This window comes from Lathyrus oleraceus, chromosome 5 (genome assembly GCF_024323335.1).
Source record: "Lathyrus oleraceus cultivar Zhongwan6 chromosome 5, CAAS_Psat_ZW6_1.0, whole genome shotgun sequence".
In the NCBI taxonomy this organism is placed as follows: Eukaryota; Viridiplantae; Streptophyta; class Magnoliopsida; order Fabales; family Fabaceae; genus Lathyrus; species Lathyrus oleraceus.
In genome coordinates, this window is record NC_066583.1 from 397,033,000 (window position 1) to 397,105,088 (window position 72,089).

Below are 72,089 nucleotides of genomic sequence, written 5' to 3' on the forward strand. Positions count from 1 at the left end.
AAAATATGGTCAAGGTATGATTAGGATTGATTCAAAGAAGTGTTATGAAATGGAGTTTGAAAAGTCAAGGACTTAAGGTCCAGGTTTCTAATTTGAAAAGAGGATGAGAATGTTTGCACAACAAGTCAACGTTTTTGAAAGCAAAGTGTGAAATGGTTTAGGACAATGAGGTCATGGATGATGGAATGTAAAACTTCTTAGAAAGGTTCACCTCTTGAAATCATATAGAAGATGATTCAAGTGTGTCCTTAGGAGTGAGGCAACAAAGTAAGTAAGCAAAACAAGGTGATATCGGATGCCATCAATGGTCTTATACCAATCTCACAAACAAAAGCGGATATCGGATACCAATAAATGGGTTTACACCAATCTCCTAAAACAAAACAATGATACCGGACGCCATCAATGGTCTTATATCAATCTCACAAACAAAAGCGGATACCGGATACCAATAAATGGATTTACACCAATCTCCTAAGGTAAAACAAAACTTGGATGTCAGATGCCAATCTATCTGGACTTATACCAACCTCCAAAGGATGATCATAGGAATACAAGAGCCAACAACATGGTCTTACACTTGCATCCTCACATACAACAAACAAACGAGCATTTAAGCAATGGACATGAGTGACCAAGTGAAGTGGTCTTACACTCTATCCCTTCCAAATCATAGGAACAATGGCCAAAGAATATGGTCTTACAATTGTCCTCAATGGGTAAACTCAAACAAACCACAAGGATATGCAATGATGATCATGCAATAATGAACAATCAATGATGATAAATGCACAAGGCAAGCAAGTAAACATGTACAAATGCAACAAACAATCAATCAACAAAGTCATTTAGCACCCACTATAACCAAACAATTAGGCTCAATCAAAGGGTTAGACTTAAAAGTCCACTGGAATAGGGTAAGTGGTGCTCTTAACCTTGACATTGAGAGCCAAGGTGAAGCAGATGAAAGGATATGAGGGGTGTGCCTCATCACTCTTATCCCTAGTCAGGGAGAGCATTGAATATCAGAAGGTGTGGGAGTTCAGAAAGATGGAACTCTCTCCACAAGTTAGACTCGATAGATCTTGGGCTTTTACTCACTATGCATCAACACATGTGGTGTGAGTAAGGTGAGTGACTCACAGAATAGTAGGAGATAGGCTACATATCTCTTTTGTCTACCAATTGCCTCACATGAGGTCTTTACCTGCTTGGGGACAAAGTAAAACAATCACAAACATCGCCTCTTAAGGAGGACTTCAGACAGTTGCCTGGCTAAATAACAAGCCAGGTCTTCTAGACTACATGGAGACAAGAGAGTCTACCTCAATGCTTAAGCAAAGCAAAGCAATAGCTAGTTCTCAAGGAACTAAAGCGACTATGGTACCTGAAATCAATCAAATATAATCAGTACCAATCACAAAGTCAAAACTGACAAATATAAGAACCAACAGTTAACACAATTATTCACATGTGCAAAGCACAAACTCAAAGCAAATGAGTTAGCATCCTACAAAATGAAACAAGTTAGTTCATCACAATCAAATAAATCAACATCAATCAACTTGAATTAAATTCCTTAAAGCATTTGCTTCTTTAACCTGAAAAAACAACTCAAATGTGAGAAGTAAGACCACTAGGACAAGCCTAGGGTCAAAAGGAGGCGAAAAATTTAAAACAGCAAGTGAAAATTGATCAAAATCAAGACTTATCCAACAATAATAGAATCCAATTGGTCTCACATCAAAACTATGCACTAATTGCATTTTATACACATAACATGTCAAACTATGCATTTTGGAATCACAATGGAGCAAACAGAATGATCACAATCAAACCAATATCAAAACAGCTCAATAAATTCCAGAAAAATTCAAGCTTAAACAGGACACATTCAATGAGCATCATATCAAATTTCATGTTATTTGGACAAATGGAAGTAGGGGAATTAAATCAGGAAGTCATGGTATGCAAATACAACTCCAAATAAGGCTATAAATCATGTGCCAACTTCAAATGAATGCCAAACAGTGGAAACAAATGATAAATGAATGGGGCCAAAGCCAAGATGAAGTTAAACATGTTAAGAAACACTCCACCAAATTTCATATTCACATGATAAGGAATGAGAATTTTACAAGCTATGTAAGTTGATCACTCAAGAAAAGTTCACAAAATGGTAAACAGCAAACACAAATACCAATCAAATAGGAAATTGATCAAAAAATCCTACAAAAAATCATGCTTAAATTAGACATAGAGATGCAATCACATGCAAAAATCCAGGGCAAATGGCATTCAATAAGCATGGAAACAAAATTCATGAAGTTGGCATAACATAGTGTGACACACATTGTCACACTCAAAAGGATCACATCCTATCTCTCTAACCAGGAACTCAAAAATAGCAAACTATACATCAAAATCACCAGGAAAGAGTCAAGAACATGCATACAAAATTTCATGCATTTTGGATAATGCATCATTATTTCATGAATGAAATGGCAAAACATATACGCAAAACATACATGATCAAAGGCCTTAGACAAATAAAAAAATCAACCAAGCACAACTTTGATTATCATACCTAAAAAAAACTAGAGAGAATTTGGAGATGAACACAAAAATCCTCACTCAAATTGGATCAAAAATGGATTAATTATGATTTTTTGAAGTTTGATGCAAAAATGAAATAAAGATTTAAAACCTAAAATGAATTAATTGCTGGCAGTGGCGTTTTTGTAAATAAGCGAAGCCAGGGGCGAAACGCCCTGTTTCATTAACAGATGTGGCATCGTATTACTGGCTAGCGGAGGCGGGAAACAGCGAATTCAAACGCAGGCCAGGCGAGAAAGATCAAACACGCGTTATGAAGCGAAAATTCGAAGCGCTGGACGCGTTCATCATCGTTGCAAACTGTTCATCATCAACATGACTTTTTCTCACAAAAAACTATCATGCCATATACGAATCGAAACGTCATTCAACCTAGATCATGAATCTAACAATGGTTTGACCTAAATCTAATCATGCTTTACGGATCGAGCCAAGAAAGTTTCACACTCAAATGTTCAGATCTACATATCTCATTCAATACTCAACGAAAAATCATGATTCAAGTTGCAGCATAACCTATGTTCCACGATCTACCTAAGCCATATCGCAATTTCAAGAATCGAAGGTTTTGAAATCTCACCTTGTGATTATGCAGCTCGTGTTCTTGCGCGATTCAGGACTTTATGATGCAAAACAGGTCGCCTAGAATGATGTAGGAGGTGAATGGAGGTGATTGCTCAGCTCAACAAGACTTGGATGATGGAAAATTCGCAAACTGCCATTGGTGCTCAAGGTTGCACAGTTGTGAATTCAGCATGATTTCTTCAATGTTAGCTTCAAACAGTTCTCCCAATACACCTGTTAATGATGATCAGTACAAGAAATAGCACAAACAATGATGAATTCTTGATGAACAATTGCAAAAAAGTGTGAAGAAAAATTGAGAAAATTGAGAGAATTTATGAATTTTGTGATTTGATCTGAAATTGTGATTGTTGATTCTGAGTTTTCTGTTATGATTAAGCCTTTATAGTACCCCCTAATCCAATGCCTTAATCATGATTATCCAAATTGGAGTGATTAGCAAATGAAGCTCATGTTATGCACTTTGGCCAATTTGCCCTTTTGCACTTAAGACCAATGTAACAGTGATTTCTGTTTTGAAGCAAGTCACTAATTGCATTTGGAAGTGAACTGAATTGGTTTGGTGCGAAAATCCCTTGTATTTTTGAAAATCACCTTTTTTCCCACCTAATTTTTAAATGGTTCACTTGAAAAATGACCTTTTTATGTGAAGGTTTTTGATGAAATGTGATGATGGATTTGGATAGTACACATCAAATGTGGTTTGCTCAAAAAAGAATCAACCAATTTGGCATTTTCATTCAAAAGTTATGGCACTTTGAATTTCAACTTTTTCTGAAAATGATTTGATCATAACTTGCCAACCATAAATGAGAAATGAGTGTTCTTGGACTTTTTGGAAAGGCAAGAGCAAGATCTTCAACTTTCATGTTGGACAAATTTTGATTTGAAGCTTGCTTGGACATGTAATTTTGAGGAGAAGAACTTTCCATTTTTGGCAGGTGAAAATTACAGGTCATTTCTATTTTTGGAAACTTTTTGTCTGACCTCCAATTCCTTCATTGTGGATGTTTGAAATGTTGATTGAAGCTTGTATGGACATGAATGAGACCTTTCCAACCATCTCACACCTTCCAATTCCTGATTAAATGCACAGTTGACCACAATTGACTTTGCTAGGGTTTTGGTTGACTGAGCCGAGTTCTGATGAATTTTAAGCCTTTCTCTCTTGAGATCTTGATTCCAAATGATGTCACAACTCATATGAACTCTTATGAATGATCATGGTGCCCAAATTCTTCAAGAATGGCCACCATCCATTGCTCAATGAATGATTTGACTGTTTTGACCTAGTTTGCTTCATCTGCAAGTAACAAGGTTAGATGACAATATTTTTGTACTTTTGGTTAGTAAACAAATGAAAAGCAATGATATACAAATGCAGTACATGCTTGGTGATCAAGAACCACTCACGAGATACCCACCCACTAGGAGGGAAGCAAAGGTGCACAATGATCCTTGAGGCAAATGAATGATATGATATGATGCCTTGAGGGATCTTATGGCAAAAATTGGGGTCTTACAGCTGCCCCTATTTAAGGTCATTCTAGCCGGAGAAGTGAAGTTTAGAAATCTTCATCTCAACGCGGTAGAATGGGCTTAAATAACAGTAATGAGACAAATTTTGGTCCCTAAGAGACCTCATGATGCAAATGTATGCATGCAAAAGACACAAACTATGTGGGGGTATATTTCACACAGAAGAAAAGACGATCCATTGGAGTAATTCACTCATCAGGAACAGAGACTCTAACAAGACTCTTGTGGGGATTCTTATAGGGGATAATAAAAGAAAAAAAGTGTGAGCAGGACACGACTCCGAGTTGGGGGAAACAAAACTGACACAACGTGTGCAAGACACGACTCTGATTAGGGGATAACAAACATTCAGACTGGAGACCTCACTGGGGAAGCAAAGGACTCGAACTGGGGAAAGAAGCAATTCCAAAGGAAAACACTTCCATTGGAAAGACTCAAGTTGACTCGCGAAATGCATGTACTGGGGATAACACCAATACAGCAACACAAATAGCAATACAACTCCGCGTGGGAAATCTAGAAAAAGACTTTCCAGGGGAAACCAAGGATGAGATGTTACCGGTATAAGGGCAACAAACTCAGGAAGAATGAATATCTAAGACCGGTATAAGGGTGAGAGATATCAATCAATCCAACCTCTGAGAAAGACCTGAAAAAGGTACATCAACTCAGGCAAATCTGACTCCACAGGGGACCAAGGTCATAATAGGGAGCAGAAAGGAGGGAACACCAAGGATATCGAGGTACATAATAGGTGACCGACCGAAACGTGAATTGGTATATATGCCAAGACACTCATCATCCTGAAGGAAAGCTAGAAAAGCAGACTTGTTTATAGGATGGATATTCAATTCCACAAGGAATATGAATCTTACTCCGCGGAGAAAACAATCAAAATATTGACCCAAGAGTGCATGAGACATATTATTCATTACCGGCAGACCGTGAATAATATACTCGAAAAGGAAGAGACACCAGAGATACCGGAGTATACAATAGGTGACTAACCAAAGACGTGAATTGGTATATATGCCAACACACTCGTCATCCGAAAGGAGGGCTTGAAAAAGCAAATCGACTTACAAGATGGACATTCGAATCCGCAACAGGAAAACAAATCTTACTCAACTGGGGACACAAACCCAAAGACCGCATGAGATACAATATCCATTACCGTCAGAACGTGGATAGAATACTCGCATGAGATATATTATCTATTACCGTCAGAACGTAGATAATAAACTCGCATGGTAAGAAACACCAGGGATACCGAAGTATATAAGAGGTGACTAACCAAAGACGTGAATTGGTATATATGCCAAAACACTCATCATCCAAAACACAAACTGGTTAAAGGATGGGTATTCAATTCTACAAAGAATACGAATCTTACTCTATTGGGGAAGATCAACAAAGGATTCCAACCAAAGAGTGAAAGAGATATATTATTCATTACCGGCAGACCGTGAATAATATACTCGAAAGGAAAAGACACCAGAGATACCGAAGTATATAATAGGTGACTAACCAAAAAAGAGAGACAATCGATACCAAGCATCCGGGTAACCGAAAGACATCTCAAAGGGGATAAATTGCAAGCATCCGGCAATTATCCGACAAAGAAATATTCGACTCCGCAAAGGGAAATAACGAATCTTACTCAACTAGGGAAACACAAAAGGCTTCGACTGAAGAGTGCATGAGATATATTATCCATTACCGTCAGAACGTGGATAACACACTCTTATGGAAGATTATTCACAACCGGTTACTGGGTTAACAAAGGATAAATCGACCGAAAAGAAAGGCATCAGGATACCAAAACTAGGGATATAATGATAACCAATCAAAGGGAGTAACAATCATTACCGAGCAAACGGGTAAATGAAAGGCGATCCGCTGGGAATGAATTGCGAGCATCCGGCAATTATTCACAGGGACTGGCTGGGGATACATTGATAAACAATCAATGATCCGGGGAACAAATCACTAGCAAACGGTGAAAAGACCCACTGGCGACTTCAAAAGGGATAACATTGCGAGCAGATGGCAATGGTCCAGAAGACAACTTGCTGAGGATAAATTGCTAGCATCCGGCAATTACCCACAAGCAAAGAGGAATATCAACATCAAACATTGAATGAAGATAACCACAAAGAGTAACCATCATCGGTTAGGATGAACAACAAAGTTAACTCTGCAAAGGAGAAATTAGGGTTTACAACTACCGAATACGGGGTAGAAGACCAAAAATCTGGCTGAGGAAACAAGAGGTTAACACTACCGACTACTGGGTAGAAACCAACGACTCAGCTGGGATAAAATTGCAAGCAACCGGCAATTATCCACTCGTACCATAAGGCACAAACTCCGATGGGGAGAAAATTACAACATGGGATTTACAACTACCGAATACGGGGTAGAAGACCACAAACTTCACTGGGATAGGGTGAATGAAGGCCAAATACTGAGCACTTATTCAACTTATTCCACAGGGAAACGCAAACTTTGTTGGGGATAAAAATCACAACAACAGAAAATCCACCATTAACCAGAACAGACCACAAAGGTTACCTCTGTTAGGGGAAAAAAGATAGGACTTACAACTACCGAATTCGGGGTAGTAGCCATACTCTGGTGGGAATAACCACAAATTAGGGTTTACATCTATCGAATACCGGGTAGAAAACCAACAACTCCACGTGGGGATGGAACGAATCACAAATCCGCACGGGAAACAAAATAGGGTTCATAACAAAACCACACACTGCTGGAGAGCAGGCAAATAGGATTTACGACTACCGACTACTGGGTAGAAAACCAACAACTCCGCGTGTGGATGGGAAACAATCACGAATCCGCACAGGAAACAAAATAGGATTTATAACAAAACCACACACTGCTGGAGAGCAGGCAAATAGGATTTACGACTACCGACTACTGGGTAGAAAACCAACAACTCTTGCTTGAGGAATAAAAGGTATATAACCACAAATTCCGCCAAGAAGCAAGAACATAGGACTTACAACTACCGGTTTATTGGGTAGAGGCCCAACAAAACTCCGCTGGGGATAAATGAATTGATGCCGGTTACTGGGCAAACCCTTCATTTCTTCCACAGGGAAGCACAAGAAACAGCTGACACAACGTCGATTCGGGATTGATCCGAAAAGACAGACTGAACCAAAACACGTCCTATGAGGATATAACTCAATAGGAAAATCCATCCCAATATATGTGTTGGGAGGAAACGGAAGAAACCGTCATCCACGAGGATATATCTCAGTGGGGAACTGCAGAAGGAAAAGACAGACACTTTCTGCTTATGGGCTGACTCTATATGGAGAGATTTAAACACCCGACATCTGCTTGGGAAGATCTATAAAGAGATCTATAAAACCCATAGCAGGGGACCAACAAACAAGGGATATATGGCAAAAAATACAACATGAATATCTGAATGTTTATGAATATGCATGAATATGCGTACTTTATGTTTGATGAATGCTGACAAAACAGACAATTCTAACACCACAGGCCCATGAATCAAACGCCCGGTACTATACTTCTAGGGGAAAACCAACTGGAAAGCCAATCTGCTAGAGATCCACATGCTGTAAAGCAAAGATCTGCGGGTACTGCAGGGGAGACAAAGAGATCAGGATACACTAAATCTCTGAGCAATGGATCAATAGACAACCCAAACAGGGTACAGAAAGTCACAACAGGCGAAACTGCCACCAAGACAAATCTGTATGGGAACAAGAGAATCCTGAGGATATCTGCAAGGGATCCCAGCATCAACTGAGAAACAAGAGTTCATGGCTCAACCAAGAACTACTGCAAAGGCAACTCCAAACAAACCCTGGGGAACAACCCACTGAAGGAGAATCATCCGAATAGAATCTAACTGCACAAGCAACTCTACTGGGGAAAAGCTATTAGCTATCCTTTCAGAGCACAAACTACTGAAGGAGAAAGCACCACACAAGTAGATTCTGCAACAAGCCACTCTACTCGGGGAGAACATACATCCGACGGATCACACAAGTAGGTTCTGCAAATAGCCACTCTACTGAGGATCAAGAGTAAATCAGGAAATCATTCCAATCTTTGGGATGCTAGAGCCACCAACCGACCCTACCGGGGATTGAGAGAGCTTTCAATAGGCAGAAACTGCCACAACAACCATTCTGCAGACTAAGTTGGGAAAAATAGAAAGCAACCATGCTGAGGAGAGACACAACAACTCCGTTGGCGATTGCTCTGGGGAGAGACTACTGCTGGAGAAGAACGCGAAGTCTTCAACAACATCTCTGCTCGCGACTATACTGGGGAACAACCCCATCAACCGCTCTGCTTGCGACAAATGCTGAGGAAAGCGGTAAGGTATCGGGATATCAATCCACCAACCACTGAATCTACCACAAGGGGAACAACCATGCTGGGGAGATTACTGCTGGAGAAGAAACTGAGTCTTCAACAACATCTCTGCTTGGGGAACAACCCCAACAGCAAAGCGGGAGAAAGAGGATACAACCAAATGCCAGGAATATGAACCAAGGTCTTACCTGTTGGGAATCATACCACCCTCAGGAGAGCACTGAGACATCCCTGAGTATCCTTTTGTCGTTGTGAATATTCACTTTGTTTAAAACAACAATTTTGAAAAAACTTATTTGTTTAAAACAATGACATTTTATCAATTAAAACATGCAAAACATTTGTTGAATTGAAACAAATAAGAGTGCAAATAATTGGATAAAAGCTCAAATTTATTTGATGGAATGATAGCCTGCAAATGGCAAGACTCCATAGATCTATACAAATTTGAAACCAGTGATATATATTGGAAGAGGGCTACATTGAACATAATGATCCTTTCTCTACCGATTTGAATCTCGATGTATGTGAAGCTTCAGTTGACGACGAATCGAGAATCTTCTGACGAAAAGACGGCTGGGTAACAGAAAGTCTTGTCAGGATGCAGTTACTTGCCAAATCCCTAATTTTTGCCTAGATTGCCCCAGGGTGAGGTACTCAATCTAGCGGGATGCAAATATACTTTTTTCAAGTCTCTAATTTTTGCCTGGATTACCCTCGCGGGTTCTCCACCGAGACGCTCATTTTTGCCTAAGCCGCCCTTTCGGGTTTTCAACTTAGCGAGCCATTCTGTTTTTCATTTGCATATACTTTTTTTCTAGGCAAAGTATTTCTTGACTGCATCTGAATTTACAGGACGAGTGAAATCCTCCCCATCCATTGTTGTAAGCATCAAAGCTCCGCCTGAAAAGGCTCTCTTAACAACATATGGACCCTCGTAGTTTGGAGTCCACTTGCCCCTGGAATCGGGCGCGAAAGACAAGACTTTCTTGAGCACGAGGTCACCTTCTCGGAACACACGCGGCTTGACCTTCTTATCGAATGTTTTCTTCATTCTCTGCTGATATAACTGACCATGACACATGGCAGTTAACCGCTTCTCTTCAATCAAATTCAATTGGTCATAACGACTCTGAATCCATTCAGCATCAGTCAACTTGGCTTCCATCAAGACTCTCATTGATGGGATCTCCACCTCTACTGGGAGAACAGCTTCCATGCCGTAAACAAGAGAGAAAGGGGTTGCCCCTGTTGAAGTGCGTACAGATGTACGATATCCATGCAAAGAAAATGGCAGCATCTCGTGCCAATCTTTGTACGTAACTGTCATCTTCTGGATGATCTTCTTGATATTCTTATTAGCAGCTTCAACAGCCCCATTCATCTTAGGTCTGTAAGGAGAGGAATTATGGTGTGCAATCTTGAATTCATCGCACAACTCATCCATCATCTTATTATTCAGATTAGATCCATTATCAGTAATGATCTTATCTGGCACACCATAACGGCAAATCAGCTGGTTCTTGATAAACTTCACAACCACCTGTCTGGTCACGTTCGCATACGAAGCGGCCTCAACCCATTTGGTGAAGTAGTCAATTGCTACGAGAACAAACCTGTGTCCGTTGGACGCTCTCGGCTCAATCATGCCGATCATGTTGATTCCCCACATAGAGAAAGGCCATGGTGATGAAATCACATTCAGAAGTGTCGGAGGAATATGGATCTTATCCGCGTAAATCTGACACTTGTGGCATTTCTTCACATGCTTGCAGCAGTTAGACTCCATTGTCAGCCAATAGTAGCCTGCTCTCAACATCTTCTTAGCCATGGCATGTCCATTGGAATGAGTACCAAATGAACCCTCATGGACCTCAGTCATCAACAGGTTTGCTTCGTGTCTATCCACGCATCTGAGCAAAACCATGTCAAAATTTCTCTTATACAGCACTTCACCACTGAGGTAGAAACTGCCTGACAACCTTCTCAAGGTTTTCCTATCTTTTACAGATGCCCCAGGCGGGTAGATCTGGTTCTGGAGGAAATTCTTGATATCAAAATACCAAGGCTTGTCATCATTCACTTCTTCGACTGCAAATACGTGAGTGGGTCTATCCAAGCGCATCACGGTAATATTAGGGACTTCATTCCAATACTTGACAACAATCATTGAGGCGAGCGTAGCAAGAGCATCTGCCATCCGATTATCCTCTCGAGGAATATGATGAAAGTCAACTTCTGTAAAGAAAGTTGAAATCCTTCTTGCATAATCTCTGTACGGGATGAGACTTGGCTGATTCGTCTCCTATTCACCCTTGATCTGATTGACAACCAGGGCCGAATCACCATACACATCAAGATGTTTGATTCTCAAATCAATACACTCTTCAAGTCCCATAATACAGGCCTCATACTCAGCCATATTATTCGTGCATTTGAAAGTTAGCCTTGCTGTAAGCGGAATATGTGTGCCATGAGGAGTAATGATTACTGCCCCAATACCATTTCCGTACTGATTTACAGCGCCATCAAACACCATCGTCCATCTGGAACCAGGTTCTGGACCTTCATCAAGTGTAGGCTCATCACAATCTTTCATTTTCAAATACAGAATCTCCTCATCTGGGAAGTCGTACTGAGCTGACTGATGATCTTCAATTGGCTGGTGCGCTAAATGCTCAGCCAAGATACTACCTTTGATAGCTTTCTGAGCTCGATACTCAATATCATACTCAGACAACAACATCTGCCAACGGGCAATCCTCCCGGTTAAAGCAGGCTTCTCGAAGATATACTTGATTGGATCCATTCTGGATATCAACCAAGTTGTATGATTTATCATGTATTGGCGCAAACGTTTAGCTGCCCAAGCTAAAGCACAACACGTCTTCTCAAGCATAGAGTACCGAGACTCATAATCGGTAAACTTCTTACTGAGGTAGTATATAGCAGATTCTTTCTTCCTTGATTCATCTTGTTGACCGAGTACACAACCCATCGAGTCTTCAAGCACAGTCAAATACATAATCAGAGGTCTTCCTTCCACAGGCGGAGACAAGATCGGAGATTCAGACAGATATTCCTTGATACTGTCGAAAGCTTTCTGGCAATCCTCGGTCCAATCGTGGGACTGATCTTTCCGAAGGAGCTTGAATATCGGCGCACATGTGGCAGTCATGTGGGATATAAATCTGGAAATGTAATTCAAGCGGCCAAGAAAACCTCGGACTTGCTTCTCAGTTTTGGGCGCAGGCATCTCTTGTATTGCTTTGACCTTGGCAGGATCAACTTCAATACCTCTTTCGCTTACCACAAAACCCAACAACTTGCCGGAACGGACTCCAAATGTACATTTGTTCGGATTCAAACGAAGTCTGAACTTCCTCAGACGCTGAAAAAGCTTCAACAAATGCTCAACATGTTCAATTTCCGTTCGGGACTTAGCAATCATATCATCAACATAGACCTCTATCTCCTTGTGCATCATATCATGAAACAAGGTAGTCATAGCTCGTTGATACGTGGCTCCGGCATTCTTCAGACCGAAGGGCATCACTCGATAACAGAATGTTCCCCAAGGTGTGATGAATGTTGTCTTCTCCATATCTTCAGGTGCCATTTTGATTTGATTATATCCGGAAAATCCGTCCATAAAGGAAAAGACTTTGAATTTAGCTATATTGTCTACCAACATGTCAATATGTGGTAGAGGAAAATCATCTTTCGGACTAGCTTTATTCAAATCTCTGTAATCAACGCACATACGGACTTTTCCGTCCTTCTTAGGAACAGGCACAATATTGGCCACCCATTGAGGATATGTAGAAGTCACCAGAAATCCCGCATCAATTTGCTTCTGAACTTCCTCTTTGATCTTCACTGCCATATCTGGATGAGTTCTTCTGAGCTTCTGCTTCACAAGCACGCACTCAGGCTTTAAAGGCAGGAAATGTTGCACAATATCTGTATCTAGACCCGGCATGTCTTCGTATGACCAAACGAAGATATCGGAATATTCTCGTAGCAATTCGATCAAATCCTTCTTGACAGACTCTTCAAGAAGTGCCCCAATCTTCACCATACGAACATAATCCTCAGACCCCAAGTTGACTGTTTCCAAATCTTCAAGGTGCGGCTGAATGATCTTCTTCTCGTGCTCAAGGAGACAGGTAATTTCATCAGGAATTCCTTCAACATCATCTTCCTCTGCCTCGAATACAGGGGATTCAAAATTGGGAGATGGCGTTGGATCATTATGTTCAATGGGTTTTAAGATCAACCTGCATAATGATTTTGGTTAATGAAAAACTTTAGAATTTAAACAAGCAAATCATTATGCAGATGAAAAAGGATTGCTTTTATTCTTGTTTTTATGGGTTTTTTGTGATCACTGATTTCATGCAACAAAGCGAAAACTGAAAACAAATGGAAAAACAAATGTTTAACAATGCATTAATTGAATGAAAACATCATTGTATTAAATGCTGCCAACAATGTCATCACTTCTCCTTTTGGCATGGGAGAAGGGTTTCAAACGAAGTGAACAATTACTCTGATCTATGGATGACTGTAGGAACATCTACAGCGACCCAATTGTGGCAGACACCACCAGGAATAACGAAGTTGTTCACATCCTCTGCATCCTCTTCCAAGATAGCAGCAGCTTCCTCTTCCTCAGGTTGATCATCATGGATAAATCCTCCACTCTTGAACAAACCTTGCTCATTATATGCCCCAGAACAGTAGCCAATGCCAGCCCGGGATCTATTGTCTTCAAGCTCGATCACCTTCCCTAAACCAGCAACTGCACCACACTCAATGGCCAGCTTTGCATCACGGTAGGAAGCAAATGATGGAGACTTCTTCTCAATTGGTTCATCAATAGATAAAGCTTGGAATGGCATTCCAACTTCATCTTCAGCGTCAATGTATGAGAAAGAAGACAAATGGCTAACCAGGAGAGCCTTTTCTCCCCCTACCACCACCAGTTTCTTATTTTTGACAAATTTCAGCTTCTGGTGTAGGGTGGATGTCACGGCGCCAGCCTCGTGAATCCATGGTCTGCCTAAGAGACAGCTATAAGATGGGTGGATATCCATTACCTGGAAGGTAACTTGGAAATCACTTGGTCCAATTTTGATTGGGAGATCAACTTCCCCAATCACGGTCTTGCGCGACCCATCAAATGCCTTCACAACAACCCCACTCTGCCTCATAGGAGGACCTTGATATGACAATCTGGAGAGTGTGGTTTTTGGCAATACATTTAGAGATTATCCAGTGTCCACCAACACATTGGACATGGCATCAGATTTGCAATTCAGGGATATGTGTAAAGCCATGTTGTGGTCTCTTCCCTCCTCAGGGAGATCAGCGTCACTAAAACTCAAAGTGTTGCAAGCGGTAATGTTTGCAACTATACTGTCAAACTGCTCAATCGTGGCGTCGTGATCAACATACGCCAGATCCAAGACTTTCTGCAGAGCCTCCCTATGGGGTTCTGAATGCAACAGCAAGGATAGTATGGAGATTTTGGATGGCGTTTGTAGAAGCTGGTCTACAACGTTATACTCGCTCTTTTTGATGAGCCTCAGCATCTCATCAGATTCTTCATTCAAAGTGCCACTCGGGCCAACTGAAGAAGCGGGAGTCTTTTGTATGGAGGAGGGTCTGGCAACATCAGGTGTCGGATTCTGAATATTAACAGCGGTCCCCACCGGACGCTCAGCAGATTCAGAAGCAACAGGGGCTTTAGCAGGTGCAGAAAAAACACGACCACTCTGGGTCAGCCCGCTTACATCAGCGATGTTGGTTACGGCAGTTGAGGGCAAAGGCACTTCTATCCCATCTTGCACAGCAACAGGGTTGTATCTGAACGGCACAGCTCGGTCAGACGAATAAGGCACGGGGCCTACAGGTTTAATCACCAAGGAGGGAGAAGCCTTCGGCTTGCTGCTATCATAGCGAATAACAACAGGCTCGGGTAACTTGAACACGGGGGATATAACATTAACCTCCGGTTCGTCCTCATCGACATTGCAATTCTGCAGAATCTCAATGGTTCCTTCGTCTAATAACTCTTGCAATTCTCTGCGGACCTGGTTGCAACCCAATCGGTTCACCGAACAGATGCGGCATTTGTCGTGGTCATGCTCCATGTGGCTGTACTGACACAGCAAACGATGTAATTCCACCAACGACTGTCGAATATGACTTACATATTTGACCTTGTATTTCCCAGGGCATCCCTGGACCATATTCACAGATTTCCCGTGTGAAGGCAATGGGTTCTTAGTGACATTTGGGCCTGAATCTTCAAAGCTCAAAATTCCACATCTCATAAGGTCTTGAACCTTAGTCTTGAGTGGATAACAATTTTCAATATTATGGCCCGGAGCTCTGGAGTGATACACACAATGCTGATCTGGTTTATACCACCATTGTGGGTTTGCAGGAATAGCAGGAGGATCCCTGGGAGAAACCAGCTTCCTTTCCAACAAGGAAGGATAAAGCTCTGCGTATGACATCGGAATCGGATCGAAGCTGATCTTCTTCCTATCATAATTCAAGTTGGCCTGATTGGTTGTACTTCCACGAGGCTGGTAAGCCTGTTGCTGTGGGCGTTGTTGTTGCTGATATTGAGGCTGTTGATATTGCTGCTGATGCTGAGCCTGCTGATTATCTCTGAATACAGGTGCTATATGAGCCACCTGGTGCTGATGACCGGCACGGCGTGCGGGTTTCCTCTGAACAGGAGGTTTCCTTGATTTGCCACGGGATTGCACAGCATGTGCTTCCCCATCCTTCTTCTTAGCAAATGCTCCATACCGCTTGCTAGAAGAGCCTTCATCTTTCGCCAAACGTCCTTCACGGACACCTTCTTCCAACCTCATCCCCATATTCACCATCTCGGTGAAATCAGAGGGAGCACTAGCGACCATCCGCTCGTAATAAAAAGAACTAAGAGTCTTCAAAAAGATCTTAGTCATCTCTTTCTCTTCCAGCGGAGGAGTAATTTGAGCAGCCAGCTCTCGCCATCTCTGGGCGTACTCCTTGAAAGTTTCTTTGTCCTTCTGCGACATGGACCTGAGTTGATCTCGGTCAGGTGCCATATCGACGTTATACTTGTATTGCTTGACGAAGGCTTCGCCAAGATCGTTGAAGGATCTGATATTAGCATTATCCAAGCTCATATACCATCTGAGCGTGGCGCCAGACAGGCTGTCTTGAAAATAATGAATCAACAGCTGATCATTATCGGTCTGGGTTGACATCTTCCTGGCGTACATGACCAGGTGAGCAAGTGGACAGGTGTTCCCCTTGTATTTCTCAAAGTCAGGCACTTTGAATTTAATCGGTATCTTCACACCGGGAACAAGGCACAACTCGGCAGCAGACTTGCCGAACAGATCTTTACCTTTGAGGGTCTTCAATTCCTTCCTCAGCTCAAGGAATTGGTCATTCATAGCGTCCATCTTTTCATTAACATCCGGGCCCTCAGACGGCTCAGAATGATAGATGGTGTCGTCTACCCTCGGCATGGTATGCACGACAGGAGGAGCAGCGACAGGGACCGGGCTAGATGTCGGCATGTGAGCAAAAGTTGGAGCAGGAATATCCGGCATGAAACCTGGAGGCATACCCCAAGGGAACCCGGCTGGCATTGCGTGAGACGCAAAATGAGCACTGGCGGCTGGCACAGTCGGAACCACAATCTCAGAAATAGCTGTCCTCTGGACAGGAGTTGCAGGCGGTTGAGCAGGCTGATTCTGAGCAGCAAGGAGTTGCTCCATCAAAGCGCCAAGTCTGGCGACCTCTTCCTTCAGTTCTCTGTTCTCTTGTTCTAGCTGATCCATAACTCTTGCAGAATTAGCTCGAGTATAGTACCGGTGAGTCAGCTTGTCTTCAAAATAAATGAAGAACACAGAGTCAGCACAAGAAGACCGGAAACAAAGGGTACCTGCTTATGCAAAAATGATGCATGAAATGCTTGTGCATATGCTTTGTTTTATTTTCAAGGAACCCTTAGGGTATTATTTGCGAATTTTGAATTTTTAAAGCATTTTAATTTCTCATGGAAAATATCTCATTCAATATATCGAGACAAAGAAGTACAACATTTTTTGATTCAATTACAAGGAGAAAAGGAAAATAACATCTTATGGATCCCTATTAGCTCGGGATGCTGGAAGACGAGAAACACACAGCTTCTTGATCTCTCTCTCTCTCATAGGCTGCTTCCATATCTGCTTTCTCCTTTGCAAGTCGATCATACCTCCTCTTCCAGAATTTGGAAGACTGAGGAAGCAGAGAGTCCAAGTGTCGTTCGGATCGTCGATCACTCGATGCTCGAGGAACTCAATCATAGCGTCCCTCTCCTTAAGCTGCTGTAGCAACTCCTCTCTTTCACGGATCCAAGCACGTGAAAGGTCTTCTTCTCTCAACTCCTCTACATGTTGGGTAGGGAGGGTCGAAGGCCCAGCCACATCCAACGGTGTAGGTCTCGGATGATCATATGGCATCAAGTAAGTGGCAACTCTCTGTCTGACCCAGGAAGTATAAGGCTCCAAAGCAATGCAATTCTTCGGACCTAGCTCATTCCTACTCTTCTTGCAGATCTTGCGCCAAGCGCGGACGAATCCGGCTTTCAGGCCTTGGGGATCTTTACCCTCCTGAAAGAACACACCTTCTAACAGAATGTTATGAGGTTTATCCTTTAGGGGGAACCCAAGCTGACGACGTGCGAGAATGGGGTTGTAGCTGATCCCACCACATGTACCGAGAAGAGGCACATTAGGGAATTCACCACAATAGTCAATGATCTGGACGGTATCATACACGCGATCATACCAAGAGATATCATCATTAGTGAGAGACATGAGTCTCTGAGACCACCGTAGACATCCTTTGTTCTCCTTGAAGGCAAGAGTCTGCGGCAAGTGCGAAATAAACCACTTGTACAGCAAAGGTAGACAGCAGACAATAACTCCTCCACCCTTTGCATTCCTCAGATGCAAAGAGACATAAGTGTCACCCAACAAAGTCGGAACAGGATTAAGAACTGAGAAGATCCTAATAGCATTCATGTCCACGAAATTGTCGAATTTGGGAAATAAGACCAACCCATAGATGAGCAATACAAATAAAGCCTCAAAGGCATCCTCACTCATGGCCTTCCCATAGATGGTAGCTTGAGCGACAAGGAACTCGGAAGGAAAACCCTGAATTCCACCTTTGGTAGTCAGATTAGCTTTAATCAAAGCTTCATCTATGTGTAACAGATCTGCAATCTCTTGAGCGGTCGGAATACTCTCTAAGCCACTGAACGACACTTGATCCAGAATTGGGATCCCAATAAGGTGAGAATACTCCTCCAAGGTAGGCAGCAACTGGAAGTCCGGGAATGAGAAGCAGTGATACAGAGGATCATAAAACTGAGCTAGAGTACTCATCAAACCCTCATCAACCTGAGTAGTCAACAGAGGCAAAAGCTTCCCATAGCGAGCTTTGAAACCCAAGGGATCTAATACATAAGATGTCAGATTCCTTAACTCTTTCACATCAGGCTGTTTAAAGCTGTACTTCTTTGTATGCCTTTTTGGTCTTTCCATGTCTGAAAATTTTGCAAATAAACCCTTTAAGTTCCTTGAAAATTTTCCTTTTTTTTTTCTGATGACATGAAATGCAGATGAATGCATGAATGCATGAATGCATGAATGCAACAATCACACTCAAGGATCGAGCAAAGCACACCAAACAAAGGTCGTGGGAAAGCTCATTGTATCCCCTAATATCAATCATCCATTTTGGTGGATTTAGGTTTTCACCTTATCAACACCCAAGTTCCATTGATATTAACGGTACATGAACCGACTCTAACATCCTTAATATCAATCATCCATTTTGGTAGATTTAGGTTTTACACCTTATCAATACCCAAGTTCCATTGATATTAACGATGTTTGAACGACTCAACCACGAATCATGGGTTTGCTGAGAGTCACGAGCATGGGGTCTTGGTTAAGAACCACCCAAAGGGAGTGTACTAGGGTTTAAACCTGCCAGACATGTTCTACCAGAGGTTCCCATAATCATCGTCCCATCTCTCGGATATTATCGGAGGAACGAATACTCGTATTCCAAAAATATTCTCAAGAGAGACTCTTATGAGTGTAGTATCGCGTAACAATCGCGTCAGATCTTACATCTGAACGACCTCCGCACTACGTCCTACAATAGGCCAAGATGGGTTTGGTAAACTAAGGTCCTTGGCTTCTAAGGCACATGATTGAACGAATAATGCCTAACCACAAATAACTTGTGTGACATTATTAATCCAACATGACCTCCACCAAGTGAATGGACTTGCAAGTCAACTGGCTAAGGAATACTCCACACCAGTCAACAAGACTACGCCATTCTCCTATCCTCGAGTGCACTCGAGTTCGGGTATAGAACTCATCTCACAGAGATCACCAAAGCAAATAGCAATTGTATATCAAGTAATTCAAACATTACAATCAATACAGTTATCCCAAATTGTACAAAAATATGTCATATAACACATAAACATGTATCATACAACAAGGGTGAAAAGTAGGCAATACCACCAGGGGAGGACTAATTCCCCAGCAGAGTCGCCACTTTTTTGTAGCGGTGTATTCGTCGCTATATGATTTATTGATTAAACCATAAGCAAAGTATACAATGAATCGAGTCGCCACCGCACTTTTATTTATCCTAGGGACTGGTTAAAAAGCGAACAAAAACCTAAGAAGTTTTACACGTAGAAAACCAATGAAAAGATCAGAGAATCTGGGTAAGGGGTAAATTACGCAATGGGAAGGTGTTAGGCACCCATCACGTCCTAGGTACTCCTAGGGAGCCCTTTTCACACTTGTTGTATAAGATGTTTATTTGTTTTTGACATATTGTGCAAACATGAATGGGAAGATGAGAAAAGAATGTACAAGTTAGTTATTTTTGTGTTCGAACGGATGAACCCGTTGCCTACGTACCTTCCATCAAAGGTAAGGATCAAAACGCCGTAGTTCGGCTAAAAGATTTCCAAAAATTAGTGAGTTCATTTTTAAAACACAAGCACTAAGGCTTTTCATTACCAATGGGAGAAAACTCAACCAACATCAACAATCCACCATGCGAGGACGGCTTCAACATACTAGTGAGGGGTTAACCCTATAATAAGTATGGAAGACTTACAATCAACTCACTAAGGATAAGGTAAGATTTACATCAACCGCTATGGTAATTAAAACCTAAGGCTAATGTATGAAAACATATTAACAATGGACAAAGCCAAAACAATTGAATGGGTGAAGTTAATTGATTATGATTATTCACAAAATATGGTCAAGGTATGATTAGGATTGATTCAAAGAAGTGTTATGAAATGGAGTTTGAAAAGTCAAGGACTTAAAGGTCCAGGTTTCTAATTTGAAAAGAGGATGAGAATGTTTGCACAACAAGTCAACGTTTTTGAAAGCAAAGTGTGAAATGGTTTAGGACAATGAGGGCATGGATGATGGAATGTAAAACTTCTTAGAAAGGTTCACCTCTTGAAATCATATAGAAGATGATTCAAGTGTGTCCTTAGGAGTGAGGCAACAAAGTAAGTAAGCAAAACAAGGTGATACCGGATGCCATCAATGGTCTTATACCAATCTCACAAACAAAAGCGGATATCGGATACCAATAAATGGGTTTACACCAATCTCCTAAAACAAAACAATGATACCGGACGCCATCAATGGTCTTATACCAATCTCACAAACAAAAGCGGATACCGGATACCAATAAATGGATTTACACCAATCTCCTAAGGTAAAACAAAACTTGGATGTCAGATGCCAATCTATCTGGACTTATACCAACCTCCAAAGGATGATCATAGGAATACAAGAGCCAACAACATGGTCTTACACTTGCATCCTCACATACAACAAACAAACGAGCATTTAAGCAATGGACATGAGTGACCGAGTGAAGTGGTCTTTCACTCTATCCCTTCCAAATCATAGGAACAATGGCCAAAGAATATGGTCTTACAATTGTCCTCAATGGGTAAACTCAAACAAACCACAAGGATATGCAATGATGATCATGCAATAATGAACAATCAATGATGATAAATGCACAAGGCAAGCAAGTAAACATGTACAAATGCAACAAACAATCAATCAACAAAGTCATTTAGCACCCACTATAACCAAACAATTAGGCTCAATCAAAGGGTTAGACTTAAAAGTCCACTGGAATAGGGTAAGTGGTGCTCTTAACCTTGACATTGAGAGCCAAGGTGAAGCAGATGAAAGGATATGAGGGGTGTGCCTCATCACTCTTATCCCTGGTCAGGGAGAGCATTGAATATCAGAAGGTGTGGGAGTTCAGAAAGATGGAACTCTCTCCACAAGTTAGACTCGATAGATCTTGGGCTTTTACTCACTATGCATCAACACATGTGGTGTGAGCAAGGTGAGTGACTCACAGAATAGTAGGAGATAGGCTACATATCTCTTTTGTCTACCAATTGCCTCACATGAGGTCTTTACCTGCTTGGGGACAAAGTAAAACAATCACAAACATCGCCTCTTAAGGAGGACTTCAGACAGTTGCCTGGCTAAATAACAAGCCAGGTCTTCTAGACTACATGGAGACAAGAGAGTCTACCTCAATGCTTAAGCAAAGCAAAGCAATAGCTAGTTCTCAAGGAACTAAAGCGACTATGGTACCTGAAATCAATCAAATATAATCAGTACCAATCACAAAGTCAAAACTGACAAATATAAGAACCAACAGTTAACACAATTATTCACATGTGCAAAGCACAAACTCAAAGCATATGAGTTAACATCCTACAAAATGAAACAAGTTAGTTCATCACAATCAAATAAATCAAGATCAATCAACTTGAATTAAATTCCTTAAAGCATTTGCTTCTTTAACCTGAAAAAACAACTCAAATGTGAGAAGTAAGACCACTAGGACAAGCCTAGGGTCAAAAGGAGGCGAAAAATTTAAAACAGCAAGTGAAAATTGACCAAAATCAAGACTTATCCAACAATAATAGAATCCAATTGGTCTCACATCAAAACTATGCACTAATTGCATTTTATACACATAACATGTCAAACTATGCATTTTGGAATCACAATGGAGCAAACAGAATGATCACAATCAAACCAATATCAAAACAGCTCAATAAATTCCAGAAAAATTCAAGCTTAAACAGGACACATTCAATGAGCATCATATCAAATTTCATGTTATTTGGACAAATGGAAGTAGGGGAATTAAATCAGGAATTCATGGTATGCAAATACAACTCCAAATAAGGCTACAAATCATGTGCCAACTTCAAATGAATGCCAAACAGTGGAAACAAATGATAAATGAATGGGGCCAAAGCCAAGATGAAGTTAAACATGTTAAGAAACACTCCACCAAATTTCATATTCACATGATAAGGAATGAGAATTTTACAAGCTATGTAAGTTGATCACTCAAGAAACGTTCACAAAATGGTAAACAACAAACAAAAATACCAATCAAATAGGAAATTGATCAACAAATCCTACAAAAAATCATGCTCAAACTAGACATACAGATGCAATCACATGCAAAAATCCAGGGTAAATGGCATTCAATAAGCATGGAAACAAAATTCATGAAGTTGGCATAACATAGTGTGACACACATTGTCACACTCAAAAGGATCACATCCTATCTCTCTAACCAGGAACTCAAAAATAGCAAACTATACATCAAAATCACCAGGAAAGAGTCAAGAACATGCATACAAAATTTCATGCATTTTGGATAATGCATCATTATTTCATGAATGAAATGGCAAAACATATACACAAAACATACATGATCAAAGGCCTTAGACAAATAAAAAAATCAGCCAAGCACAACTTTGATTATCATACCTAAAAAAACTAGAGAGAATTTGGAGATGAACACAAAAATCCTCACTCAAATTGGATCAAAAATGGATTAATTATGATTTTTTGAAGTTTGATGCAAAAATGAAATAAAGATTTAAAACCTAAAATGAATTAATTGCTGGCAGTGGCGTTTTTGTAAATAAGCGAAGCCAGGGGCGAAACGCCCTGTTTCATTAACAGATGTGGCATCGTATTACTGGCTAGCGGAGGCGGGAAACAGCGAATTCAAACGCAGGCCAGGCGAGAAAGATCAAACACGCGTTATGGAGCGAAAATTCGAAGCGCTGGACGCGTTCATCATCGTTGCAAACTGTTCATCATCAACATGACTTTTTCTCACAAAAAACTATCATGCCATATACCAATCGAAACGTCATTCAACCTAGATCATGAATCTAACAATGGTTTGACCTAAATCTAATCATGCTTTGCGGATCGAGCCAAGAAAGTTTCACACTCAAATGTTCAGATCTACATATCTCATTCAATACTCAACGAAAAATCATGATTCAAGTTGCAGCATAACCTATGTTCCACGATCTACCTAAGCCATATCGCAATTTCAAGAATCGAAGGTTTTGAAATCTCACCTTGTGATTATGCAGCTCGTGTTCTTGCGCGATTCAGGACTTTATGATGCAAAACAGGTCGCCTAGAATGATGTAGGAGGTGAATGGAGGTGATTGCTCAGCTCAACAAGACTTGGATGATGGAAAATTCGCAAACTGCCATTGGTGCTCAAGGTTGCACAGTTGTGAATTCAGCACGATTTCTTCAATGTTAGCTTCAAACAGTTCTCCCAATACACCTGTTAATGATGATCAGTACAAGAAATAGCACAAACAATGATGAATTCTTGATGAACAATTGCAAAAAAGTGTGAAGAAAAATTGAGAAAATTGAGAGAATTTATGAATTTTGTGATTTGATCTGAAATTGTGATTGTTGATTCTGAGTTTTCTGTTATGATTAAGCCTTTATAGTACCCCCTAATCCAATGCCTTAATCATGATTATCCAAATTGGAGTGATTAGCAAATGAAGCTCATGTTATGCACTTTGGCCAATTTGCCCTTTTGCACTTAAGACCAATGGAACAGTGATTTCTGTTTTGAAGCAAGTCACCAATTGCATTTGGAAGTGAACTGAATTGGTTTGGTGCGAAAATCCCTTGTATTTTTGAAAATCACCTTTTTTCCCACCTAATTTTTAAATGGTTCACTTGAAAAATGACCTTTTTATGTGAAGGTTTTTGATGAAATGTGATGATGGATTTGGATAGTACACATCAAATGTGGTTTGCTCAAAAAAGAATCAACCAATTTGGCCTTTTCATTCAAAAGTTATGGCACTTTGAATTTCAACTTTTTCTGAAAATGATTTGATCATAACTTGCCAACCATAAATGAGAAATGAGTGTTCTTGGACTTTTTGGAAAGGCAAGAGCAAGATCTTCAACTTTCATGTTGGACAAATTTTGATTTGAAGCTTGCTTGGACATGTAATTTTGAGGAGAAGAACTTTCCATTTTTGGCAGGTGAAAATTACAGGTCATTTCTATTTTTGGAAACTTTTTGTCTGACCTCCAATTCCTTCATTGTGGATGTTTGAAATGTTGATTGAAGCTTGTATGGACATGAATGAGACCTTTCCAACCATCTCACACCTTCTAATTCCTGATTAAATGCACAGTTGACCACAATTGACTTTGCTAGGGTTTTGGTTGACTGAGCCGAGTTCTGATGAATTTTAAGCCTTTCTCTCTTGAGATCTTGATTCCAAATGATGTCACAACTCATATGAACTCTTATGAATGATCATGGTGCCCAAATTCTTCAAGAATGGCCACCATCCATTGCTCAATGAATGATTTGACTGTTTTGACCTAGTTTGCTTCATCTGCAAGTAACAAGGTTAGATGACAATATTTTTGTACTTTTGGTTAGTAAACAAATGAAAAGCAATGATATACAAATGCAGTACATGCTTGGTGATCAAGAACCACTCACGAGATACCCACCCACTAGGAGGGAAGCAAAGGTGCACAATGATCCTTGAGGCAAATGAATGATATGATATGATGCCTTGAGGGATCTTAGGGCAAAAATTGGGGTCTTACACGTACGATGATAACTCCATTACTGGCTCTTTTCTCGAACTCCAAGCAACTGGTGCACTACCTAGTATAAACACATAGCCAGGTGTGGATTTTCAATCCTCAACATCACTTCACCAAATTGAGTTAGTGTATCCCACTAATTTGCATTCTCTTCCTTCATCAGCTGCAGGAAACAAAATGCCATAGTCGAGAGTTCCTTTCAAATACCTTAGTATCCTCTTCGCCACTGCTAGATGTGATACCTTGGGCTTCTGCATGAACCTACTCACCATACCTATATTGTATGCTAAGTCAGGACTTGTATGTCAAAGGTATCAAAGTGACCCAGTAAGTCTTCTATATTGGGTTGCACTTCACAAATTCCTTCTCCCTTAGAAATCCATCTATCTTCTTGTTCCAGGTTCTTGGAGCTTGTTTAAGTCCGTACAAGGCTTTATGCAGCCTGTACACTTTTCTTTCTTCGCCATGTTTCACTAACCTAGCTGGTTGTGCAACATAAAGTTCTTCTTCTAAGGGATCATTCAGGAATGCACATTTCACATCCATCTAACACACCTTCCAGTTGTTCATGTTTGCTAGACCAACAACCAACGTGATTATTTCGATCCTAGCAATAGGTGCAAAAACTTCATCGAAGTCGATTCTTTCTTTAAGAAGAAATCCTTTTGCCACAAGTCTCTCCTTGTGTCGAATCACTTCTCCTTTGGGATTCAACTTCATCTTGTATACCCACTTCACATCGATTTCCTTCTTGTCTTGGGTCAATTCGACAATTAACCAAGTGTTGTTGACTTCGATTGACTTCAACTCTTCGTCCATTGCTTTCATCCACTTCGAATCTTTCAATGCCTCAGTTTCATTGGTTGTTTCAACATTTGCATAGTGTACCAACTCACATTCTTCATTAACCTCATCATCTGATGTAATCACACATTCTTGCAACCTTGTAGGGATGCGTCTTATTCTTTAAGGTCTGCTTGGGCCTGCTTCCCCTCTTACTTCTTAATGTCGAACTTCTCTTTCGACTTCACTAGCTGGTTCATCATAAAATATTCTCACTAAATCCTTCTTAACATTATCAGTCCAATCCCATTCTCTAAGCTCATCTATGATCATGTCCCCGTTGATTACTACTTGCTTATTCATTGGGTCGAACAACTTGTATCCTCTGGTCGAATGATATCCTATTAGGATCATCTGACTCGACTTGTCATCAAGTTTTCTTCTCAACTGATCTGGCACATATCTATGGGCTATAGATTCAAACACCTTCAGATGACTCAAACTAGACTTGACACCAGACTGACATTCTTCTGGCATGATTCCTTCTAGCTTATTCATCGGACATCTTGTCGCGGTGAGAATCGGATATCAAGTTATTGTATTAACTTGAATCACAAAACATTAAATGTTCACCACCGAACTTTAATTTATCCAAGGGAAAGGGAAAAGATCGAATAAAACCCTAATTGTGCAATGTAAAAACAATGCGAAGACATCTAAAGCTCGGGGGTTGGTTATACTAAGGGAAGGTATTAGCATCCTCAGTATCTATAGTATCCTATAGGAACCTTTTGAAAGTATTTGTGTTATGTTATTATTTGTTTTCTATTATTTGGAAATGTTTTATTGGGAAGGACCTAAAGGTTTTATTAAGTTTGCTCGCCAAAACTTCGCGGTCATGTGCCTACGTATCCTTATAAGGATGGAATCAGAGCAACCGTAGTTCACCTAACTAAGGGTAAAAGAACACTTGGTAGTGATCAAGGTTCCAAGGGGGGAAGTAAGTGTTCATAACAAAAAATACTTACAAGAGTTATAAACTCTTACTTAAATCTAAGTTGAAAGTGAGAATGACTCTAACAAGGTCAAAGGGAAACTAGGGATTGCTAAACTACCTACGACATTAAGTCAATAAAGAGGTCTTTCCCTTGGATTAGGGCAAAAAGATAAACAGAATATAAGCAAGATGAAGAAGATGTTCAAGAATGACATCAACAAATATAAGCCCATGATAAAGAAAGATGTTCAAGCATGACATCTACAAAGATAAACAAATGGTAAATAAGATGTTCAAGCATGACATCAACAAGAACAAACAAGGATGAAGAAGATGTTCAAACATGACATCCACAAAGATAATCAAATGAAGAAGATGTTCATACATGACATCAACAAGAACAAACAAGGATAAAGATGTTCAAACATGACATCCACAAAGATAATCAAATGAAGAAGATGTTCATACATGACATCAACAAGAACAAACAAGGATGAAGAAGATGTTCAAACATGACATCCACAAAGATAATCAAATGAAGAAGATGTTCATACATGACATCAACAAGAACAAACAAGGATGAAGAAGATGTTCAAACATGACATCCACAAAGATAATCAAATAAAGAAGATGTTCATACATGAAATCAACAAGAACAAATAAATGATAAAGAAGATGTTCAAGCATGACATCAACAAAGATATGAAAGCATGATCATAATAATATCAAGCATGGTAGGTATACACATATGTACAACATGTGAACATGGACAAAGGTACAACAACGTCAATCAAAGATGTACAAAGTTACATGAATATGAACGACATGGATATATCATCATGAAGAAACAAAGATGAATGACATAACAATTCATGAACATGTATATGGATGTCATAATAAGTATGAATTAACATGTGTATGCATGAAGTAAGACATGGTTTAGACATAACATCAACTTGATCATGAAAACAATTTAAGGTATTAAATACATGCATGTTAAGGTTCAATATGATCACAAACAAAGGTTCAACATCATACAAAAAGTTTGAACATGTAAGCATACAAGTCATACAAAGACATGTTACTACAAGTTTAAAGCATTTGTAAACACATAAACAAACACAAACACAAGGGAACACATGCACACAAAGGTCTAACAAGACATGAAATAATGACATGTGAATCACCGATCAAAATGGGAAAATAAGCACACAAAATTTCATGGCATATTAACAAAAGTTCAAAGCACATAAACATGTAAACATACATTAAAGTAAGTCAAAATTAGGTAAAAACCAAGAGGCACATATTAACAACATCAAAAAAAGTTCATATATGACTCACAACATTCAAAAACAAGTCATGGTGATCAAGAAAAATTAAAGTATCAACCAAAGAAAGTCATTTGAAACCCTAAAACAAACCTAAAAAGGGTACCAACTTTAGACAAGTATAAGTATGTGAAAAATAAATAAATTCTGGAATTTATTTTCACCATAATAAAATAGGCAAAATTATGAACGCATAGCAAAAAGAGTGGCTCAAAAAGGCTTAGGAATCATCAAGTTATGAGTCTTTGAAGTTATGAAAAATAACAAAAATAAATAGGCAAAAAAACAATGAATAAAAATGGGCTTGGGACAAGCAAGATTCGAACCCCAAACCTCTTGCACACACAAAGCCTTAACACACACACTCTAAACATTGGGGTAGTGATACATCCACTAACTTAGTTACAAACATTAACATATATAATAAAACGATTAAAGAAACTGTAAAATTACACCAATTCATCGTCTTCTTCCTCATGTTTTTGCATGTTTCTTTTATTTTTTTCAAAACTTCAAACAATCATAACTCTCTCAATTTTCCATGAAATTAAAAACCGTAAGAACCTAAATTGCTCTATTTTTCGCAAGGAATCTAATGGTATCATTATATCATCCTAAAACTCAATGTACAAGGCATGCCAAGGCAAAAACCAGAACTGCACTTTTAATTTTCAAACAATAAAATCTCAATGCATGAGCATGGTATAATGCATACAGTAGCAAACATACAACAAATACACTATGTACTACATTTTAACTTCAATAAATATTCAAGAATGATGCATGAACAAGAGTTTCAAGTGTAAGTGCACTTACCTATCGGAGAAAGTCCAATGCTTCTTCTTATCTACTACAGAGATAAAAGAGAGACTCCACCAGCCTTGTTGGTCCTTGAGGATAGTGTTTGAACAATGAGAATGACCAGAAACAACTTGTATTATCTCACACAAATGTTCTTGCAAAGTGAAGAGGTGAAATGGTGAATGATAAAATAGATGCTACAGAACTTGTTCAAGCGATTAAACAAGCTCTAAATGATGTGTGTTTGTTTAGAAGATACATGTGGAGAATAAGTTTGGTTAGAGAACTTGCAAAAATAGTATGTTTTTGCAAATTCTAATGGAATGGGAGTTTGATGAAGTGTTGAGGGGTTGTTGTTGTGTCTTTTGAGGCTTAAGAAATCCCTCTATTTGTAGGAAAAGAGTGAGGATTGGAACTGATTAGAAACAAAAATTGGGAAGTTATGGTTTTGGTTGAGAATGAATGAGAAGTTTGAATGAACAGTTGAGTTTTAAAGAGTTTGTCATATCTCCCTAGCCTCTACAAGATTGCTTCTGATCTCTTAAGATTGTTTGTGATCTTTAGGAACAAGTTTCAAGGGTGAAAGAGTGAGTTGTTGGCATAAAGCTTGCTTTATCAAATTAGTAATGTGACCTTTTGCAAATTCACCCATAAATGGTATAATGCAATGGACAAAACCTCAACTCCTTGTGTAATGCACTTAGGATTCATATAAATATCTGATTATGGAGAGATTTAAACACAAGAGGACCTGCAATCAAGAGATTTTCACATTTGAAATGGTTTTCCTCCAAAAATTCATCATGAACATGAGTTAAAATTCAAGTTTGGAACCCCAACTTCCCATTTTCGAAACTCACAGATCATGCATGGGAAAAAAATGTACTTGTACTTTTTAAAAATCCCCAAACATGCTCTACAACTTTCATGTTTTGAGTTTTTTCTGAATCAAAGTGGATCATGATGAAAACTGTCGGTAAAGTTTATCACTTTTTAGGGATCAAAGCTGACTTGAAAATTTTCTAAGTGTTTCAACTTGAGACACCAACTTTATGTCCTCATAACTCAAAATCCTTGCACTTTTATGGAATCAACCCTCTAGAACAAAGTTGAAGTATGGAATAAGATCTTTCATTTGAGCTTTGTAGCAAAGAAAATGGCTGCTCGTATTGGATGTTATGGCTTGAGAAAGTAGTGCACTTGAACATGAAATTTGGATACTTAGTGAAATTTTCAATGTTTTCAAGATTGTCCTTTTTGCAAGTAACCTCATTTATCTTGATTTTTCTTGATCAAATTCATCAATTAAGCATATACTCATGAAATTTAACTTAAGAAGTTCATATTTGATCATAAATCTCAAAAGTCAAAGGTTTGACTTTGTAGTGCACTGATTGTGTATCTGATGAATTTGAATTTCTTGATCTTCAATGGATTCAAACTCTTGAGCCAATTGAATATCATGGATGGGCCCTAAGATGTACTTTAGTGTGTTGAGTGATGTCTAAAGGCTTGATATCATATCTTGATCAAAATTCTCAAATGAAGTTGAATGTTGCTGAGAAACCCTAATTAGTGAGTCCGATGAAAGTGAAGCTTGATGCACTTGTGATTAGGACATAATACCCTTATTTGTTGATGGAGAGAGATATATTGAGTGTATGAGAACTTCATTTATTGATGACCAATCCAAAACTTTGAATGATCAATCCTTTAAGCTCTTTGAGGGAAACCCTGATTCACATATGAAACAAACCAGGCATATCTTGATCTTGAGGTTAGCTATGCATGAATGATGTCTAGGATGAAAATGATTATGAAATTGAGGGGTAAATTTTGGGGTGTGACACATCTTTTTAGGATATATGTCACAGTCGACACAACTTCTCCCCATAATTCTTTTGTAGATGCTTGCCTTTCAACATACTTCTAACCATATTCATGATGGTTCTATTCTTCCTTTCTGCGACTCCATTATGCCGTGGAGTGTAAGGTGGAACCACCTCATGCACAGTCCCTTCTTTCACACATAATGCATCGAAGTCTTTCGTCACATATTCTCCACCACCACCAGTCCTCAAAATCTTGATCTTTCGACCACTATGTCTTTTGACGAAAGATTTAAACTTGGAAAATACCTCAATAACTTCACTTTTCTTCTTGATCAGGTAAGACCATAATTTTCGACTGAAATCATCTATGAATGTAACAAAGTATTTGTTACCTCCAATCGAATCCACCTGGAGAAGACCACATACATCAGAGTATATGACTTCAAGAATTGCCTTCGACCTGCTTCCTGCATCCTTACTGAAGTTGTTCTTATGTTGCTTTGCCTGCACACATTCTTCACGCATTTCATTTGGAATGTCGATTTCTGGTAATCCTGAAACCATATTTCTTCTCTTCAAATATCTGATGTCTTTGAAATTGAGATGGCCAAGTTTATAATTACATATACATTCATCTCTGTTAGCTGTTGTTGCAAGGCACTTATGATCCATCACATTAAGCTCAACCTTGAAGGTTCTATTCTGAGACATTGGAGCCTTCAAGATCAACCTTCCATTTGAGTCAAGAATTCTCATCATCTTTTCGTTGATCGACACCTTGTAGTTCTTTTTGACTAACTGCCCTATACTGAGAAAATTGCTCTTCATGCCTGGTATGTACAACACATTTGAAATTACTAACCTCTTGCCATCTTTCCTCATAATCAGAACATCAACAACACCTTCAGCTTCTAGAGTGTTGTCATTTGCAAATTTCACCATGTTATTCATTGAGGGCTTTATATTGGCAAACCAATCTTTCCTTCCAGATACGTGTGATGAGCATCCTGAGTCCAAGTACCACTGGTCCTTGAATCTCTCTCCATCTCTTGTTATTACCATCGGTAACGTCTATTATTCTTCATGTTTCGCCAGCTTTACATAAGTTTCTTGATTCTTCTGGTTTTCTGGACAATCACTAGAATAATGACCATACTTCTGACAATGGTAACGTTGAATGTGACTCTTGTTAGGCTTTTAACCATCACCTCTTCCTCTATCTGCAACACCACCTCTTTGGTTTCCTTGGTTCTAGGGTTTTATCTGATTCAACCAGTTTCCTTCTTGCTGATTCAACCAGTCGAATGGTTATAACCTCCTCTGCCTTCGTTTCCATTTTAGCTTCCTTTGCCTTTTCTTTCTTTTGTTGATTGCGCCTATAAAGCCATATCACTCTTCGACTTTCCTGGAGCTCTTTCATCCATTCTTTGTTCATGAGATTTAAGTGTCTCTTGAAGCTCTTCCTTTGTTAGTTTTGACAAATCTTTTGACTCTTCTATGACTACTACCACATGGTCGAATTTTGGAGCCAACGACCTTAAGATCTTTCCAACAATAATGTCAACACTTCTCCATATACCTTGATTTGATTAACTAGTTTTGTTACCTTGGTGAAAAAATCAATTATGCTTTCATTATCTTCCATCTGAAACAATTGATACGTTCTTTTGTGAGTTTGTAATCCCACCTATTTTCACCTTCTCCACGCCTCTAAACGACTTCTCTAGAATTTACCATGCTTCTTTCGTTGACTCTGCATCACTATCTTTTTCAAAGTTATCTACATCAACACGTTGATGGATTATAAATAGATATTTATAATCTTTCTTCTTCAATTCTTTCTGTGCGTCCTTTTCTTGATCTATCGCGTCTTCTGCAAGTGTTGTTATTCCTTCCTTCACAAGATTCCAAAGATCTTGATAAAAGAACACAACCTTTATCTGCTTGCACCAATTCTCATAATTGTTGTTCTTGAGAATTTGAAGATTTGCTGGAAAATTCCCGTTTGGATGATTCATTTCCATGGTGATTTTCTTCCCATAGATTGTTTCAACTAGAGCTCTTGATACCAGATGTTGGAAATCCACTACAATCTATGGAGAATTTCAATCAATCTTGATGAAAAAGATTGTTATCACCCACACAATAACAATGGAGAAAGAAAGAAAGTAAAGAACGGGGAAGGAGAAGAGTAATAAAGTTCTGCAGAGTATCTCTCTACCCACAAACTGTGGAAAACTTCTTATTCACTTTGCAACTGCAAAATACTGTGAATTACAAATGTTATGAATACTCTATTCACTTCATTACAAGAATAAGGGTTACTTCCTCTAATTATAAATTTTGGTTAACTTGAACCCCAAGTCAAAGCCCAAAATTATAAAAGCCCAAAATAGCTAACTCTACTAAAATAGGCCTAAGTCGAAATCACGTGTGAAGCAACATGCTTCGACACTTTGACACACTAACATAACTCAACACCCTAGGTGGTTCGACACTTCCTTATTCTGTCGAGCAACCTGCTTTGACACAAGGAATTACAATTCAAGCAAAGATTTGGAGTTAACCTTGACAAGTCAAAACAAGTACCACAAATTTGTAACGTTACTCTTTCTGTTCCTTTTGATCCTAGCATTGATTGCAACACGTAAGTAATATTTATCCATTATACTTGATATAAAAATTTAGACACATATTTTCTTAGAAAGTTAAATGTTTGTTATAAACTTTTTTATTTTTTAATTTGGAATGAATGAAAATATTTACATCCTTATCGCCTAATACATACGTCTCTTCCACGAAATCAACAAGTCATAGTATTATTCGATTGATTGAATATTTAAATAATTTTATAAACATTATTTGCTTTTTGTGCAAGGTTCAATGAAATATAAAAGAATTACGAAGATAAACATTACATTGGCAATTAGGAAATCTAAAAGTTGTAACAACTCTTATTAATGAAAGCAATTTTCAAATGTATTAAGAAATTCTTAATTCCATTGGTATATGTATTTTCTCTTTTCACTTAAGTTGTCACTCGATGAATAAAAGTATATTTCTTTCGTAATGTATTTTTTAAAATCATCTTGATTTAGTTATTCTCATCTTCCTTTTTGCTATTGTCCAACATAACTACTAATTAGAAAAGATTAAAAAATGGTGTTGTTTGTTAAACTCACACATCCACGTTTATGCTCTAGTAGGTCACTACAAGAAAAACTCCCCCCTGCCACATGATTATCACGTGGCAAAGGTGAAAATCACTTCACTAGTCAAAAATAGCGACGTGTTGATTCACGTCGCTGGAACGCGTGTGGCAACTTTTTGTGACGTGATAAACACGTCGCTAATTTGCCAAAGGCAAATCACGTCGCAACATTGTGAATTAACTTCCTTCTGCGCTTAAACTTTGCCACGTGATATTCATGACACAACTTTGCCACATGAATATCACGTCACAACATTTGAAAATGGATGGTATGTTGCCACATGAAAATCACGTGGCAAATTACCCACGTGATTTACACTTCACAACTTAAAAACAAAATTAAAATAAAAGATAAAATATATTGTTATTATTAAATTATATTATTAATAAAAGATAAAATAATTAATAAATAATAAAATATAGAATAATTAATAATTAAGTGAAATATTTTTAAATTAAAATTACACATATGAAAATGTATTATAAAAATAGCAAAGTAATTATTTATACAAAAATTAATATTTAAAACTAAATAAATATTACACATCAAATTCGTCGTCATCTTCATCGTCTTCACTTGTTCTTTGATTTTGATTTCTACTCATGGACTGCATAAATTGTCTCATTTGCTCCTCCATATCGTGTTGTCTTTTTTTCATTTCCTCTAATTCGGCCTTTAACGCCGCCTCACGCTCCGCCGTCTCTCGTCTAGCCTCTGTTAGAGCCAGTTGCCTCACCGTTTCCATCATTTCAGGTGTCAATTGTGTTGGACGGGACGTTCCTTCCCCACTTGCAACTCTATCAAATAAAGTTCTATCTCCGGTTCTGTAGTTGCCAGCCAAAGGACCAACACCAAAAAAACACCCATTACGTCCCTTCCCTCCAGTGACTAAGCTCCAAATATACATATCCACGCGTGGATCAAGCGGATTAGAACCAACAGGTGTATATTGAGGATTTTCAACTAGAAATTGTGTGAGCAATCTTTGATACTCCTCCTACACATACAACAAATAAAATAATTAGATACAGTTGTGACATGAAAAGAATCCCACATATATTGTTGCCACATGAAATTCATGCCACAAACATTATTACCACGTGAAATTCACGCCACAAAATTGATAGAATTTTAACAAAAAAAAATAAAATAGAAACAACTTACTATAGTTCTTCTCGACCGATCATCAACCAAATCCCCCGATTTTTTTGTACGGGTCTTCACAAACAACTCATTAAGTCGGGGGGTCTTCCTTGTGCCTTAGTCTGATTAATATAAATAAATTTAATTAAACACATAATAAATCAAAATATAATTTTAAACCGTAGTTATAATTTTTACCATCCGTTTTGCATGTTCTCCAATGCTTATACTTCCTGTAGCATTAAGGCAACCCCCCCTTTCGGATGCTCTCATGTCTTTTGCTTTTTGAGATTTAGCTTTAAAATTATCGGTAGCCCAATAGGCAAGAAGTTCGTCAAATACTTCCTTGCCTATCCAGTTGGGACGAATATTTCATTCTTCCCAATCAAGTCTGACACGCCTAAGCATGTCAGAAAGTCGGACAGATGTTCTTCCCCGATAATTTTTTCTAATCATATATTCATCCATTACATTCCACGTACACTTTTCCTACAATGTTGTATGACATTCAAAAAAATTGTTAGATAAGTGTTAGATAATATATTACAATAAAATAACTAATTAAAATAACAACAATAAAATTTATTTTACCTTAAATTTATCAAACCATTCATCTTTCTCATCCTTGGAAAGTTCTTTGAATGACTTCCAAGCTTTTTTATACATTTGTTGAATCACATGTTTTACACATTGTGCAGCTGGCCTACTCGGAGAGAAACTAAACAACAATTTGAATAAGTGTTAATTATAAACATGGAAACATGGAAACATGTATACTAAATAAATGTTATAAATTAGATACTTACGATTTTCCACATGGCTCAATAAAATATCTGCCATCAATCATCTCATACTCTGTGGGATTTGCAGTTGGTTGCTCTAAAACATGGTCATCCTGCTGCTCCTGGTCATCCTGCTCCTCCTGCTCCTCAGGCACGGGTATATCTGTGGCACGTGGTGGGTGTGGGGTGCGAGATCCCCCATGATGCGTGGATGATGAGGGCATGTGTGTGGTAGGTGGGGTGTGGGACCTCGAAAGCGTGGATGATGATGGTGTGTTTGTGGGATGCTGGGACGACAGAGGTACCTGTGTGGGATCTGGAAAGATCCCAGACTGCATGAAGGGTGGGGGTACCTGTGAGGGATGAGGAAAACTAGATCCCCCAGTCTGATGGTATGATGAAGTCCCAGATGGGCTAATAAAGGATGGGTTCCCAGATGGGCTAATAAATGATGGGTTCCCAGATGGGCTAATAAAGGATGGGTTCCCAAGTTGGGCCATAGGATAACCATGGGATGATAGTAGCGAGAGAAAAGGCTGTGAACCCATGGTCATGGGATCTACCTGAGTCTGTGGGGGAGGATACCCCATAGATGACTGCAGTGGCATAAAATGTTGAGAGGTCGTAGACATGGGCTCTACCTGACTCTGTGGGGGAGGACATACGGCCGACTGAGGAGCCTCACATACCCTTATCCTCGGGCGCTGCTGACCCTTACCCTTATCGGTTCGGGGCGGCATTTTATCTACAATCAATAAACACATGTAATACATCCTACATTAAGTAACATTACACAGTACATTAAGTAACAATACATCATACTATCTATTCAAAGTCTTCATCTGTTCTGATACTATCCTCGGATACAAACTCTTCACATTCTTCATCCACATCATTTTCTGTCAACAATGTGGATACATCAACTTGATGGCCCTCAACCACTGTATCACACAAACTTGCAATTTGTTCAACTTCAATCACATCATTAACTTGAGAAGTTTCATCATCTTGGTAAGCGACATCTTCGACTACTACATCATCGGCTTCGATATGACCCAATGGTTTTGTTTTGATTACAACACACCATCCTCGTTTACGTGGCTGAGTTGAAGGATAAGGAACATAATAAACTTGCCTAACAATATGTGACATTATAAAAGGGTCATACTCTTTGTACCTTCGATCCATACGAATCTCAACTGTGTTATATTTCTTATCTATTTTTGTGCCTCTAGCAGATATATCATACCAATCACAATAGAACAAGACAACTTTATTTTCGCAGTCCAAGTAATTGTATACCAACTCGTAAATATGTGTTATTGTGCCATAGAAGTCGTCTTCACCACCATCTGTAACTCCTTTCACGAACACACCACTGTTTATGGTTTTTTTCCCTTTTGTCCATGTTTTAGTGTGAAATTTATATCCGTTCACAAAGTAAGTGTGCCATTCATTTGCACTTTGAACAGGGCCTCTAGACAAGTTTCTCAAATGGATTATTTCTTGAGTAGGTGCAACAGCGCATGACAACTGCTCTTTGAACCATGCTGGAAAATAAGCATGTGTGTCACTAGTATTCGGATGTTCACCGGTGCTTTGAAAGTAGGAGGTATTGAATGCCCTACAAAGAATATCAATATAAGTTTGAGTAAAAAGTTTGACATATTTAAACAATAAAGTTAAATAGGTGGGTATACTTACTCAAGATATGGTTTAACTTCAACGCAGTTAATCAAGACATGAACATGTGCTGCTAGCAATTCTTTTTGAGTCAGCCAATGTACATTCTTCTTACCAGATGGACGACCGGGAATACCGAAGACTGATAAGGTAAATTTACTTTTTTCATTAATGTTAAATTCATTCCTTATGATTCTTGGAGTTAACATCAAGTGATTGAAATAATGACTGCAAAAATGTGATGTTTCCCGATGCAAATAATGTGCACATATAGATCCTTCAACTTTAGCTTTATTTTTCACGGATCTCTTCGAATCACCCATGAATCTTTCAAACGGATACATCCACCTATATTGAACAGGGCCTCCAAGATAAGCTTCATATGCAAGATGCACAGGTAGATGTTCCATAGAGTCAAAAAAACCAGGCGGAAACACTTGTTCCAACTTACAGAGAATAACTGGAATATTTTTGTCCAACTTAACGATGTCATCCACTCTTAATTTTGATGCACAGATATCTCTAAAAAATTGACTAATTTCAGTGAGTGGATTAAGCACATGTTTAGGTAGTGAAGAGAACGCAATTGGAAGCAATCGTTCCATGAAAACATGGCAATCATGGCTTTTCATTCCATGCAACTTTCCGGTGCTAGAGTCAGCACACCTTGCTAAATTTGACGCATAACCATCAGGCATTCTCAATTCGTTTAACCATCGACAAATCGCTTTAGCTTCTTCGGAAGTTAGACTGTAATTAGCCTTGGGTTTTAGTAACTTCCCATTCGGTTTAACCTTCAACTCCAACTCCTTTCGATTACACAAAATCTCCATGTCCTTTCTAGCCTTCTCATTATCCTTTGTTTTACCTTGAACATCCATCACTGTGTTAAACACGTTATCAAAAAAATTCTTCTCAATATGCATAACATCAAGATTATGTCGCAACAAATTATCTTTCCAATACGGGAGATCCCAAAAAATACTTCTTTTTGTCCAGTTATGTGTATCCCCATATCCTTCAATTCTGCAAGCTTTACCATAATCTGTGAATTTTGGCAGTTCACTAACTCGGTTCCATACTTCACCGGGTGAGAAACGAGGGGGAGGCAAGTCTGTTACTCTTATGCCTTTTTTGAAGTCATTCTTATTTATTCGAAAGACATGATCTTTCGGTAGGAATCTGCGGTGACAGTCAAACCACGAACTTTTCCCCCCTTTTTCCAACGTGAACGCATGAGAGTGTTCCATGCAATACGGGCATCCCATTTTTCCATGTGTCCCCCAACCGGACAACATGCCATATGCGGGAAAGTCGTTTATAGTCCACATCAAGGCTGCTCGCATAGTAAAGTTTTGTTTGCAAGATATATCATAAGTCCATTCTCCAATCCATAACCTCTTCAAATCATCAATTAAAGGTTGTAAATACACATCTATTCCAGCTTTTGGACTCTTTGGACCTGGAATGAGGCAAGTCAAAAACATGTATGGTTTTGTCATGCACATCTCAGGAGGGAGGTTGTAAGGGGTAACAATAACTGGCCAACAAGAATATCCACTTCCAGACGCTTGGACATATGGAGTAAAACCATCAGAGCATAGTCCAAGTCTGACATTTCTAGGTTCTGCTGCAAAATCAGGATGTATCATATCGAAGTGCTTCCATGCCGCACCATCAGATGGATGTCGCATTGTGCCCGAACTTGTTTGGTTTGTATGATGCCATGTCATTTGACTTGCACTATGCATTGAAGCAAACATTCTTTTTAACCTTGGTATGATCGGCAGATAAAACATGGACTTCACTGCCACATGTTTTTGCTTACGGTTAATGGCTTTACTACGAACTTTGTATCTCGGACTCTTACAAAACTTACATTCCTCCAACGATCCATCATTAGTACCAAACTCATTATCGTAAAACAACATGCAACCATTAGTGCAACAGTCAATCTTTCTTACCTCTAAACCCAATTTCGACACCAACCTCTTTGCATCATAAAAACTTGTGGGAAGGTTGTCTTTCGTAGGAGTTGCGTCCAACATCATTTTTGCAAAGAATTCCAAACACTGGTCAGGAACATTCCAATTGGACTTGGCGGCCAATAATCTCACACACATCGATAATTTTGAGTCTGACGACCCTTCAAACAACGGCGTATTCATTTCTTGCAACAATTGATAAAATTTTTGAGCTTCCTCATTCGGCAACTCTTCCTGATCGAAGTCTTGAGGTTCATCATAGGTCACGTTAACCCCAAAAGCATCGCCAACCATGTCACTGATCAAACTAAATTCTTCCCGGTGTTCCATATGTGATCGACTGCTAGAAGCATGTGTAGTCGTAGTCCTTTGTACATTACTCGGCAACTGTTCTCCATTATATGTCCAAACCCAGTAATTTTTAATGAAACCCCTTCTCTTCAAATGACGTTCTACTTCCTCCGGGTCACTAATTATAGGTCTACATTCACATTTTAGACAAGGACATCTTACTCCTCCTTCGCTTAGACAACATTCTTGAGCGAAAGCCCATGTGATAAACCCTTTAACTCCTTCCTCAAAGTTCGGTTTAAGTCCACGTCTTCCTGGATACGTTCTATCGTACATCCAACTACGATAGTAATGAAAATATTCCATACTGCACATTTACAAAATCGTTACTATTTTAATTTCAAAAGTGATATTCCTCTATCGTCCAATTTAAAAATCGTTCTATCGTACATCCAACTAATTATTACGTACAATTTAAAAAAAATATATTATACTATTAATAAATATATAATATAACTATTATATACTTTATTGTTTAAACTAAACATATATTTATAAAACATATACCCTAATATGTGTTATTTAAAAAAAAAACATTTTAGACATACATATTATTCATACTAATTTTTTTTATAAACATATTTTTAATATAAAAATATATATGAAATTAATGTTTTGTTTTTTTATACATTATTTTAAACATAATATTAATAATACAACTTCTATTTATTTAGTTATCTAAATAATATATATACACACTTATCAATTTTTACTCAAAACACTAATCTATTATATTTTTTAAACTAACCATATTATCTAAATAATAATACAACTTCTATTTTTAGACATGATTCATATTACTTTTTCTAATAAACAAAATATTTCGTTTTTTTTTATAAATATTATTCTGTTTTAATATTTTGTTTAAAAAAATTATATATTATATTTCTAAAAAATATAATGTGCACTTATATAAAGGCATTAAATAGTTTCTAAACAAAGTAATATCAAAGTTTTAATATTTCTAAGCTTGACATGATTTTCTTTTGAAATTTATAATTTCTCTAGAAATAATTAAAAATGATTTTATAAATAGGGTATTAATAGAGAGGATAGTATTGGTATTAATAGTATATTATATAAAATCTATTTCTAAACTATAAAAATTTAATACATAAAATATTCTGTTTTTTTTGTATAATACATTAAATATATAATACATTAAATATTCTGTTTTTTTAAAACTATTATATATTATATTTCTAAACAAATTCTAAACAAATTCTGTTTTAATAATACATTAGGGTATATGTTTTATAAACAAATTCTAAACAAATTCTAAATATATAATACATTAAATTTCTAAACAAATTCTATTTTAATACATAATGTGCACAAAAACAAAATCCAGTCCAAACAAATTCGGTTTTAATACATAATAAGCACAACACATAATCCAGTCCAAACTCAATACATTTAACTAATCTGAAAATAATTAAAAAAAAAATTAAATTTCACAATTTTGAATATACCTGGATGAAGACTTTGAATCTGTTTGCTCCAAATTCTTGAATGAATAATTCACTCTTAGCTATTTCTTAAAAAAAAATACAATAATTAAAATAAAATTCATATATATTAAACAGAAATGGGTTTAAGTTGAAATAATAAAAGTATTTACCTTTAAATTTCCAATTTCAAAATGGATCTGAAGCTTGAAGGAGAGAAATGGGTTGAAGGGGAAAATGGGTCTGCAGGTGGAAGCTTGAAGAGGAAACGAAGAAGAATGAAACGGTGAAGGGAAGAGGGAGAGAAGAGGGAAGGTAAAGGAAAGGTTCCCACGTGGTAAACACGTCGCTATTTGCGACGTGATTTACACGCCACAAAACATTCAACGGTCATCTGTAACGTCTCTCTGAACCCAGTACCCACATGCTTGTCACGTCGCTATTTGCGACGTGATTGTCATTTCGGAAATTAAATTACACCACATGTACCCACGTGATCAGCACGTCACTAGTTGCGACGTGAATTACATTTCACAAAACATTATTTGAATTTTAAATTTAAAATAGCGACGTGATCTGCATGTCACTACCAAATTTTAATTATTTTCATTTCCCCCCAACCTGAAAAGTTGTCATTCCATTTTTTTATTATATTTTACCTTTAGCCACGTGAAATTCACGTCGTAATTGGCATTTTTTGCCACGTGCATTTCACGTCACTAAATCACGTGGCTGCACAAAGTTATTCTTGTAGTGGGTCATATAACAGAACTACAATTTTAAGCTTTTTACATTAACCTAGAAATTAAATCATAAAACATAAAACATCTTAATAAAGTGTGATTTAAATATGTGTTCAAAATATTCAACCAAATAAAAAACTAATAAAATAAATTTAAACTACGAACATATAATTTTGTAGATAAAAAAAAGTAAATGATAGAAACTTAATAAAAAGATATTGTTTGTGTGCAATATTTGGGTAATGATTGTTTACATTGTTAATTAATTTTATTCGTCAAACTGTTTAAACCATTTAAATTTAATTACAATTATTTTTAAATTCATCTATAAGATTATTTTCCTGTTAATTGGCTCTTAATTCAAACCTTAAAATTCTTATATTGAATCAATTTATTTTATATAAAGGATAATATTATATATTTATTTTTTATGAGAAATCTTGTACGACATAAACAAAGCCTATAAAAAAAAGTAAACTAGAAAAAAAATAAAAATAAAAAATTCTTTTATATCCAGTTAGAACCAAATTAAAAACTAGTATTATCGATAATATATTTATAGTATTTTCTAGTATTATTGAAAAGCATTGTTGTCCAAATATTTACCAATATGCAATCTCGATTATCAATTTTTATGTGAAGGATTTTACCACCACTAGCTTGATGTTTTTGAATTTAAAATTAAAATATAATAACTTTTTTGAAGTTTGTCACTCTGTAACACCCTTCTAAAATACCCCAATAATTAATTAAAACAACAAAATATAAATCAGAGTAGATATGCAATTTTAGAGTGTCACACTTGACACTTCACACCAATCATCAAAATAACTTGTCATGCTCATTTATTAATCAAAATAAAACATTGCACAATTCGCAGCGGATAGAAATCTAACAACATTCGAACCATGTAACACATTACATGTAAAATTGTTCAACAACCAACAATGAAAACAAAGTAAAACATCCCGTCCCGATGTTACATATACCAGAGCATGACCCACTAAGGAACTACACTAGACTCCAAGCACTAGCTTCTACTCAATCATTGCTCGTTACCTGAAACATAGTTGTAAGGGTGAGTTCCTCAATCGATATAATAAGCATTATAAAATATCATGTAATGTTAAGTAAATTAACACATTCATCACCCTAATCATATCACACATTCAGCAACGGCAACATCAACTCATAATCATACTCAACACAAACACAAAACATACGTATAATATTGGAATACATCCATTCATATTATACGCCATACATACATTATGTAATGAGACTCCATGCATGCGGTACCGACTATTCGTGAACACATAGTTCAACCTCACCAATCAAACCCAGATACGGCTACCAAGCTCACTAGTCCCACTCATTTGAGACCTAGTGACTCACTCACTAATTCCTCACCATGGGAATTAGCTACCACCATAAAGGCCATGCTATGCACGCTAAATCACCTAGCATGCAAACATCAACAACAATCCACAATGGATATATGCTCACACTCTAAGCCATAAACAGTCCATCCACAATTGCATACATAATAGATACATTCACAGCATTATGCATACCATCATACATCATCAGCATTTTTATCACAGAATCATATCATGTCATGCCAAATAATAAATCACAATATTAGCACACTCTACTAATACCTATACGGCTCAAAACAACGGAAAATGATCCCTACTATATCATACATCAGCTAAATTACATCACTCAGCTGAAACGACCAAAACTGCACAACAACAGCTCAGAAAAAACCAAACTTCTGCCCATACGCGTATGCCCCATGTCCATACGCGTATGGCACATTTCCTAGCCAAGCCCATACGCGTATGGCCTCTCCCATACGCGTATGCTACGCGTACCACTTCTCCCATACGCGTACCAACAGAGACAAAACTACGTTTAGAACATCATCTTCTCCATTCATACGCGTATGGCCTCATCCCCATACGCGTACCAGGCCATCTCATACGCGTATGGCCTAGTGTCATACGCGTATGACCAGAAACCAATTTTCCAGATCTGCTATGGGTTTTCTCTGCTACGAGATTTCTCAGATCCAACCTTCCACAGTCCAATTTTTACACAACATTCATTCATATTATCTAACACAGATCATACCCATTCAATTTCACAATTCTAACCTTATTACATCCAATTCCTACGAATTTTCTTCAATTATAAACCCATATCTCATCCATCCATAAGTTCACAATTTGCAACATTCATCATCCTAATTAGAGTCGATTCAATGGCTTATTACTACCCATTACATGTTAACCCATAATACCCATTAAACGACGATAAACCCCCCTTACCTGAGTTAATCCGGCAAATCTTCTTTGACCTTCAACAATCGTGAATTCTCCTCTTGAACCCTAGCCTCTTCTTCTCCCTTTCTCAGTTTCTTCTCTGTTTTCACGTGTAAAACCTTTTTACCAAATGGGACTCTTTACTGATTCCAACTTTTTATTCCAATAATAATTAATCCAATAATATTCCAATTATTTAATTAAATTAATAAATATACTAATAATAATATATATGAAGGGTTTATCTTTTATTTTTGAAAAATAATACCCTCTCATTCATATTATCATCATAATATACTATTAAACTTAAATTAAATAATTATCAGATTTTATCGGGGTGTTACAACTCTCCCCCACTAAAAGAGTTTTCGTCCTCGAAAACATACCTCAAGCGAATAACTCCGGATAAGACTCCTTCATCTGACTCTCAAGTTCCCAAGTCACATTGCCACCCGCTGGTCCTCCCCAAGCCACCTTTACCAAAGCAATCTCTTTACCCCGCAACTGCTTCAATTCTCGATCCTCGATCCTCATAGGTGATGTCTCAACAGTCAGGTTATCTCTCACCTGTACATCATCTACTTGGACCACATGCGACGGATCAGGAATGTACCTCCTCAACTGAGACACATGAAAAACCTCATGCAAATTCGCAAGTGACGGCGGTAAAGCGATACGATAGGCTACCTCCCATATCCTCTCCAAAATCTGATAAGGACCAATAAATCGAGGTGTCAACTTCTTCGACTTCAAAGCTCGACCAACCCCAGTTATCGGAGTAACACGAAGAAACACATGATCTCCCTCTTGAAACTCAAGTGACTTCCTCCTCTTGTCGTGATAACTCTTCTGACGACTCTGAGCAATCCTCATCTTCTCCTGAATCATTTTAATCTTTTCCGTAGTTTGTTGAACAATCTCCGGTCCAACCACAACACTCTCACCGGACTCATACCAACATAAAGGTGTCCGACATCTCCTACCATACAAAGCTTCAAACGGTGCCATACCAATGCTCGAATGAAAACTATTGTTGTAGGTAAACTCAATCAAAGGTAAATAACAATCCCAAGCACCTCCCTTTTCCAAAACACAAGCCCTCAAAAGATCCTCCAGTGACTGAATCGTCCTCTCAGTCTGACCGTCAGTCTGCGGATGATATGCAGAACTCAATCTCAGCTTAGTTTCCAAAGCCCTCTGCAAACCTTCCCAGAACTTCGATGTAAATCTAGGATCTCTGTCCGAAACAATACTCGACGGAATACCATGCAAACTTACAATTTTCTCAATATACAACTCAGCTAATCTCTCTAACGGATAATCCATTCTGATCGGAATGAAATGAGCCGATTTTGTCAATCTGTCAACAATCACCCAAATAGCTTCAAAATTCTTAAATGTCCTCGGTAAACCAGAAACAAAATCCATACTGATACTATCCCACTTCCACTCTGGAATAGCCAACGGTTGCATTAGCCCAGACGGCTTCTGATGCTCAATCTTCGACTTCTAACAAGTCAAACAAGAATAAACAAAACTCGCAATTTCTCTTTTCATTCCCGGCCACCAAAATAACTTTTTCAAATCATGATACATCTTCGTAGCCCCAGGATGAATACTCAGGCCACTACGATGTCCTTCCTCAAGAATACTCTTCTTAAGTTCGGTAACATCCGGAATACACACCCGATTACCAAATTTCAAAACACCATTCTCATCAACTCTGAATTCACCACCTTGACCTTGATTCACTAGAGTCAACTTATCAACCAAAAGCACATCGGATTTCTGACCCTCTCTAATCTCATCCAGAATACCACTCGTTAACTTCAACATTCCCAATTTAACACTATTGTGAGTACTCTCACACACCAAACTCAAGTCTCTAAACTGCTCAATTAAATCCAATTCCTTAACCATTAACATAGACACGTGCAATGATTTCCGACTCAATGCATCAGCCACTACGTTTGCTTTACCCGGATGGTAATTCAAACCAAAGTCATAATCCTTCAGAGACTCTAACCATCTCCTCTGTCTCATATTCAGCTCTTTCTGATCAAACAAATACTTTAAACTTTTATGGTCACTGAAAACCTCAAATCTTGACCCGTACAAGTAGTGCCTCCATAACTTCAGAACAAATACCACAACTGCCAACTCTAAATCGTGTGTCGGATAGTTCCTCTCATGAACCTTCAGTTGTCTCGAAGCATAAGCTACAACCTGCTTATTCTGCATCAAAACACCACCCAAACCCAACAATGAAGCATCACAGTAAACCTCAAATGGTTCCGACGGACTTGGTAATATCAGAATAGGAGCAGTAGTTAACCTTCTCTTTAACTCTTGGAAACCTTCTTCACATTTTGAGTCCCAAACAAACGCTTGCCCCTTTCTAGTCAACATCGTCAACGGTAACGCCAACTTAGAAAATCCCTCAATGAATTTCCTATAATAACCTGCAAGTCCAAGAAAACTCCTTATCTCAGAAACTGACTTCGGAGCTTCCCACTTAGATACCGCTTCTATCTTAGAAGGATCAACAGCAATACCACCTCTTGAAACCACATGACCAAGAAAACTAACCTCTTCTAACCAAAATTCACACTTGGACAGTTTAGCAAATAACTTCTTTTCTCGTAGAACTCCTAAAACCACTCTCAAATGTTCAGCATGCTCTTCTTCAGATTTCGAATACACCAAGATATCGTCAATAAACACCACAACAAACTTGTCTAGGTACGGATGGAAAATCCTATTCATATACTCCATAAATACCCCAGGCGCATTAGTCACACCAAAAGGCATTACAGAATACTCATAATGTCCATACCTTGTTCTGAAAGCAGTCTTCTGAATATCCTCAGTTTTCACACGTATCTGATGATACCCCGATCTCAAATCTATTTTGCTGAACACACTCGCACCAACCAACTGATCCATCAAATCATCAATCCTCGGCAAAGGATATCGATTCTTGATCGTCACTTTATTTAGTTGCCTATAGTCCACACACAACCTCATAGTACCTTCTTTCTTCTTAACCAATAACACTGGTGCGCCCCACGGTGACACACTCGGACGAATAAATTTCTTATCCAACAGATCTTCCAGCTGACTCTTCAATTCAGTTAACTCAACAGCAGACATACGGTACGGAGCCATCGATATCGGCCTAGTACCAGGTACCAAATCAATCGAGAACTCAACTTCACGCTCTGGCGGTAATTCATTCACTTCTTCAGGAAACACATCAGGAAAATCACACACCACGGCTAGATCGCAAATCACCAGTTTATCTTTAGCCTCCACAGTCGCTAACAGCATAAACAACTCTGCCCCATCTGCTACTGCCTCATTCACCTGCCTTGCTGATAGAAACAAACTCTTTCCTTCCCCAATCTCAGGAAAGATCACAGTCTTATTAAAACAGTTGATATAAACTCGGTTAAACACCAACCAGTTCATACCCAGGATAACATCAATCTGCACTAGTGGAAGACACACGAGGTCCATCCCAAAGTTTCTACCAAAAATACTCAAAGGACAATTCAAACAAACTGAAGTAGTAGTCATTGAACCCTTCGCAGGAGTATCAATCACCATACTCCCATGCATCTCAAATATCTCTAATTTAAGTTTCACAGCACAATCCAAAGATATAAAGGAATGAGTCGCACCTGTGTCAATAATAGCTACAAGAGGAAAGCCATTAATATAACACGTACCTCGGATCAAACGATCATCTGCAGAAGTCTCAGAACCCGATAAAGCAAAGACCTTGCCTCCCGACTGGTTCTCTTTCTTCGGCTTAGGACACTGTGGACTGATATGACCCACCTCTCCACAGTTGAAACAAGTCATAGTCTTCAACCGGCACTCTGCAGCCAAGTGACCACCTTTGCCACACTTGAAACACTTCTTCTCAGTACTGGTACACTCATGGATACGATGTCCAGCCTGACCACATCTGTAACACTTAGCAGGGGCACTGGAGTCTCCCCCACTAGGTCTCTTCATCCCACTCTGTCTCTGGAAACCTTTGCCAGCTGCATACGGCTTCCCACGATCATTCTGATTCTTGCCTTTCCTATCAACCCTCTGATGATAGCTCTCCGCTCTGGCCTTGGTATCCTGTTCAAAAATCCTGCAACAGTCAACCAAGTCAGAAAACACTCTAATCCGCTGATACCCAATAGCTTGCTTGATCTCGGGACGTAACCCGTTCTCAAACTTCACACATTTTGAAAATTCCCCAGTAGCCTCATCATAGGGAGTGTAATACTTCGACAGCTCTGTGAACTTAGCAGCATACTCAGTAACAGACCGGTTGCCCTGCTTCAATTCTAAGAACTCTATCTCTTTCTTTCCTCTGACATCCTCTGGAAAGTACTTCCTTAGGAATCTCTCTCTAAACACCGCCCAAGTGATCTCAGCACTCCCAGCAGCTTCCAACTCAGTGTGGGCAGCAACCCACCAATCATCTGCTTCCTCTGACAGCATATGCGTACCGAACCTGACCTTCTGGTTATCGGCACACTCAGTCACTCGGAAGATCCTCTCGATCTCCTTCAACCACTTCTGAGCACCATCTGGATCGTATACTCCCTTGAACATTGGAGGATTGTTCCTCTGGAACTCACTCAGTTGACGAGCAGCTCCCAATCCCACAACATTCGGATTCCCTCCAAGTACTCCAGCTAGCATACCCAGGGCCTCAGCAATCGCAGCATCGTCTCTACCTCTTCCAGCCATCTCTATTCTGAGTTAATCCAACAAGCTAAAACAATAAGTACTGATAGGGTTACACAACACCTATCACATACAGGGAAACAGAATAATTACGACTCGACTCGACCGACTATGCTCTGATACCACTAATGTAACACCCTTCTAAAATACCCCAATAATTAATTAAAACAACAAAATATAAATCAGAGTAGATATGCAATTTTAGGGTGTCACACTTGACACTTCACACCAATCATCAAAATAACTTGTCATGCTCATTTATTAATCAAAATAAAACATTGCACAATTCGCAGCGGATAGAAACCTAACAACATTCGAACCATGTAACACATTACATGTAAAATTGTTCAACAACCAACAATGAAAACAAAGTAAAACATCCCGTCCCGATGTTACATATACCAGAGCATGACCCACTAAGGAACTACACTAGACTCCAAGCACTAGCTTCTACTCAATCACTGCTCGTTACCTGAAACATAGTTGTAAGGGTGAGTTCCTCAATCGATATAATAAGCATTATAAAATATCATGTAATGTTAAGTAAATTAACACATTCATCACCCTAATCATATCACACATTCAGCAACGGCAACATCAACTCATAATCATACTCAACACAAACACAAAACATACGTATAATATTGGAATACATCCATTCATATTATACGCCATACATACATTATGTAATGAGACTCCATGCATGCGGTACCGACTATTCGTGAACACATAGTTCAACCTCACCGATCAAACCCAGATACGGCTACCAAGCTCACTAGTCCCACTCATTTGAGACCTAGTGACTCACTCACTAATTCCTCACCATGGGAATTAGCTACCACCATAAAGGCCATGCTATGCACGCTAAATCACCTAGCATGCAAACATCAACAACAATCCACAATGGACATATGCTCACACTCTAAGCCATAAACAGTCCATCCACAATTGCATACATAATAGATACATTCACAGCATTATGCATACCATCATACATCATCAACATTTTTATCACAGAATCATATCATGTCATGCCAAATAATAAATCACAGTATTAGCACACTCTACTAATACCTATACGGCTCAAAACAACGGAAAATGATCCCTACTATATCATACATCAGCTAAATTACATCACTCAGCTGAAACGACCAAAACTGCACAACAACAGCTCAGAAAAAACCAAACTTCTGCCCATACGTGTATGCCCCATGTCCATACGCGTATGGCACATTTCCTAGCCAAGCCCATACGCGTATGGCCTCTCCCATACGCGTATGCTACGCGTACCACTTCTCCCATACGCGTACCAACAGAGACAAAACTACGTTTAGAACATCATCTTCTCCATTCATACGCGTATGGCCTCATCCCCATACGCGTACCAGGCCATCTCATACGCGTATGGCCTAGTGTCATACGCGTATGACCAGAAACCAATTTTCCAGATCTGCTATGGGTTTTCTCTGCTACGAGATTTCTCAGATCCAACCTTCCACAGTCCAATTTTTACACAACATTCATTCATATTATCTAAAACAGATCATACCCATTCAATTTCACAATTCTAACCTTATTACATCCAATTCCTACGAATTTTCTTCAATTATAAACCCATATCTCATCCATCCATAAGTTCACAATTTGCAACATTCATCATCCTAATTAGAGTCGATTCAATGGCTTATTACTACCCATTACATGTTAACCCATAATACCCATTAAACGACGATAAACCCCCCTTACCTGAGTTAATCCGGCAAATCTTCTTTGACCTTCAACAATCGTGAATTCTCCTCTTGAACCCTAGCCTCTTCTTCTCCCTTTCTCAGTTTCTTCTCTGTTTTCACGTGTAAAACCTTTTTACCAAATGGGACTCTTTACTGATTCCAACTTTTTATTCCAATAATAATTAATCCAATAATATTCCAATTATTTAATTAAATTAATAAATATACTAATAATAATATATATGAAGGGTTTATCTTTTATTTTTGAAAAATAATACCCTCTCATTCATATTATCATCATAATATACTATTAAACTTAAATTAAATAATTATCAGATTTTATCGGGGTGTTACACACTCTATCTCTTATCATCATAGTTGACTATATTTTCCTAAGTATTTGATAATTTTTTTTTCATCTTAGAAAATCTTTTGATGGCATTATCTTTTATATGTTTATATATGTTTTTTTTTAAATGTAAGATCTAGATCTAAATAGTTGTAGAAGATCTATTTTTGAACAATCATTATAAACAAAAAATTTAACCACTCTTAACTTCTCCTTCCATATCAATAACCATTTTTAACTTTTTAATCAAAAATCGAGTAATGTGGCTTGTTTTTGTAAGATATCTATATTGATTTTTTTTTTATTTGAGAAGCCAACATGTTGTTATTGGTCTTAAGTCTATGTGAGTCTTATTTAATTTATCCGTCCATCATATTTTGTCATGTTATTTTGACTTTTTTGTAATATATCCAATATAAATATTTCCCCACCAATGTCATTCTCAGCCAATTCTCCTCTCAAATATTTTGTTTACAATTAAAAAACAATAAAATATTTTATAATGCGACATGATTTTTTTAATGAGAGTTAGTTTATACCTCTAAACAATAACAATATAGATGTTTAAGAGAGTAAAATATTATAAATATCATCACTTCAATAGTTTCACAGGACTTAATGAGAAGATTATGAAAACTGAATTTCTATAAAGTTATTACATGTATTCTTATACCACTAAAAACATTTAGTATTAAAAAGTAGTATATATATATATATATATATATATATATATATATATATATATATATATATATATATATATATATATATATATATATATATATATGAAACTAATTAGAGCGTTTTAATTTTAATTTCATTTAAAAATTTGGATTGTTGGTCATGAAATGCGAACAAATGTATGTCTTGATTACCAGATGATTCTAAACAATGCTGAAAATACAACAAGATAAAATAATATGAATCATAAATAAGTTTGTTACATTAGTCTAAATATTTTATTTAAAAATCAAATATTTTTTGATATTTTAATTTATAATAAAACTTCTAATTTTAAATATTTTACTGAAAAAAGATAATAACTTGTTCTTTTATACAGAAAATTATTAAATAAATATATTTCAACCATGTATATATGTTGTTTCATTTTTAATCATGATTCTATTTTAATTCAAATAATTTCATATGAGTGTTAATTTGTTTTTCTAAAAAGGTAGATAACCTATTTTTCAATGATGAGTTTATTGAAACTTATATTTTTCTATTTTCATTTTTATTATCATTTCATGATATAGATTTTGTTTTGATATTAAATTTCTTAATTTTTTATACAAACAATATTCCTACAAAAAATATTATGTTTTTGTATCATGTAATATATTTTGTCATTAATCAATCCATGATCTTAAATGCGAAATGGTTACAATATCAATCAATATTGATAAGAGCTATAATTTTGTATCCTTTTGTAACACCCACATATAATATATGTCTAAAATACATATTATATATAGTGTAAAACTGATACTGAAATACATAAGCGTCCAACAACACAGTGTATATATCCAGATACATGCCCAAAATAAATACAACATGACACAAAATGTACATAAGAGTGCCCAAAATAAAACTATTGATCTAGATCATTAGACAATGATCTCAAAAATATCTACACGGCGGAAGAAAAGCCACCAATCATCAGGTAAGCAAGACATCACTCTATCTTACCCTTACCCTTATCCTACTCAGAACCACCTGAAAAATAATCAACAACATGGGGTGAGATGATAATCTCAGTGGGTTCCCTATCTTACGGGTCCACTCGGCTCTACGAGGTTTTCTAATCAATATTCAACTCATATCTAACTCAAGTCAACAAGGGAACGAAGAATTGAGCGATGGGAAAACTAACTCGCAATTGTATGGCAACATGCATATGAGTTCTCATAACTCAACCACGATCATTATTCAGATCACGACACATCAATTCCCGAATGGACTTATATCTAAGCCAGACCCGGTTCATGCATGCTCGTATGATTCAACTTCCGCGGTGGACATCTGGTTCCTCTATGGGACTCGAACCCACTTTTAAGAACCATCACTCGTATGGGACTCAAACCCACTTTGAGTCTCTTTCACCGTATGGGCCACATCCCACGTAGGTGTCCACCTCTCCCCCATGTCCACCATGGTTGGGGCTTAAACCCAATTGAGGCTCGAATTATTGGTCCCACATCCTAATGCTTACTCATCTAAGCATACCAATAGAGATGTGTACCACCACAGAAAACACACATTCTGAATACATGATCGGTTCCACAATCATCGGTTCCACCAACCATAAAAAAATTCATCAATCATTGGTGACTTCATTCACCATAATACACAAATGATAACTTGGCATGTTCCATACAATGCATCTTATTCTCAATCATGGAAACAATTCGTCCATGACCTCCACATAAGCATCGTGCAAATGAATATTGTATTCTCATATCATCTAGGTTATAAACCTACTCATAACCTAATTTCAATCCTAGGTTAACTCACTAGGCTCATCATGTAATTTTCACCATTAACATGTATTCAACATAAGCATAGCATCACAAATGATTAATGGTTGGAAGAATGCATTTAAAAACACTTAAGAAATGGATTTTGAAGTTTTTAACTTATGTCAATCGATTGGTTGGGGAAGCCCAATCGATTGGTTCCTCTCACATTTCTATTTTTTTCAAAATTTGCTGAGTGTCAATCAATTGATCCTGCTAAAAAATTTCACCGTTCATATACAACAAGTTTGTGCAATCGATTGTCATGCAGTGTCAATCGATTGGTCCTGCTAAAATTTCATTTTTCTGCAAAACAAAGGGTTGTCAATCGATTGATGACAGGGACCAATTGATTGGTCCACTAACATTTTCATTTTTCCACTTCTCAGAACACCATTTTTCTCTGTAACTCCATTTCCAACAACATACCACTTCTTCTTCCAACCAAGCCCATCATACTACATGTTCTTATACACATATTTATCAAAAATTCCAAAGTCATAATCACAACCAATCATTTTACCACAACCATAACAAATCATATTATCACAACAATCACAAAGAATATATCAAGCACATGTTCATAAAAACAACAACATCAAGAGTAATATTCATCACATAGCATGGATTGTTCATGATTTGTCTATGATTCTAAAACCCTAACTTTTCTAGAAACCTAGAGTTTCTAACTAGAGCCCACCTCAAGAAATTGAAGAGGATAAGTTGTGGAAGATGAGATGAGGATGAGGATGATGGTGTTGGTTCCAAGCTTGCCTTCTTCTTCTTCTTCTCCACTAGCCTTACTTTCTTTCCTTCACTTGAGCTTTTCTCTTTCTTTCTATCCTTTTCTTCTTTCCTTCTTATGGTTCTACTAATAAATATCCACAAGGCAAGTGTTATAACATGTGGTGGTGAGTGGGTCAATGTTACTGGCAAATGGCCATTATGATTTGTATGGTTAGAAAGTGGTTAGAAAGTGGCACCAACCACAATATTTGTTCTACCAGAGCTATTGACCCATTATTAGTGTTACCAAAATGTCCCAATTAATAAACGATCATTCTCAATTAATATTAATTAAGTCAACCTGAACTCACTATTTACTTTATTTATCTCAATCGGCAACTTTTAGAGCACATAGGAACTCAATTGACCTCAATTAATAGAAATCTAGGTGTTTAAGAAAATACGGGGTATTACACTTTTAGTCAAAAAGTAAATTAACATTTGATATAATAGTAAAATGGTTAATAGTTTGACTATTATTGTTATAAATTTTCTCATCTCTTATTTTAAATTATAAAGATGCAATAATATATATTTTTAATTATTACTTTAAATTATTTTGTTACTTTTTCTTGTTTGAATTGTTATAAAAGTTTTTAGAATTGTCTATTAATTTTCACTGATCTAATAATTTTAAATTAAAATTCTGATCATGTGCAACACAATAAAGAGTATAAAAAACTAACTTTGACAAGATTTGTGAATGAAATATATTATAAAAATATTTAATAGTTAGAATTAAATATCTTAAAGATTAGGCTAATTTTGTACATTTAGTGATTATCTTTGTGTTTTCCAATAAAAGTTCATAATTATTCCTATTATACAAAAAAAAATATAAATAAAATAATAAATCACTAATTACTCGTTACTTTAATAAACCAACATAGAAACAAACAAGCTCGTAACAAATTACAATACAATGATATAGTACAATGCCTATAAATTAAAGCATATTGCTGAGACAAATCATGAACACATTCTACATAAAAATTATAAGTATACACAAATTATGATGATGGAGAAGAAATCTATTTTCTTTTCATGGTTGTGATGGTTCTAGGAATGATAGTATCAAAATTTTAAGCACGCCAATTGACGGCGTTACGTGCGACATTATGTTCCTCGAGGCTCTTTTGTCCTTGTTGCCATGTCTACCCTTTTTGCAATGAACTGGAGGTGCTACGATAGATACGGAGCCAGAATATTTTACAAGTGGGGGCTATATATATATATATATATATATATATATATATATATATATCAAAATTAAAATTATGTGTATATATTGCAAATAAAAATTAACAAACTTAATTAATTGACTTTCCTAACAATCAAAGTATATTTTCTCTTTAGACATTTATTATATAGTGTGTATATATAGGGTATTATTTTTACTTGAAAACCAAGTGGGGTTTGGAGCCTACACAACCCTTAGTGTAGGTCCGTCCCTGGCTATACCACCTAAAAATTATTGTGATGGAGCAATTAATTTAAATCAAAAGGCCAACACCATCCCAATTCAAAAGAACTACCACAACTTTATAACGTTACTCTTTCTATTTCTTTTGATCATAGCATTGATTGCAACACGTAAGTAACATATATGTTAGTGCATGAGACACTTATGTGAGAGAAGAGTTTGTGTCGAAAAAGAGAGAGAGAAGAATAGAGATAATATGATTATTATTATTATTGAATGAGTAGAATAGTACACAATTGAATTACAAGCTATATCTATTTATATACATGTCCAACCCTAATTAACTTTTGGACTTGGGTCTAACCAAGTAACTAACTTGGATTATATTCACAACATACCCTTTATAATTCAAGTTGCTGAATGCACAAGCTTGTCAAACACGAATGTACAAACTTCTCGAACACACTAACTAGTCTGTTTAAACTATTCCTAATTTCTTTCTCAATGTTAGAAATTTGTCTGAAAACGCCAATCCAAGTTGATGATAAGGAGTTAATTGACTGGAAAAGCTCACCATAACAGAGTGAAATCTTTAAAAAGCTTTTAGTCATTTAGTTTACTATGTTTTATTCCTTTCTATTGTATTCGAAATTGTTGATTTGTGTTTAATGTTAGTTGTATGTTCTAAATTGCTTTATTTTGTGTTGAAACTTGGAATTTTGTTGAAAACACAACTTGAGAATGGTGCTTAAATGTTACGTAATTTTTGTTTAAATTGTTTCAAAGTAGTAAGTAGTAGTAGTTAATTTCAAATTTTGACATTTTTGTTGTTTGTCTTAAAAAATGGTCTTCTAATGGCTTGAATAGGAAAAAAGTGGGAACTCAAAGATCTAAGTGATTCAACAACAAAGTGCATTGGTAATGATAAGAATTTGAATGATTGTTAAGGCAAGGTACATTTCTGTTATCTTTTAGAATTTTAGCATGAAATTGAAACATGTGGCTGACATAAAAAGATCAGCTTATGCATTGTTTATAATAACATGCCTTACTTGAATCACTTTAGAACTAAACCTAAGAGGCGATGAAGATTTCCATTATTTATCAAATGCACAAGGAGATCGGAAATTTCTTGTTTTAACTCGGCTGGTTTATGTTTAATCCTGCATAATTTATGAAATTTATGAAAGCATAGAAATGATCAAGGCACTTCTTTGAATTTGAGCACAACCACTTAACCAAATGAAACCTTCATTTTCCTTGTGAGTGAGTGAGAATTAAGAAACCCCTTTTGAGCCTAAAGTACAGAACAATTATGAATTTTATAGATTCACTAAATAAGTCTATCACTCGGTGAACCTTATCAAATTCTATGAAACATTCAATCATTATTGATGTTTAAATGGATTCTGAATTTTTTATAGAAACAACCGAACCCTACACCATCATTGAATTTTAACATTTTCCTTGGGAATAAGGGATCACTCAAGTGAAATTTTAAGTTATGTTCAAGTTGGGGAGATGAAAAAAAAGGGTTACATCAAAAGCAAACATCACGGAAGAGAAAATTAAAGAAAGGAATTATAGGTGATGAGTGAAAAGAAAAAGAAAATAGAAAAGAAACTCAAAAAATAGTGGGTGAAACAAGAGTCAAGAAAAAGTTGTGTAATATGTTTTCACCAAGGGTGTACTCAATAGAAAAGGAAAATGAAACGTGTGAAGAAATGTTAACATAAATTGAATTCTCCTTTTCACTTTGGCACTTTGATTCAAATAACCATAGAAACGAACCTTCCCTTATAACCAATCCCCATTACAACCTTTGAAAGACCTTAGTGATCTATGCTTTGTAATTTCATAATAGTATGTGTGGATGAATGTATAAGTTAATCAAGATGTTTGCAAGATTGTTGGATGTGAGTTCAAGTCCCAACATTTTATTTTCAATTCATTGTTTACTTTCAAAAGTTATGACAGGATTGTTGTGTTTAGAGCTTGTTTCAAGATCATGGTTTGAGTCTATGACAATAAACATAATACTTGCACAGGAATTCCAAATTTGAACCATGCACTTTCAAATATTTGTTACTAAATGGTTGATCATGAAGAATCTTGGGAATTTGCTCTTGCATTCAAAAAGCTTGTTGAGACTTTGTTTAAGGACAAACAAGGTTATAAGTTGGAGAGAGTTGATAAGTGTCAAAATATAGTAAAAGTTCACATTTAATATTAGAATTTATTGACTTGTTTCATAAATTTTCCATTTCAAATCTCCAACTATGGTGCCAATTTGATTTATATCAAAGTATCATTTGGTTTGTGAATAATATACCTAATTATGGCTCATTTTGTAGGTACCATTCCAAAACAAATAAATGGAAAGCAAAGTTTGGAACGCAAGAAAAAATCCAACAAGTTGTGCTTCTAGCATGCTATAAGCATCAAGGTGAAGAAAAATCCAACAATTTGTGCTTCTAGCGTGCTACAAGCATTCAGATGAAGAAAAATCCAGCAAGTTATGCTTGTAGCGTGCTACAAGCATTTAAGTGTAGAAAAATCCAGCAAATTGTGCTTATAGGAAAAATCCAGAGAGTTGTGCTTGTAACGTGCTACAAGCATTCACATGTAGAAAAATCCCAAGAGTTGTGATTGTAGCATGCTACAAGCAACCAGATGCAAAAGATATCCAACGAGTTATCTACATAAGAATAACTTTGCATAAAGTCCCCAGGACATTGGGGCTTAGCGTGACTGTAACACAAGCGTACTTAGCGCGCTAAGACGGTTAAAACTGGTTAGTTTTATAGGGTTGAGTTAGGCTCAACCACATTTCTTAACATGGTATCATGAGCCTTGTTTAAGACCCGGTGGGCCACCTACTATGGTTTCCTCTATCGGGCCACCCACCATTTATTTCACGCTTCAGTTGTCTAGTCCTAAGCGTGAGGGTGTGTGTTAAGAGTCCCACATCGAATGATATATGGCCTGAACATGTGTTTATAAGTGGGGGAACTCCTCACTCTACGAACCAATTTTGTAGGGTTTAGTCTGGCCTAACCACATTTCTTAACAAAAATGATGACATGCAGATTTCTTGATCGTGAAGGAAATTGGTGGCGCTTAGCATGGGAATTTAGGGCTTAGGACCACTGTAATTTTTAGTTTAGTATATATACTTTTCATAACTCGTATTTTGAGAGACTTTTGATTTTAAACAGATCTGATCAGTCAAAAAAGAGATAATCATTGGGTTATGAGATCTTGAAGGTGGATAAGCGGAAATTGTCGAGAAATCAAGAATGAAGTTGATTCATCTCATTTCTACTCACCGATACCAAGCTACCATGAGTAGCTAACTCTTTTCTTATTGGGATTAGACGTAGTTAACTGAATTCATATGTATTTCTTCTTATGATTGTTGTATGAACTAGTTATTATTCAATATTGATGTTATGTTTATTTTCATTATTATCTTTTGAATTTGAATCGTTGTTGAGAAATGATTTTCGGATCCCGACTTAAGAGAATCATCTATCACAAACTAAATTATAGACATAGATTTGGTTTTGATATTCACTCTGTGTATCGATTCTTAATGCTACTATATTGATTAATAGACTGAGAGATCATTGATTAAACAAAATGGTAGAATCCTCACATTGTTTAGACATAAATGGTGTCGGTAAGCAATACGTGATAATAGAAATCGATAATTAGGATTTATAAAACTGGTCAATAGAATATATGAAAAATAGGTTAATAAAATCCAATCCATAAAAATTTATTCATCTATCATTTACTTAATCTTTACCGTTTTTACTTTTTAGTACTTTTATGATCAAAACAAACTTCTGATTATTTACTTAAAACATATTAATTGTTGAACGACAGTGATATCGCACCAATCTTTGTGGATATGATATTAACAATACTTACTTTTGGTTACTAAACATTAGTCTAAGAAAGTGACTTTGAGTCTGGAATGCATGACTGGGTTTTTGGTTATGTTAATAACACTTGTCTTGTCACACTTTAACGGAATGAATCTAGGGTGTACGTTGTAACGCCCCAGACTTTCATCCAAGACCTGACTCAAAAATTATTTAAAATACTTATTTAAATAAAATATATGGATTTTGAAATTAATCAAATTCGATGACAATTCAATTTCCCAGGCGGGAATTCATCGCATTTCTAATCCATTCAAAGGAAAATAAATAAATACTTAAAATATAATGCAATCAATTTATAAATCATGTTGTAACACCCCATACTTTCATCCAATACATGATTCAAAAATTATCAAAATAATTGTTTAAACATAAATAAAATGTTTCAAAAATTTAACAATCCAATGTCAGTCAAAATTCCTAAGCGGAGAATCGTCGCACTTCTACTTCAATTGAAATATACTAAATAAATAAACTCAAAATATAACACAATTGATTTATTACTACATGATATTATTTTGAAAATCCCCTTCTTCCCCGCCGTAAGACCCCAATTTTGACCCTAAGATTCATCATGCATTCTATCATAAGCATTAGCATTGGGATCATATCTTGGCATCCTCCTTACCCCTCCTTCATTGGGTTTGTTTTGGGAGAAATCACCAAGCACTTTGTGATTATATCATACTTGTATTTTATCATTTCACTAACCAAAATACCAAAAATATGTCTTTGTATTTGCCTAACTTTTTTGTAGGTAGGGCATGATCTCATTGATTCATCAAGATCACATCTAGGGTTTGAGACCCTCATGAGCAAATAGCACAACCAAGAATTGATTCAAGAATGGTTATGAACATCATATATGAGTCCCAATATTTTCTACATGTTATATTGATCAAGTTTGCTTCAAGAGTTTGTGGGTGATTTTCCTTGGAAACCCTAGTTTGACTGGGTATCTTGAGTAACTTCTCCAACAAGCTATCTCACCAATTGATCAAATTTCTCAAGGGACACTTCAAAATTCATCATATTATGCATATATGATCTACCATGACCCAAGAAAGTCAAGAGAATTGAAGGTTAGCAAGTTGGTTGATGGTGGTTGGCCAAATGGATTCATCTGATCAAAACTAGGTCTCCCTAGACCCTATATCCTACAAGTTTCACCATATGAAAATGATTCCAAGAGAAAACTTACTCTAAATGACATTCTAAACAACTTTCATGTTTAGACCTAGGGCTAGGTTTGCTTGGAAAATCATTTTCTATGCTGAAACATTATAGGTCATTTTGTCTAAACCCTAATTTGAAAGTCAACTTCCCAAGGTTATAACTTTCTCAATTTTCATGAGGTGAAAGATTTACAAGTTGCACAATAAAATTCAATGTGTCTAATAAAACTTTTATGTTTGGAGTGTGAGCTAATTCAACTTTTTTGAGCATGTGATATGAGGCTACATTATAGGTCACTTTTGACCTATACCATTGATCAAGTTATTTTTCCAAACTTCAAAAATCCATAACTCTATCATTTCAAATCCAAATGACATGAAATTGGTGACCATTTTGAAGGTCTTTGAGAGGTATACAACTTTGATGAAGACACTTTCCTCATTTGAAGCTCCAAATGAAAAAGTGTTCAACATCAAACTTGTTCCTCTTGATCTCACTTTTCCAAAGAGCTAAAATTCATTCATTTTGGACTTGAAATACATAGGCTGCGCATGGCTTAAACAGGCTGATATCATTTGGAAGGGATCCAACTTCAAGCAACAATGCACATGTGCCTTGCAGTCTAAGCTAACTTCAACACATTTGAACTTCAAATTTGGACTTTCAGCTATCATTTCATGGGCCTATGCGCGCCCATGCACCATTCCATCATCATTTTGCCAATTTTGGAAAGTGGAAATGAGTGTGCAAATAACATCCAATTCCCCTATAAATACAGCTGCATTTGCTCAGAAATAACACACACATTGCGCCAGCTTTGAATCCCCACTGAAAACCCTTCACTCTCATAGGATAACCCTGAAAAATTCATTTGAATTTGAGCTTGAATCTACACTGTTTTGGAATTCAATTCTCCAGGAGTCCATTGCTTCTAAACCTTTCCATTCCCTTCCTACAAGCAATTGAAGTGAAGCTAAGCACAATTCAGGTCAAGATCCATCGTGTTCAGACCTCCATTGAAGGTAATTTGCAAAAAATTTAAACTCTTCGATTCTCTTAAATTGTTGCTCAATTCCATTGATTTTGTTGTTGTCTGAAGTCCTACCAATGTAGACAAAAAGATTGAGTTGCTTTGAGGCCAAATCGAAGCAACTCAGTTCATGTACCTCATTTTTCAATTCCACATATCTCTTAATATATTTGGAATTAGAGGAATTGGAGGTTAGATTCGAGCTCAACGCCATTTTCTCTTTAAGATCATGTCCCTGTTTCTTTTTTTGGTGATGGTTTATGTTGACCAGTCCGGTGAGTGCCACCGGAGAAGATGACCGGAGCTCTGGCTCCGGCGATGATCTAGACAATCTTTGAGCCATAGGATCCATCCTCCACATTTTAATCTTGATCGTCCCTTGTGAATACCATGTATACAGCGCAGTTGACTTGGACGTATATGGAACGTGCGTTTTGGATCATCAGATCTGCCACCTCAATTAATGAGGGAGATCTGATGGTCCACGTAATTTACAATTTCTGAAATTTTATTTTAATTGCATTTTCTTTAATAATTCATATTAAATTCAATATTGATCCAAAAAATATGGGATTTTCACCAAAAAAATTCAAATATTTTTCTCTTTCATATTATGAATTAAAATTATTTTTTGGATCATTGTTAATATTTTCATGAATTAATTGATTTTGCATTTGTTTTTAATTGTTTGAAAATATTTTTAAATGTCCAAAAATTATGAAATTTTTTCTCCAAGGTCCTTTGACCTTGTTTGACCTATGATAAATCTCATGACCATTTTTTTGGTGTTTTGATGAGATTTTAGGATTTGGACAAAACATATTTGAATTAAATGCATTATTTTATTTTATTTTTAATTGAATAAATGCCATTTTAATTGTGTTAACCATTTGTATTGGCTTGTTTGAGTTTATTGTTTGTTGTTGGGCCTTGGTTAAGGTTGATTTGACTTTGTCAAGTTAATATCATTGGATTTAGGGGATTGATGGAATGTACATTCCATCTCCCAAAATGAATGAATGATATTAATTTGGTAAAAGTCCTCCTTTGACCAATTTGTGATCTCATTCATCCCCTTCCCCCTTTATCTAATTCCCATTCTTCATTCATTCATTTCCATTTTGGTCAATGACATCTCAAAGTCCAAATTCTAGTTGATTGAAAGATTAACATGAGTATGGATGAGATTAGGCCACACTTTTTGCATTTTTTTGTGTGTGGTATGTTTAATGAGCATAGTTCATAATACTATGTCTCCAACATGCATTAACACCAAAAGTCTATTGCCCGGCCTCAAATAGTTGTGACTTCTACATAAGTCCAATTACGATTGCTTAACATAGCGCTAAATTTGTAACATAAAAGGCATAAGCATTCTAGTTAGTGAGATTGTAAGTCTCCCCTTTTCCATGGTATTGTGTGGAAACTTGGCCTTCTTTCCTTCATTTAGAAGTTGTTTTGGTTCAAGGATCCATGCTTGTGGCAAGTGGGTTGAGTGTTCTCCAAAGAATGTCTTGAAATCAAAAGCAAAACAAAACTAACTTCTAACTTACTAACTATTAACTTTTAATTTCAAGCTCCTACTTTTAATGCAATTTACTTTTAGCACTCTATTATCATTTTCCATTATACATATCATTCTAATTGTTTATGTTAATGTAATTTTCACTTTGTCCATTTGGACCATATTGTGTGATATATTTTGTTACTTTGTTTGCTTGTTTGGTCTTTGACCATTAATGTACATAATAATAACAAAAACCCTAAAAGACTTTTGAGTGGACTGTTGGTTTGATCTTGCCCAATTGGACTTAGAACTTAGGCAACATTCCTTTGCTAATGGACTTGGCCAATGCCAATTTGTTGAAGAACCAAGTGCTTGCAATTTGAAATTCATATGATACATCTTTGAAGATCTCTCTAAGATTCATCTGCAACTTAATCATTATTGAGCTGTTATGTTAAACCTGTGACTTGTGGAATTCATCTGCTACATGGGCTCTTTTGAAGAAGATCATGAAGTGGATAAGCTTGGATGAGGACATCTTTATTTGATGACTTTGCTCTTAAAGATTGATATAATTGTGCATTTGTGTGTTTGTTTGATTCTAAAAGTCCAAGGGAATTCTGGGTTTCTATTGACATACTTGTCTATTGGATTGCTACCCATTTGGTCAGATCTTTTCAACTCTAAACTTTTAAATTTTTGTGCATAGGATAGTCTCTTCATCTTCTCCCCATTTCTTTAATTTCAAAATCTCTCCCTCCATTTTCAAAACCTTCTTTGTGTGAACTACTTTTGTTCTAAACTTTGACCACTTTTTCAAAAGATAGAAACTTTGGCCTTATGCCATTGCATTTTAAAACTTATTTTCTTAAATCAAACTTGTAAATAAATTTAACTATACTTGACTTAAACTTTCAAAAAGCCAAAAAGAACTAACTCATTCAAACCATTTTCAGGCCTTTGTGCCTTTCAAACTTAAATTTTGTTAAAACCAACACACTCATTTTGAAATTTATAGCACGAACTATGAGGTTTTGATCCCTCATTCTTATGTTGGTACGTAGGCACAAGTCCGAAGGTCTTGTCAAACACAAAAATATAATTAATGAATTCTTTTCTCATTCCCCCATTCTATTTGTTTGTAAACATCACCTTTGTACAAAATACATATGCACACAAAAAGGTCTCCCTAGATTACCTAGGACACTTTGGGTGCTAACACCTTCCCTCTGTGTAACCAACCCCCTTACATGTGATCTCTGACTTTTATTATTTTTTATTTGAAAACTTCTTACTATTTGGGTTTTGTTCGTACTTTTTCCCCTTTCCTTTGGAAACAATAAAAGCGCGGTGGCGACTCTTGTTAATTGATCTCTAGCTTGTCAATAACTTGGTGATCATGAATTTCCCGCTACAGAAATTAAATGGAGACTCTGCTGGGGACTAGTCTCCAGTGGGTTTAGCCTACTTTTTGTGTGAATATATTTGTATATATGTGATGTTTGTATATATGTATGTGTGATATGATCTGCTTGTTGTGCTTGGTCTCTGAGTAGTGAGATAAGTTCTAACCCGAACTTGAGTGCAATTAAGATAGGAGGATGGTATAGTCATGTTCGACTTGTGTGGAGTAGTCCTTAACAAGTTGACTTGAGATCAATCTGCTCAGTGGAGACTCCTTTGGATTTGGAAATGTCACACAAGTATTTGTGGTTAGGCATTACTATTTCTAATTGGGTCTGAGAAGCTGAGGACCTTAGAACACCTAACCCATCTTAGCCTATTTAGGACGTAGTGCGGAAACTGTTCAAGTGTAGACTTGATAATAGTTGTTACGCGATACTACACTCAGACGAGTTTCTCTTGAGAATATTATGGGTCGATAAGTCAGTCGTCTTAACCTGTAATATCCAATAGATGGAATTAAGACTCTAGGAACTTTTTAGAACATGATCTGCAGGTTTTTATCCTTAGTTCACTCCTTTGGGATGGTTCTTACCCAGACTCCATGCTCGTGACTTGCAACAAATCCTTGATTCTTGGTTGATCCAATCAAGTCTTGTCAATATCAATGGAACTTGGATGTTGATAAGGTGTAAACCATAATCCACCAAAATGGATGATTGATCTTGACAATGATTTGATTCATACCTTGACCTTTGTTTGCCTTGTGTGTGATCCCTTATTTGTGATTGTTGCATTCATGCATTTATGCGCATCATAACATTCATCACATGAAATTTCAAGGAACTAAGGTATCATTTGCAAATATTTTCAGACCATGGATTGTGGACGAAGGAATACTAAGAAGTACAGTTTCAGATGTCCCGATTTGAAAGAGTTAAGGAAGCTAGCATATTTTGTATTAGATCCCTTGGACTTCAAACAACGTCATGGGAAGCTTCTGTCCATCTTGTCTACTGATGTGGTTGAAGGACTCTTGAGTGTATTGGTGCAGTTCTATGATCCTCTCTACCGGTTTTTGACTTTCTCAGATTTTCAGCTTGTGCCTACCTTGGAGGAGTATTCTCATCTTTTGGGGATACATGTTTCTAGTAGAGTGCCTTTCAGTGGATTGGAGGAGATTCCCCGATCTAGTATTATTGCTAAAGCTCTTCACTTGAAGAAGTCTGAGATAGAGGCTCACTGGATGAAGAAAGGAGGGTTATTTGGGTTGCCATCTATTTTCCTCATCAAGGAAGCTACCACTTTTTCTCAAGCTGGTAGTATGGATGCTTTTGAAGCTATCTTTATGTTGCTCATTTATGGATTAGTTTTGTTCCCTAACATTGACGGTTTTGTTGATGTTAACACCATTAGACTTTTCTTGATTGGGAATCATGTGCCTACTTTGTTGGGTGATATGTATTTCTCTTTGCATCTAAGGAATTCTAAAGGTGGTGGAACTATTGTCTGTTGCATTCCTCTTCTGTACAAGTGGTTTATTTCGCACTTGCCTCAGACGCCTGCTTTTGTGGAGAACAAACAATGTCTAAGGTGGTCGCAGAGGTTTATGTCTCTCACTAATTATGATATAGTTTGGTATGATCCGTCCTTAAGCAGTTTGGAGATTATTGATAGTTGTGGTGAATTCTCTAATGTTCCTCTCATTGGTACACAAGGAGGAATTAACTACAACCCTGCTTTTGCTCATCGTCAACTTAGGTTCCTGTAGCGGGGTTTTCGTTACCTTTATGTTTATTGACTAAACCAAAAGTCAACATACAATTCGAGTCGCCACCGCACTTTTATTTGTCCAAAGGAAAGGCTAAAAAGCGAACAAAAGCCAAGTAAGAAGTTTTTCAAATCAAAAACTAATAAAAATGTCAGAGAACTAGGTAAGGGGGTTGGTTATGAAATGGGAAGGTTTTACACACCCAAAACATCCTTAGTACTCTAAGGGAACCTCTTTATGCAAATATGTGTTGTAGGTTGGTATTTATGAAAAGATTTGTGCAAAAGATTGGAGGGATGAGAAGAGAATAGATTATATTTACAAATTTTGTTGTTTGAATGGATGAACCCATTTCCTACGTACCATCCCAAAGGAGGATCAAAACCTCGTAGTTCGGGGTAAAAATCTCAAAGATTGGTGAATTGATTTGACCAAAAGCCTTAAGGTCTTTTGTTATCAAAGGGAGAAAACTCAACCTAAACCAACAACCCATCATGTGAGGAAGGCTCCAACATACTAGTGAGGGGTTAACCCTATAATAAGTATGGAAGACTTATAATCCAATCACTAAGGATGAGGTTAGATTTACATAAACCACTATGATAACTCAAACCTATGACTAATGTTTATGAAAAGTTTTAATAAGGGTGGCCATTGGAACCATAAAAACAACTTGAAATGAGTTATATTTACAAGTTAGATTTATTTACAAAATAAAGTCAAATTTGGATTAAGATTCATTCACAGTGAGTATTAATGAAAAGAGTTTTGAAAAATTCAAAGGCATAAGGCCTAGGTTTCTAGTTTGAAACAAAGTCAAAGTTTGAAGAAAAGATTTTTGGCTTGGTTAGAGTGGGGAGAAGAAGAGAAGGGTTAATCCTAAAGAAAACAAAGATAAAAGGGGAAAGATAAACCCTTGGAGTTCCTTTTCTTGAAGTCATAAAGATGACTCAAGATGCTCCTTTCCTTTAGACATAGCAAACAAATAAGAAATCACAATATTTGGATTCAAGCTCCTAGGATCTCCAATTGGCTTGTCTCTCTTAACTTAGCTACTCATGACAATGGTCCTCCTTTCACAATCTTAAGATGGAATCCCTATCACACAAGATCAAATATCAAAAAGTTCACAACACAATAAGGGGAATGGACAAAGAATAAGTTTGGATGAGAATTCCTTTGAGATCAACTTTGAAATTTAGCATTCTAAAGGCATGAAGCCTAGTTGCTCTTCAACATATTTAGCATTATAAAGGCATGAGGCCTAGTTGCTCTTGAACTCCTTTAAGCATAGGCAAGTCCTAATTCTAAGTCCTTTCTCCTTTTGCAATTGGTTCACACAAAACAAACACAAAACAAACACAAGACAACAATATATTTATATACAATAATGAGCTCAAATGAGCAAAAGAAAAATGACATAAACATAAAATATATGCTCAAGTGAGCAAAATGAAAAACAATATGAATAAATGAGCAAGAAATAAATGGCATTAAAAGTAAAGGGCATGAAATTAAATGCTCAAATTAAAGTTAGTAATTAGTATAGGTTATGTTAGTTTGTCATAAGATAATGTAGCATTATGTTAAGCAATCGTCAATGGACTAATGTAGTAGTCACACCTATCTGAGGCCGGTCAATAAAAATATAGACAAATAAACACAAGTTAGAGATCATGACTAGTAAGCCAAGCTCCACAAACTTGCCATGCCAAAACAAAAGGGGAAGGGCCTTGTATGGACTTTAGGTTATTTGCTTGACCAAGAAGCAACCTATCTTGGACATAAAACAACTCACTTGATCATGGATCAAGTTGAGTTTGGTTTGGATCAAAGAAGGTTAAACCTCTCATTTGTCAAGACCAACCATAAGATATTAACTCATTGACCATTAATGAAAAGAATGGGATAAAGATGAAAGGGAGGGAAAAGGAAGACAAGTATAGAATCCAATTGATCAAATGTGAACCAAGTCATCATCAATCAATGCCAAACAGAAAAGGAATGAAGATTACAAGTCAACAAGTCAACCATATTTTTTTGGTCTTTTCTGAATTAAAATAAAATGCAAAAATAAAAATAATCAAATAAGGTCAAACCTCAAATTCAATTCAAATCAACTTCAACAAGTCCAATTAAATTCTCATAGGTCTAACATGGTCAAACAAACTTTGACAAATTTTCTCAACAATTTTGGAAATCAGAAACTATTTTAAAACAATTAAAAACAATAAAAAAATAACACAATATGAATTAAAATCTCAAATAAATCTCAAATCAAATAAGAAATTGATGAGACTATTTTTTATTGACTTATCATGATCCATAGGTGTTAGGAAAATATTTTTGGATTTTTCAAATATCAGAAAGTATTTTAAAATGAATTAAAACTATTAAAAACCAAATAATTCACAAAAAATATTAAATGAAATCAAAAAAATATTTAAAAATCAAAATATGAAACTAGATTTTTCAAGATTTTTTTTGGAATTGGTCTCATATTTCTGTGACTTCAAATAAATTTTTTATGAATTTTTGAAAATAAAAGGGATTAACTGAAATTAAAATGAAAATATAAATAATGGAAAATCCAGCGCCATAGGATCAATTTCATTAAATGATGTGGCGTGGATGGATGGATCAGATGCAAGGGCGCATGGTGCACTTGAGTCAAACGCGCGGCATATTGAATTAAAACAAGTAATCATAAGGAACGATCAGGATTATAACGTGGCATGGCAATCCAATGGTCAGGAAAGCGCACACGTGGTGATGGTGGTGGAAACCACCATCTTCTCCAGTGAGCTACCAGAATCCGGCCACCACTTGCAGAGAAAATTTTTGTAACGAAAATGAAAAACAAGGATATCAAATTGAAGCTCATGTGATGTACATCACCACTGTATCCATGGATCTTCCTCACTCTTATTATTTTGAGAGAAATATGAAGTGGAAGATCATGGTGTTCAAACTGAAAGTGGACGAAATGGAAAATTGAAACCACCATTGGCTTGCCTCAAGTGTGAGGACTTCAAAAAACCACACAAAAAAGAGAAAACTACATTGAATTGCAAGATCTAGATCCAAAAAGTTTGAAGTTCTACCTCTGAATTGGAGCTCTTAAGGCCACGAATTATTCAAGATCTTGATTCCTTTTTTGCTCTGGAGATGTAATGGAGATGAGAGGATAAGGAATTGAGCTTTGAAAATCAACTAATGATGTTGAATTTCAAGCTTGAAAATGAGAGAAAAATCTGGAAAATTCCTTTGGTATTGGTTAGGATTTAGTGCTGCAGCATTTCAGGTCTCCAAAAGGTTGCTAAATGAGTGAGAATGAAGCTTTATTTATAGTTGAAATGTGGCTGAGTTTATGATTCCCTCGTGTGCATGGCAATTTGAAACTTGATGCATGGGCCTGTACAGGCACATGTGAGGCCCAATGATGGGTGAAAAACCAAGCTGAATTCATTTGAAATGGAATTGGACGTGTACATGTGATGTTTGCACATTAAGTTTCATCATGAAATTTCAAAATGAACATAAAGAAAGAGCTCTTCGAAACTCCCACATGAAAAGTCCAAAAAAGTAATGTGAGTAATGGATGGAAATCCCTTTAAATAAGGAACAAAAGTCATGTTGCACAAAACTTCATTTGGCATTTGGAAATTAATGAAAACTGGTTGTGAGAGTTTGGGTACAAAACATGTTTAAGTCACCTTTGAAAAATTTCACCAAAAGCAAGCCTATTCAATCCCCTCTGTTTCCATGATGAAAGATTCAAATGGAAACACCTCCAACATCAAAGTTGTAGATCTTTTCAAGGTGATCTATTTAGACTCACATTTTTCATCATTTGGATTTTGCATGAGAAAGTTATGGGCATTTGAAGTTGGGTACTTTTTCAAATTCAATGACTTAGGTCCAAGGTGACCTATAATGTTTTGTATTATGACATGTATTTATTTTAGGATTATGAATTTTGTCCAACATAAAATTTGAATTAGACATCTCAAGCTTTCCAATTCATTTTGTCTCACCTCAAAATTATAAAAATTAAGGAAGTTATGTCCTTGGTAAGTTGACCCAAAATTAGGGTTTCAGTCAAAATGACCTCTAATGTTTTGAAATGAATGATGAGCTTCCAAGTTTTAAATGGATTTTTTATGAACATGAAAGTTGTTCATATGGTTCTTAAGAACATTGTTTATCTTGGGGTCATCTTCATTTGACAAACACATCACAAGTTATATCTTAGTGGACCTCAGTTTAGTCAGATTACTTAACTGGTCAACTTTTCAAGGCCAAACTTCCAATCTTGATGAATAAATGATTGAGGGTTATCAAAGAGGCTCATGTATGCATAAAATAATGAATGAAAGAACTTCCCTTGATTTAATTTGATCAAAGGTTGAGGTTGCTTCATGAGCAAGGCATTGTCAAAACACAGTTGAATTAGGGTTTCCTTGGGAAACAATCCTCAAGCCCTTTGGGTTATCTTGATAAAATTGGCAAATTGAGATACTTGGGAGACATATATGATGATTATGATCTTTGTGGACCATTTTCATGCTTTTTCTCATCTCCATCTAGCCATTGCATTGAGCTTAGGAGCCTCCCAGGAGCATTGAAGCACATAATCACTTGAGCTTCAAAACAAAAAGAGTTAGTGACATATTTTTATGCTTTTGGTTAGTAATCAAAATAAGAAAAGCAATAATATACAATACAAGCATTCTTGGTGATCTCCAAACACCCACACAAGTCCCAACCCTAGGGTTAAGGAGCCAAACATGCTATGATCCTTGAGGCAATGCACTGAGCAATGATATGATGCCATGAGGGATCTTAGGGTCAAAATTAGGGTCTTACAGTTCCCCTTGAAAGACAAACCTAATAACACTTTGTTAGAAGGTCTTTTCTATCAAGAGGGTAAAGATCCCCAACATTTGAAGCATAAGATTGTGCATGCTTGGCATAATGTGCATAGGAAAGGAAGATCCGAGCTTGGCCCGGGAAATTGTATAGCTTTGGAAGCTTACACTCTTTGGGTGAAGAAGAGAGCTTTG